The sequence below is a fragment of the Lutra lutra genome, chromosome 9 (genome assembly GCF_902655055.1).
Source record: "Lutra lutra chromosome 9, mLutLut1.2, whole genome shotgun sequence".
Lineage (NCBI taxonomy): Eukaryota > Metazoa > Chordata > Mammalia > Carnivora > Mustelidae > Lutra > Lutra lutra.
Genome location: NC_062286.1, coordinates 82,952,038 through 83,024,126, shown reverse-complemented (window position 1 = coordinate 83,024,126; position 72,089 = coordinate 82,952,038). Strand labels below are relative to the sequence as shown.

The following is a 72,089-nucleotide window of genomic DNA, read 5'->3' as shown; positions in this document are numbered from 1 at the left end:
CATACCTTATGTTTGCATTTGGAACTAATGCTTTTGTTACTAAAGCTTAATTTTGGCTATTGCATATTATCTGATATTGTATTGGTGCTATCAAAAGAGGAGCCTAGAAAAAGTGAGGGAGGGTCTTAGTTTATGTGCTGATAAAGACCACGGACTCTGGGTTTGAATCCTGAGACTCACTGGCTGTGTGACTTGGGCAGGTCATTTACCCTCTGTGTACCTTGGTTCCTTCTCTAAAGAATGGGGGAGAGTAATGGATAGGGTCCTTTTGAGGCCTAAGTGAGTCAGCACTTATAAAGGCTGTGCAGTAGAACACTTAGAAACCCTGGATATCCAGTTCAACACACATCCATGTGACAGGCGCTGGCTGATGGCCCTGGAGGTGACCCTCCAAGGAGTCCAACTTGGGAGCCAAGGAAGGCTACCTCAACATACTCTTCCATCTGCAGCCACTGTGATCTGGTTTTCCTTTTTCACCCGCTCTGGTTCCTTTTCAAGTTCACCCCAAGGCCCCCTCCAGTCACCCTCTTCTATTCTTTTTTTTTTTTTAAGATTTTGTTTATTTATTTGACAGACAGAGATTACAGTAGGCAGAGAGGCAGGCAGAGAGAGAGAGGAGGAAGCAGGTTCCCCGTTGAGCAGAGAGCCCTATGTGGGGCTCGATCCCAGGACTCTGGGATCATGACCTGAGCTGAAGGCAGAGGCTTTAACCCACTGAGCCACCCAGGCGCCCCGTCCCTCTTCTATTCTTATCAGGCCATCTCATCCGCAGGCTCTGTGTCCCTTGCCAGTCATTCAAAGGCCGCTCACAAGCATCTTTCTCTAGCTCAGAGCTCTCTGCTGAGCTCCAGATCTAGATACCAAGCTGCACACTTGGTAGGACATCCTGGATGCCTAAAAGGCACCGCAAACTCAGTAAGTGAGAAGCCCAGCTCATGCACAGCTGGCCCTCTTCTGGGGCAGCTCATTTCAGTGATAGGCACAATCATCCATGCAGATTTAAAAAGGGGTCCTCACTTTCCCTATCCAGGTTACTCACAAACCCTGTCAGTTCTGTCTTTTAAATATCTCTTAAATAAATTTGCTCACTTCTTTCCATCTCCACCAGGATGACCCTCGGCCAGTTCTCTTGTTCAGCTATTGACTCCTAACACTGAACATAAAATGTGGTTGGGGATAATGGTTAACATGCATGCTGACAAAGTCAGTAGGTTTTTTTTTTTTTTTAAGATTTTTTTAATTTATTTGACACAGAGAGAGAGAGAGAGAGATCACAAGTAGGCAGAGAGACAGGCAGAAAGAGAGAGGGAAACAGGCTCCCCGCTGAGCAGAGAGCCCAATGTGGGGCTCAATCCCAGGACCCTGAGATCATGACCTGAGCCGAAGGCAGAGGCTTAACCCACTGAGCCATCCAGGTGCCCCAAATTCAGTAGTTTCTTACAATGTTAAGTGCTGAGAAGAAAAGCCTACCAAGGAAATTGGCTAGAGAGTGACCCAAGAGGTCAGTTGAGGAGGGCCTTTCTGAGGAAGTGATATTTGAAGATCTTGAGGATGAGGATTCCAGGCCTGCCTCAGATACACAGGTCCTGAGATAAGGACTAGCTTGAAAGAATCAAGAGCTGGAGGTGAACACAAGCTGGAGGTAAAAGGGAGAATGGGGAGATAAGAAGGGGAGGTCCGCAGAGGCCTGCTCCTATGTGGTTTTGGAGACCGTGAGCAGAAATTCAAATGCTAGTGGGAAGTCATGGATGACTTTTAAGCAGAAGCATCAGCACTTGGGGGCAATTTGTTACTCCTACCAATTGCTCCAGCCTCGCCTGATTCTGCATCTGAAAGAGTGCAGGCACATAGAGCACTCTATATTCACGAAATAGTTGATGACTCCTGAAATCCAGTTTGTCATTCTCTGTAAGCAAGGGTGACCTCCAGGGCTGATTGACAGTGATTGAGCCACCACACGTGCAGATCCACAGACCAGGAACCTGGGAGCATCTTCACTTTCCCCTTCCCCAGCAGCTTGTCACCAGCTCCTGTTGGCTCTACCACCTTAAGCATCTCTCAAAAATCTGCTCACCTCACCTTCTTAGATAGGAAGGAAGAAGCCAAGCCCCCCTTCCCATCCTGGCTTCAGCAACACCACTATCTGTGACCCCTCAATCCAGGGGTCAGAACCTGAAAGCTGGCCACATCTGCCTGTATCAGCGATGGATGTTTGTCCTGGAAGGTATGGTTTGGTGAGCATGTGCAGGAAACCTGGACCTATGGCTTATGGCTTTTCACACACTGGCCAATCATCTATTATTTCTGGGTTTGCTTGAGCTTATTTGTAAAACGGGTATAATGATATTCACTTTGTCTCTTTCCTGTTGGTAAAAAAATAAGTAGCTCTGAGGACCAGAAAACATCACATTGATGATTCGGTGTGAAGTGTTGTCATGATTGAGGCTGGGATTCCAACAGGAGCTTCATTCAGGCCCATGCTCCGGTGGGACACCAGCTGAGCTGCAGTGGTTTTCCTGCTTGACTCCAGAGCACTTGTTCTTTCTCTCCTGCAGCCTCTTACAGGGCTGAGGCTGTTGCCCTGCTCGTACAGGTCAGTGAGGTGTTTCCAGGCATGGGGGAAACCTGCCTGCGCACAGCTGGACTACGGTCTTGATGCCTCAGGCACTGGGACCTCAAAGCATCATTGTGTTGCCTGACATTTATTTCCAAAGATTACCTTGTATTTTACCCTGAAATCCAAATTTGTCATCACTGCTTGTAGTAGAAATGAAACTGTCTTGGAGCCACCAGCCTGGGGCCTGCACAGAGTTCTAGGCAGGGGTGGCCTGAAGCTACCCTAAATGTTGAGACCTCAGGCCTTAATCTGACAACCTAGCCAAGTTGTCAAGTGCCTGAGATGATGGGTTTGTCTGGACAGGCGAGAATATTTTAAGACACAAACAACTATAGAAGCTTTTCTCTTAGTAACCAAGGTTGGATATGTATAGAGTGAGGCCAAGCAGAATAAAAGGGTAAACTGCTCCAGGCACAGCCCTCTCCTGCCCTCGATCCTGCCTCTCAGCTCTCATTCCCCCCTTGAAAGCACCCTGACCTCCTCCGCTCACTCTTCTGCTCTGCACTGACAACGATACAGTCTTCTAACACTTGTTTTCTTCTGCATTTTAAAAAAAAAGAACAAGCAGTCATCTTCTGACTTTCCTTCAGTTCACATTCTAGCCCATTTAAACAAATGAGCTCTCAGCAATGCATTCTAGATCTTCTGTCTAAACCATGGCACTTGAGGGCCAAGAGGGAACACAGCATCAGATCAGCATCTGCTCAGTGTTGCCAGGACTTTCACCCACTGAGTCTCCTTCAGCCTCGCAGCCTGGCAAGGGTGCAGCAATCACCCCCTCCTTACAGAGGAGAAGCAGAACTGTGTGGAGAACTTGGGCAGCATCCCAACTCAGAGTCAGGGCAACTCAGAGTCAAGATGCAAACCCTGCTTTCTCAGGAAAGAGTTAAACTAGTGATTTTGTTTATGAAGGATCTTGGCTTTTTGCCCTTGTTTTAAACTCATACCCCATTGAGATGAGATGGTTCAATTATGCTTTCTTGGCAGCGTTTCCCCTTTCAGCTTCTACCATCTCCTGCTTCCCTGGGCATGCCCTATTCCTTGCTCAAGAATTGTTAGCCTGTATCCTGTTTCAATAAGATAAGTTACCTTATTATCTCCGATCCCAATTCCCTGTGACCAGCTGCTCAACTCTCTGTGATAATGCAAACAATACTTACTTCTGTTACTGGTCTTTTTTAAAAACTTTTTTTCCCCCCATGAAAACAAGAGCCCATTTTCACAGGTGGGGAGCTGTGGCCTTTCTCTTTTGAGGTCTACATCTGCCAGCCGAAGGACGAGACAGACAATGCTGTGAGGAGTTCAGGGGCCGGTGCTATTCCAAAAACCTCCATGAAGCATTCACTCAAATGAGCAGGCATCCTGGGCACTGTGTAAAAACTCATGCAGCTGGCTCTTTATAATAGCCCCAGACTGGAAGCTGCCCAAACGTCCATCAACTGTAGAACGGATAAATAAATTGTGGTGTATTCACACAATGGAATACCCGCCAGCAAAGAGAATGAACCATCTATAACTACAAGCCGCAATATGGATGAACCTCACAGACATGACACGGCGTGAAAGAAGCCAACACAAAAGAGAACATACTGTATGATTCCCTTTATAGAAAGTACAAAAACAGGCAAAACTCATCAATGGTGTTGGAATTAGGAACCTGGTTACCCCTGGGGTGAGAGAATGGGGCTTCTGGGGACAGCTCATATTCTGTTTTTGTTTTAATCTGAGCACTGGTAAAACAGGTGTGTGCAGTTTGTGAAAATTCATTCAGCTGGACACCTGTGATATGGGCACTTTTCTGTACGGATATTATCTCCAATGAAAAAAAAAATTAAAGCCAAACTGAGGGAGCTAGCTTTGTCCAGATGTATTCTGATGCCTCTGTTTCTTAGCTATATTTAACCTATGACAATGCATAGACATTTCTTCTGAGACAGAGTGATCCCTGGAAAAATAACAGCCATGTAGGACTTTTTTCATTAACTTGTAAAATGTTAGACTCACAAAAGAAATCACACCTTAGTTATCCTGTGGATGTTACCCGACAGTTTTATTCTTTTTTTTTTTTTTTTTTAGATTTTATTTATTTGTCAGAGAGAGAGGGAGAGAGAGCGAGCACAGGCAGACAGAATGGCAGGCAGAGGCAGAGGGAGAAGCAGGCTCCCCACCGAGCAAGGAGCCCGATGTGGGACTCGATCCCAGGACGCTAGGATCATGACCTGAGCTGAAGGCAGCTGCTCAACCAACTGAGCCACCCAGGCGTCCTCGACAGTTTTATTCTTTAATTGAAGTAATCTTAGGAGCTCAAAAGAGCATCATACCTTTTTGCCTAGTTGCTGGCACAATAAGGTCTATCTTAGGTTCTTTTTTCTTGTGACTAGAATTTTAATTATAGAAATGCATGTTTTGCTGGGAAAAATGAGATGGAGATCCACAGTAAATCTTCTTCAAATATTCATAATAATTCTTGATAAAATGCATTAGTTCTTTTAAAAACAGAAAAGGATCTTTTGGGTCCTCAAGGAGTAGCTTATTGGCAGCAGCTTTGAGAGAAAACAAATCAGAAGAGATCATTAAAACCCTTTCACTCCCCTAACCAACTAACAATATCAAGTTCGGTCTCTGAAATGCAAGTTCATTATTCCTGGATAATGTAATACTTTTAAGGTGACTGGATGAAAAGTCAAACCCCTGATTTTGTGGGGTTTTTTTTTTTAAAGATTTTATTTATTTGACAGACAGAGATCACAAGCAGGCAGAGAGAGAGAGAGAGGAGGAAGCAGGCTCCCTGCGGAGCAGACAGCCCGATGTGGGGCTCAATCCCAGGACCCCGGGATCATGACCTGAGCCGAAGGCAGAGGCCTTAACCTACTGAGCCACCCAGGTGCCCCTGATTTTGTGGTTTTGAAATAAAATTTGGGGCTTCTGGGTGGTTTAGTCGGTTGAGTGTCTGACTCTTGGTTTTGGCTCAGGTCATGACCTCAGGGTTGTGAGATCGAGCCCTACATGGGGCTCCACACTCAGCAGGGAGTCTGCTTGAAGATTCTCTCGCTCTGCTCCTCCCCTCACTTGTGTGATCTCTCTCTCTCAAATAAATAATAAATAAACCTTTATTTTATTTTTTTTAAGATTTATTTATTTATTTTACAGGGAGAGAGATCACAAGTAGGCCGAAGGACAGGCAGAGAGATAAGGGGAAGCAGGCTCCCGGCTGAGCAGAGAGCCTGATGCGGGGCTTGATCCCAGGACCCTGAGATCATGATCTGAGCCAAAGGCAAAGGCTTAATCCGCTGAGCCACCCAGGCGCCCCATAAATAAACCTTTAAAAAAATAAAGTTTTATGAAATATAACTTTTATTCAAGACATACAGGATAAGTCACTGCAATTGTTACTAGCAAGGAATTTGAACGTCATTTTATATCTAGTATTGATCTTATTATATTTAATTGATATATTCTAATGTGTCTGCATAATTTTTCCTAACACAGCTCAAAGTCCCAGTAAGGAGACATTTTCTCTTCAGAACACATCCTCTAAGGCTGCTGGCACACAGCTCACATTCACAGGAGGGCAGTTTCAAATGGTTCTTGCAAGAGCCAAATTCAGTTTGCCTTTTTTGAATCCACTTCTCCAAGCTCATGGGCCTGAGTTAAGACCTGCCTTTAAAACAAGCTGCATCTCTTCCTTCAATGTGATGTTAACCTCCTGAAACGTACTACTGTCAAAGCTATAACACATTTACCTCAAAGACTCCACATCCTTGGCCTTTGTCAAGCAAACTCTCCTGTCAATTACAGCCTGTCTTCCAGAAGCACGGACTTGATATGGTGGCTGCTAAAGTGTTCATCATTAACTGCAGAGCTTTTTGATGAAGAAAGAAACAAAGATTACAAGCTTAGATCACCACATACCTCAGTAAATCTTCTGAAGTCATGACCAACTTGGAAATCTGTTTATCAGCATCAGGTCTAGGAGGCAAGAGAAACGGGGAAGTGAGGGCAAAACAAACAACTGAGCTGCACAGAGCAGCTGCCTAGGCATGACTGGTTACATCCAGCGACATAGCTCAGCTCCTTTCAATCCTTTCTAACAAACAATGCACACTTGGGCCCAAACTCCAGGAGGCCTCCATATCATCTACATCTTTTTTCAAGATTTGCCTTCTTTAGGAAAAGCAACATAAATTCATAGTAAGTCTCAGTGCCTTACCAGAGATCTCCCAACAGTTTGAGAGGAAGCAGCAAGTATTTGGGAAAAGGAATGCAGAAAGGAAGGGTAATACCCTTCAGAATGAGTTTGAGTGCGTCTCAGCATCACTGAACTCAGACTTGGAAGATATGGTTTCTGTTTTCCTATATTACTCTATTAGGAATAGATACACTGTTGATTATTGTGAAGCAAGGGCCCATGGGAAATACTGACTGTGTGGACACTGGGATGGCATATGTGACATATGGGACCTATGCCACACTCAGAGGTCATTCTGGTGGTGATTGCCACAAGTGGTCCATGAGCTATAGGTGAGGCCTGCCCATCCGTACAGCAGGACCTGGACCTGGGTGAGAGTAGGGCCTCTGTGACTGTTCCATGAGGAAGCAAATGGCTAGAGAGAGATGCCCTGTTTGGAGTCCTAAAATATAGGCAGGAGGTCATGCACTAATTTGGGGAAGGCAGGTATAATTATGGAGGCAAATGGCCACAAATGGGGGCTGGTTCTTCACCCTGGCTGCACATTAGAGTCAACTGGTATTCAGGTTAATAATGCTGCATAATAAATCTACCCAAACTTAGTCATATAAAACAACCACCATTTTGTTACACTCATGAAGTCTGTGGATCAGAATCTGTGTAGAGCTTAGCTGGTAGTTCTTTGGCTCCTGTGGTAGTTCCTCAGTGATATTCAGGTGGTGGCTGTGCTGGTTTGGAAGGCCCAAGATGGTTTTATGTGCTGCTTAGTACTGGGGATGACTGGACTTATTGATCTGAGTACCTGCACATGGCTTCCCTAGCACAGTAGTCTTGCTGGACTGCATCAGAATCCTGGCCAAGGCTGGCAGAAATGCATGGCCTTTATGATCTAGCCTTAGAAGTCACATAGCCTTAGCTTTGCCACACTTTATAAATTGAAGCATACACACAACCCAGACAAAAGGGGAGGGAAATTAGACTCTATGTTTTTTATTTTTTTTAATTTTATTATTTTTTTAGTTAATTCCAATATAGTTAACATGCAGTGTTATATTAGTTTTAGGTGTATAATATAGTGATTCAGCAATTCTGTACATCGCCCATTGCTCATCATGACCAGTGAATTCCTTAATCCCCATCCCCTATTTCACCCATCTCCTCCTACCTCTGCTCTGGTGACCATCAGTTTGGCCTCTGTAGTTGAGTCTATTTCTCGGTTTATCTCTCTGTCTTTCTCTCTTTTTTCCCTTTGCTTATTTGTTTTGTTTCTTAAATTCCACATAGGAATGAAATCATATGGTATTTGTCTTTCTCTGACTATTTCACTTATCAATATACTCTCTAGCTCCATTCATGTTTTTGCAAATGGCAGGATTTCATTCTTTTTTATGGCTGAATAATATTTCATTATACACACAGACAAACATACATGCACACAAATACACACACACACACACCATCTTCTTTATACATTCTTCTATCAATAGACACTTGGGCTGCTTCCATAGTTTGGCTATTATAAATAATGCTGCTATAAACAAAGGGGTATAAATATTCTTTCCAGTTAATGTTTTTGTATTCTTTGGGTGCATACCCAGTAATATGATTACTAGATCATAGGGTAGTTCTATTTTTAACTTTTTGAGGAACCTTCAAACCATTTTCCATGGTGGCTGCACCAGTTCGTATTCCTACCAATAGTGCACAATAGTTCCTTTTTCTCTATCTACATCCTCACCAACACTTGTTGTTTCTTGTGTTTTTAATTTTAGCCATTCTGACAAGTGTAAGGCAATATCTCATTGTAGTTTTGATTTACATTTCCCTGATGATGAGTGATGTTTAGTGCCTTTTCATGTGTCTGTTGGCCATCTGGATACCTTCTGCCCATTTTGCAACTGGATTATTTGGGGGGAGGTTGTTGAGTTATATAAGTTCTTTATATATTTTGGATATTAATCCTGTATCAGATATGTCATTTGCAAAAATCTTCTTCCATTCAGTAGGTTGTCTTTTAGTTTTGTTGATTATTTCCTTCACTGCACAGAAGCTTTCTATTCTGATGCCCTCCCAATAGTTTATTTTTGCTTTTATTTCCCTTGCCACAGGAGACATATCTAGAAAAATGTTGCCATGGCTGATGTCAGAGAAATTACTGCCGTGCTCTCTTCTAGGACTTTGATGGTTTCAGGTCTCACATTTAGGTCTTTAATCCATTTTGAATTTATTGTTGTGTATGGCATAAGACAAATGGTCCAGTTTCATTCTTCTATATGTAGTTGTCCAGTTTTCCTAACACTATTTGTTGTAGACACTTTTTCCCGTTGCATATTCCTGCATACTTTGTCAAAGATTAATTGACCATATAATCTTGGGCTTGTTTCTATGTGTTGATCTATGTGTCTATTTTTGTGCCCAGTGCCATACTGTTGTGGTTACTACAGCTTTGTAGTATAACTTGAAATCTGGAATTGTGATACCTCCATTTTTTTTTTCAAGATTGTTTTGTTGTTTTGGCTGTTGGGGATCTTTTATGGTTCCATACAAGTTTTAGGATTATTTGTTCTAATTCTGTGAAGAGTGCCGTTGTTTTTTTTTTTTTTTTAATAAAGATTGCGTTAAATTTATGAATTGCTTTGGGCAGTATGGACATTTTAACAATATTTTTTCTTCTAATCCATGAGCATGGAATATCTTTCTATTTGTGTCATCTTTAATTTCTTTCATCAATGTTTTATAGTTTTCAGAGTATAGGTCTTTCACCTCCTTGGTTAAGTTTGTTCCTAGGTACTTTATTATTTTTGGTGCAATTGTAAATAGTATTGCTTTCTTAATTTCTCTTTCTGTTGCTTCATTATTAGTGTACAAAAATGTGGCATATTTCTATAGCTTGATTTTGTATCCTGTGACTTTACTGAATTAATTTATCAGTTCTAGTAGTTTTGGGTAGAGTTTGTAGGGTTTTCTTCTCTTTTCTTTTCTAAAGATTTTATTTATTTATTTGACACAGAGAGCGTGTCCACAAGCAGGGAGAACATCAGGCAGAGGGAGAGGGAGAAACAGACTCCCCACCAAGCAAGTACGCCAATGCGGGGCTTGATCATAGGACCTGTGATCATGACCTGAGTTAAAGGCAGATGCTTAACTGACTGAGCCACCCAGGTGCCCTGTAGGGTTTCTATATAGAGTATCATGTTGTCTGCAAAAATGACTGTTTTGCTTCTTCTTTACCAATGTGGATTCCTTCTATTCCTTTTTCTTGTCTGATTGCTAGGACTTCTAGTTCTATGTTGAATAAAAGTGGTAAGAGTGGGCATCCTTGTCTTGTTCCTAATAATAGGGGTCAAACTCTTAGTTTTTCACCATTGAGTATGATGTTATAGACTCCATCTTTAAAGGAGTACATTGTCAAGGACACATTGTGGAAGAGCACAAGGGTTAGGAGGTACTGTTGTACCATCTTTAGAAATATAGTCAGCTATAGCTGGGAAGCTTATTAAATAGTGTACAGGTTCATTCTGTTTCATGTGATCTAGGACAATGGTTCCCTTCCTGGAAGGACACTAGATGACCTAGAAGCTTTTAAAAATACCTATGTCTAGGTCACAGCTCTGAACAAACAAATCAGAGTCTTTGAGAATGTGGTTTGGCGATCTGTAGGATAGCTAGCCAAGTTCCAAAACCACTGGATAGTGAGGCCCAGGAAACATACCAAACACACACACACACACACCTCTCTAGGTGCTTCCAGTACACATTCAGGATTTAGAACAATTGGGATAGAGCTTATGAGCCTGGTCCATGAGTAGCTATGCAGTAAGACTGAACATGGTTCACTCAAAACTTGGATGTTTTTATGCTTCTTTTATTTGCTCTATCTTCTTGTATTTACTTCTTAGTCTCTCTTACTAGTTAGTGTTTGAAGTGGTATTTTTAGAGTTTGCTATGTCAGTTATCCCAGGGCCACAAAGAGAAAGGACTGTATTGACAGTGGGGCTAGAGGCATGACTGAGCTGGAGCACAGTAGGCAGTGAGAACAGAATGAGGGGCCCAGGGCAAATCTGAGCAGTCCTGGTCAGCTGCTTCTCTCTGTCTGAGAGGCTCCTCCTTGCATTCTTTAGAAAAAGGCTGGACAGGGACTGGTTTAGTTTTGAAGACAGGAGGCTATCTGGCTTACTCTGTGTTGCTCTAGGGTAAGCTAGCAACATATATGAATATGTGTGGTAAAGAACCATAGGAACCTAAATATCATGAGTCCTGAAGGCAGGTGCAAGACTCATATTATCTGTCTGCAGTTTGAGGAACCAGCTGTAAAGTTCCCAGGCTGAATATTCCTAGAGAAGTCCCTTTCAAAACCTGGCAGAGCATCTATTGCAGCTTTAACATAAATTCTGGTGGTTCAGCTACTTATGTCCACCAGGGATCCTTAAGGTAAAGGGTATGGCTTTTTACTATGGATTCCTTTATTAGCTATTCCAGGAAATATGCGTTTTCAACTCCTAAGTAAAATAAATATTCATCTTTGGGGCAAGACCCAAGATCTTGCATGTAGTAGGTACTAAATAAATATTTGCTCGATATTCAAATAGGTAAATGAAAATAGTAATTCTTCTTTCTTCCTGATAGCTTTTTAGGCATACAATTAAATCAGTTTTTAAAGCAATAAAAAAATTTGAAAACTTAAAAAAATTAAATTATTTTAATTTAATTAAGAGGGAAGGTAGGAGCCATTACAGGAACTGACTGGCTTACCTAACTCATGCATTGACCAAAGCAGTTGGATAGACTAGAGTTGGAAAGGGTTCAAGGATAATGCTGGCTTTGTTGTTGTGTCTGTTTCTAATGCATGGCCATAACATTTGCTCTTGACATTTCAAGCACGGGGATGTGAATCTGGGATTCTCTCCCAGCAACTCTTGGCTTCTTCTGAGTAATACTCTCACATCTCATTAGATGCACCTGCTACCATCTGGACCTGATTGACCTTGATCCTGAGCAGGCAGGAGGGTGTAGGTGAGCAGAGGAAGGTGTAGAAAGAAGCAGGCCTGCCTATCCCCCAAGAGCAAAGGGGTTAAGAGCTTTGCCTTAAATTACAAGTGGCCTGGATTCAGGTCCCAGCTCTGCTATTTACTGTGACAAGTTATTCAACCTCTCTGCACCCCAATTTCCTCATTCATTAAATGGGGTCACTAAAACTTATTTCAAGGGTTACTCTGGAGACTAAAGGGGGCAAGGGATGCAAACACCTAGACTGTACTCAGTATACAGTAAGGTCTCAGTAACTGTTAACTTAAAAAAAAAAACACCTCAGTGCTGCCCGCTATGCTCCCTACTGGTCTGCACTTTCTTTGTATCCTCATGGTTTCCTGATGTGGAAATAAGAAGTTTGGGAATCATTGGAGCTTGAGGTTGGAGGAGGTCTTTGGGGTCAACCCAACCCATCTGACATAGAACCTCCTTTTTCTGCATCCCTGATGGATGCCCATTCATCCCCACCAGAGCTCATCTAGAAAATGGAAGATCACCACTTTGTGAAGCATCCTCTTTTGTTGTCCTCACTTCTAGTAGGGTTTTTCCTTGCATTGTGCTGAAATATGCCTCTTTTATAACTTCTGTGTATAATTTTGAGCTTCATCCTCTTTCAATGCCATTCTCTTCTCCATAGTCCTCTAAATTTTTGACACAGCACTTTCCCCTTTTTTATTTATTTGTCACTTAATCACATAATATAAGCCAGCCTGTTTTGAGCATCTTTTATATGCCAGCCTAATGTAATACAAGATTGATGTTTTATGTGCTTACTTTTTTTCTTCCTGGTACCTCTTTGAGGAACCAACTCTAAATTTTTAGTGGCTCGGATAGGGCCACCCACCCCCACTCATTTCTCAGTCCCAGAGGTGGGCACATGGCCCAGAGTACCCTGCCATCCTGGCTACAGTGATTGGTTGAGAAATTAGAAGGTGACCCAACCTGACCATTCAGGGAGTTTGCCTAGAATTTTGCTGTAACTCTGGGAAAAGAGTGATGTTCTTTTCTTTGGCATCACTGCCTCTATGACTGATAAATGTGTAGCCATCTTTGCCAACACACTAGGATTTCATGCCTAAGAATAGATCCAAACACAGGAAAGCAGAGTATCCAGTTAAGGAGAGATAGACCTTCCTGATGACAGAATTTGAGCCCAGGATCAAGCTGTACCTGAAACCATCAGGTTTTGAATATCACAGTTACACAGACCCAAATCTACACCCTCCCATTTTCTGTTATAAGCTAGTTTGAGTTGGTTTTTGGTCACCTGAACCCAAAAGTATCTTTTTTTTTTTTAATTTCAAGTAGGAAAGATTTTTATTTATTGTTTATTTTTTGTTTTCTTTCTTTTTAAAAAATTTTTAAATTTATTTTCGGTGTAACAGTATTCATTGTTTTTGCACCACACCCAGTGCTCCATGCAATCCGTGCCCTCTCCAATACCCACCACCTGGTCCCCCAACCTCCCACCCCCCGCCCCTTCAAAATCCTCAGATTGTTTTTCAGAGTCCATAGTCACTCATGGTTCACCTCCCCTTCCAATTTCCCTCAACTCCCTTCTCCTCTCTAACTCTCCTTGTCCTCCATGCTATTTGTTATGCTCCACAAATAAGTGAAACCATAGGATAATTGACTCTCTCTCCTTGACTTATTTCATTCAGCATAATCTCTTCCAGTCCCATCCATGTTGATACAAAAGTTGGGTATTCATCCTTTCTGATGGAGGCAGAATACTCCATAGTGTATATGGACCACATCTTCCTTATCCATTCGTCCATTGAAGGGCATCTTGGTTCTTTCCACAGTTTGGCGACCATGGCCATTGCTGCTATAAACATTGGGGTACAGATGGCCCTTCTTTTCACTACATCTGTATCTTTGGGGTAAATACCCAGTAGTGCAATTGCAGGGTCATAGGGAAGCTCTATTTTTAATTTCTTAAGGAATCACACTGTTCTCCAAAGTGGCTGCACCAACGTGCATTCCCACCAACAGTGTAAGAGGGTTCCCCTTTCTCCACATCCCCTCCAACATATGTTGTTTACTGTCTTTCTAATTTTGGCCATTCTAACTGGTGTAAGGTGGTATCTCAATGTGGTTTTAATTTGAATCTCCCTGATGGCTAGTGATGATGAACATTTTTTCATGTGTCTGATAGCCATTTGTATGTCTTCATTGGAAAAGTGTCTGTTCATATCTTCTGCCCATTTTTTTTATATGATTGTCTGTTTTGTGTGTGTTGAGTTTGAGGAGTTCTTTATAGATCCTGGATATCAACCTTTTGTCTGTACTGTCATTTGCAAATATCTTCTCCCATTCCATGGGTTGCCTCTTTGTTTTGTTGACTGTTTCCTTTGCTGTGTAGAAGCTTTTGATTTTGATGAAGTCCCAAAAGTTCATTTTCGCTTTTGTTTCCTTTGCCTTTGGAGACATATCTTGAAAGAAGTTGCTGTGGCTGATATCGAAGAGGTTACTGCCTATATTCTCCTCTAGGATTCTGATGGATTCCTGTCTCACGTTGAGGTCTTTTATCCATTTTGAGTTTATCTTTGTGTACGGTGTAAGAGAATGGTCGAGTTTCATTCTTCTTCATATAGCTGTCCAGTTTTCCCAGCACCATTTATTGAAGAGACTGTCTTTTTTCCACTGTATATTTTTTCCTGTTTTGTCGAAGATTATTTGACCATAGAGTTGATGGTCCATATCTGGGCTCTCTACTCTGTTTCACTGGTCTATGTGTCTGTTTTTATGCCAGTACCCTGCTGTCTTGGTGATCACAGCTTTGTAATAAAGCTTGAAATCAGGTAACGTGATGCCCCCAGTTTTATTTTTGTTTTTCAATATTTCCTTAGCAATTTGGGGTCTCTTCTGATTCCATACAAATTTTTGTATTATTTGCTCCAGAATACAAAGTCAATGTACAGAAATCAGTGGCTTTCTTATACACTAAAAATGAAAATACAGAAAGGAAAATTAGAGAATTGATTCCATTTACTATAGCACCAAGAACCATAAGATACCTGAGAATAAACCTAACCAAAGAGGTAAAGGATCTGTACTCGAGGAACTACAGAACACTCATGAAAGAAATTGAAGAAGACTGAACCCAAAAGTATCTTATCCAGATAGGAAGTTCTTACAGCAGGACTCCTAGAACTAACTTTAGTATTCCCTATATACCCTAGCTCCCCTTTTGTGGATACTCTATACTTTGTCATTATTGGCATAGTAGAAGGGCTATTCATGCTCCACACTCTTTGAAATTCAGAGGCAAAGGCACTCCTCAGAACTTTCTAAACCTTTCTTCCAAACTATCTAAGTGGGCTAATCTGGATCAGGGTATATTTCAGCCAAATGTGCAGCAGAAGCAACAACCCAGAAATGCTCTGTCTGCTGACCAGACCAGAGTCAGTAAAACAAATGTAAAAGGATAGTGCTGTCTTAGAGAGACAAGCACCAAAAGTTGTAACAGAACACAGGAGACTCCCACTGTCTCAGGGAGGGGAGGACTAGGATAACTATTTCTTCCCTCTAACCTTTGGCCCACAGGTTTCCTGCTGAACTGAAACCTTCAAGATGGGCTCAGAGGAGGGACCTAATTGTTTTCTTCTTCTTCCTCCTCCTCCTCCTCTACGACTACTACTACTACTACTACTACTACTACTTCTACTACTACTACTACTATTCTACTACTACTACTACTACTACTACTACTTCTTCTTCTTCTTCTTTCTTTTTTCTTCTTTCTTCTTCTTCTTCAGTAGGCTCCACACCTAATATGGGACTTGAATTCCTGAGATCAGGAGTCACATGTTCTACCGATTGAGCCATCCAGGCACCCCAAGGGACCTGGTTTTCTTTTTTTTTTTTTTTAAATTTTATTTTTTATAAACATATATTTTTAACCCCAGGGGTACAGGTCTGTGAATCGCCAGATTTACACACTTCACAGCACTCACCATAGCACATACCCTCCCCAATATCCATAACCCCACCTCCCCTCTCCCAATCCCCCTCCCCTCATCAACCCTCAGTTTGTTTTGTGAGATTAAGAGTCACTTATGGTTTGTCTCCCTCCCAATCCCATCTTGTTACATTTATTCTTCTCCTACCCCCTCAACCCCCCATGATGCATCTCTGCTCCCTCATATCAGGGAGATCATATGATAGTTGTCTTTCTCCGATTGACTTATTTCGCTAAGCATGATACCCTCTAGTTCCATCCACGTCGTCACAAATGGCAAGATTTCATTTCTTTTGATGGCTGCATAGTATTCCATTGTGTATATATACCACATCTTCTTTATCCATTCGTCTGTTGATGGACATCTAGGTTCTTTTCATAGTTTGGCTATTGTAGACATTGCTGCTATAAACATTTGGGTGCACGTGCCCCTTCGGATCACTACGTTTGTATCTTTAGGGTAAATACCCAGTAGTGCAATTGCTGGGTCATAGGGTAGCTCTATTTTCAACATTTTGAGGAACCTCCATGCTGTTTTCCAGAGTGATTGCACCAGCTTGCATTCCTACCAACAGTGTAGGAGGGTTCCCCTTTCTCCGCATCCTCACCAGCATCTGTCATTTCCTGACTTGTTCATTTTAGCCATTCTGACTGGTGTGAGGTGATATCTCATTGTTGTTTTGATTTGTATTTCCCTAATGCCGAGTGATATGGAGCACTTTTTCATGTGTCTGTTGGCCATCTGGATGTCTTCTTTGCAGAAATGTCTGTTCATGTCCTCTGCCCATTTCTTGATTGGATTATTTGTTCTTTGGGTGTTGAGTTTGCTAAGTTCTTTATAGATTTTGGACACTAGCCCTTTATCTGATATGTCATTTGCAAATATCTTCTCCCATTCTGTCAGTTGTCTTTTGGTTTTGTTGACTGTTTCCTTTGCTGTGCAAAAGCTTTTGATCTTGATAAAATCCCAAAAGTTCATTTTTGCCCTTGCTTCCCTTGCCTTTGGTGATGTTCCTAGGAAGAAGTTGCTGCGGCTGAGGTCGAAGAGGTTGCTGCCTGTGTTCTCCTCAAGGATTTTGATGGATTCCTTTCTCACATTGAGATCCTTCATCCATTTTGAGTCTATTTTTGTGTGTGGTGTAAGGAAATGGTCCAATTTCATTTTTCTGCATGTGGCTGTCCAATTTTCCCAGCACCATTTGTTGAAGAGGCTGTCTTTTTTCCATTGGACATTCTTTCCTGCTTTGTCGAAGTTGAGTTGACCATAGAGTTGAGGGTCTATTTCTGGGCTCTCTATTCTGTTCCATTGATCTATGTGTCTGTTTTTGTGCCAGTACCATGCTGTCTTGATGATGACAGCTTTGTAATAGAGCTTGAAGTCCGGAATTGTGATGCCACCAACTTTGGCTTTCTTTTTCAATATTCCTTTGGCTATTCGAGGTCTTTTCTGGTTCCATATAAATTTTAGGATTATTTGTTCCATTTCTTTGAAAAAAATGGATGGTACTTTGATAGGAATTGCATTAAATGTGTAGATTGCTTTAGGTAGCATAGCCATTTTCACAATATTTATTCTTCCAATCCAGGAGCATGGAACATTTTTCCATTTCTTTGTGTCTTCCTCAATTTCTTTCATGAGTACTTTATAGTTTTCTGTGTATAGATTCTTAGCCTCTTTGGTTAGGTTTATTCCTAGGTATCTTATAGTTTTGGGTGCAATTGTAAATGGGATGGACTCCTTAATTTCTCTTTCTTCTGTCTTGTCGTTGGTGTAGAGAAATGCAACTGATTTCTGTGCATTGATTTTATATCCTGACACTTTACTGAATTCCTGTACAAGTTCTAGCAGTTTTGGAGTGGAGTCTTTTGGGTTTTCCACATAGAGTATCATATCATCTGCGAAGAGTGATAGTTTGACTTCTTCTTTGCCGATTTGGATGCCTTTAATTTCCTTTTGTTGTCTGATTGCTGAGGCTAGGACTTCTAGTACTATGTTGAATAGCAGTGGTGATAACGGACATCCCTGCCGTGTTCCTGACCTTAGCGGAAAAGCTTTCAGTTTTTCTCCACTGAGAATGATATTTGCGGTGGGTTTTTCATAGATGGCTTTGATAATATTGAGGTATGTGCCGTCTATCCCTACACTTTGAAGAGTTTTGATCAGGAAGGGATGCTGTACTTTGTCAAATGCTTTTTCAGCATCTATGGAGAGTATCATATGATTCTTGTTCTTTCTTTTATTCATGTGTTGTATCACATTGATTGATTTGCGGATGTTGAACCAACCTTGCAGCCCTGGAATAAATCCCACTTGGTCGTGGTGAATAATCCTTTTAATGTACTGTTGAATCCTATTGGCTAGTGAGAATTTTGGTGAGAATTTTTGCATCTGAATTAATCAAGGATATTGGTCTGTAGTTCTCTTTTTTGATGGGATCCTTGTCTGGTTTTGGGATCAAGGTGATGCTGGCCTCATAAAATGAGTTTGGAAGTTTTCCTTCTATTTCTATTTTTTGGAACAGTTTCAGGAGAATAGGAATTAGTTCTTCTTTAAATGTTTGGTAGAATTCCCCTGGGAAGCCATCTGGCCCTGGGCTTTTGTTTGTTTGGAGATTTTTGATGACTCTTTCAATCTCCTTACTGGTTATGGGTCTGTTCAGGCTTTCCATTTCTTCCTGGTTCAGTTGTGGTAGTTTATATGTCTCTAGGAATGCATCCATTTCTTCCAGATTGTCAAATTTGTTGGCGTAGAGTTGATCATAGTATGTTCTTATAATTGTCTGTATTTCTTTGGTGTTTGTTGTGATCTCTCCTCTTTCATTCATGATTTTATTTATTTGGGTCCTTTCTCTTTTCTTTTTGATAAGTCTGGCCAGGGGTTTATCAATCTTATTAATTCTTTCAAAGAACCAGCTCCTAGTTTCATTGATTTGTTCTATTGTTTTTTTGGTTTCTATTTCATTGATTTCTGCTCTGATCTTTATGATTTCTCTTCTCCTGCTGGGTTTAGGATTTCTTTCTTGTTCTTTCTCCAGCTCCTTTAGGTGTAGGGTTAGGTTGTGTACCTGAGACCTTTCTTGTTTCTTAAGAAAGGCTTGTACCGCTATATATTTTCCTCTCAGGACTGCCTTTGTTGTGTCCCACAGATTCTGAACTGTTGTGTTTTCATTATCATTTGTTTCCATAAATTTTTTCAATTCTTCTTTAATTTCCTGATTGACCCATTCATTCTTTAGAAGGATGCTGTTTAGTCTCCATGGATTTGGGTTCTTTCCAAATTTCCTCTTGTGATTGAGTTCTAGCTTTAGAGCATTGTGGTCTGAAAATATGCAGGGAATGATCCCAATCTTTTGATACCGGTTGAGACCTGATTTAGGACCAAGAATGTGATCTATTCTGGAGAATGTTCCATGTGCACTAGAGAAGAATGTGTATTCTGTTGCTTTGGGATGAAATGTTCTGAATATATCTGTGATGTCCATCTGGTCCAGTGTGTCATTTAAGGCCTTGATTTCCTTGTTGATCTTTTGCTTGGATGATCTGTCCATTTCATTGAGGGGAGTGTTAAAATCCCCTACCATTATTGTATTATTGTCGATGTGTTTCTTTGATTTTGTTATTAATTGGTTTATATAGTTGGCTGCTCCCACGTTAAGGGCATAGATATTTAAAATTGTTAGATCTTCTTGTTGGACAGTTCCTTTGAGTATGATATAGTGTCCTTCCTCATCTCTTATTATAGTCTTTGACTTAAAATCTAATTGATCTGCTATAAGGATTGCAACTCCTGCTTTCTTCTGATGTCCATTAGCATGGTAAATTCTTTTCCACCCCCTCACTTTATTATTTTTTTTAAAGATTTTATTTATTTATTTGTTAGAAAGAGAGAGAGAGGGAGCGAGCATGAGCACAGGCAGACAGAGTGGCAGGGAGAGGCAGAGGGAGAAGCAGGCTCCCAGCTGAGCAAGGAGCCCGATGTGGGACTCGATCCCAGGACGCTGGGATCATGACCTGAGCCGAAGGCAGCCGCCCAACCAACTGAGCCACCCAGGCGTCCCATCCACCCCCTCACTTTAAACCTGGAGGTGTCTTCGGGTTTAAGATGAGTTTCTTGTAGGCAACATATAGATGGGTTTTGTTTTTTTATCCATTCTGATACCCTGTGCCTTTTGATTGGGGCATTTAGCCCATTAACATTCATGGTAAGTATTGAGAAATATGAATTTAGTGCCATTGTATTGCCTGTAAGGTGACTGTTATTGTATATTGTCTCTGTTTCTTTCTGATCTACTACTTTTAGGGTCTCTCTGCTTAGAGGACCCTTTTCAATATTTCCTGTAGAGCTGGTTTGGTGTTTGCAAATTCTTTCAGTATTTGTTTGTCCTGGAAGCTTTTAATCTCTCCGTCTATTTTCAATGATAGCCTAGCTGGATATAGTATTCTTGGCTGCATGTTTTTCTCATTTAGTACTCTGAATATATCATGCCAGCTCTTTCTGGCCTGCCAGGTCTCTGTGGATAAGTCTGCTGCCAATCTAATATTTTTACCATTGTACGTTACAGACTTCTTTTCCCGGGCTGCTTTCAGGATCTTTTCTTTGTCACTAAGACTTGTAAATTTTACTATTAGGTGACGGGGTGTGGACCTATTCTTATTGATTTTGAGGGGGGTTCTCTGAACCTCTTGAATTTTGATGCTTGTTCCCTTTGCCATATTGGGGAAATTCTCTCCAATAATTCTCTCCAATATACCTTCTGCTCCCCTCTCTGTTTCCTCTTCTTCTGGAATCCCAATTATTCTAATGTTGTTTCATCTTATGGTGTCACTTATCTCTCGAATTCTCCCCTTGTGGTCCAGTAGCTGTTTGTCCCTCTTTTGCTAAGCTTCTTTATTCTCTGTCATTTGGTCTTCTATATCGCTAATTCTTTCTTCTGCCTCATTTATCCTAGCAGTGAGAGCCTCCATTTTTTTTTTTTTCTCATTAAACTTTTGTTTTAATGGGTCTCAAAATTCTGTGACAGATTTTTGGTCAAGTTGTTTCCATTAAAAAGTACTGATTTTAAAAACTAATAACTTAAAACTGCCACACACACACAAAAAAAACAAATGGTCCACAAAACATTCTCCTTTCCTTCTGAAGGTTTTACGATGCATTGTTATCATTAACCAGTCTTTTACTATTAAACTTAAATGGCCAATTGACACAAACAGTTCTGAGACCGTTCTTCCACCACTGATTAAGACTGGGGTGGCAGGTATTGGGGATAATATTCATTTAGCCTTCTGAGCTTTCTGGGCAGACTTGGTGACCTTGCCAGTTCCAGCTGCCTTCTTGTCTACTGCTTTGATGACACCCACAGCAACCGTCTGTCTCATGTCACGAACAGCAAAACGGCCCAGAGGAGGATAGTCAGAGAAGCTCTCAACACACATAGGCTTGCCAGGAACCATATCAACAATGGCAGCGTCACCAGATTTCAAGAACTTGGGACCATCTTCCAGCTTTTTTCCAGAATGACGATCTATCTTCTCCTTCAGCTCAGCAAACTTGCAAGCAATGTGAGCTGTGTGACAATCCAGCACAGGTGCATATCCAGCACTAATTTGGCCTGGATGGTTCAGGATAATCACCTGAGCTGTGAAGCCAGCTGCTTCCATTGGTGGGTCATTTTTGCTGTCACCAGCCACATTGCCACGACGAACATCTTTGACAGATACGTTCTTGACATTGAAGCCCACATTGTCCCCAGGAAGAGCCTCACTCAAAGCTTCATGGTGCATTTCAACAGACTTGACTTCAGTTGTAACATTGACTGGAGCAAAGGTGACCACCATGCCAGGTTTAAGAACACCAGTCTCCACTCGGCCCACAGGGACAGTGCCAATACCACCAATTTTGTAGACGTCCTGGAGAGGCAGACGCAAGGGCTTGTCAGTTGGACGAGTTGGTGGCAGAATGCAATCCAGAGCTTCAAGCAGTGTGGTTCCACTGGCATTCCCATCTTTACGGGTGACTTTCCATCCCTTGAACCAAGGCATGTTAGCACTTGGCTCCAGCATGTTGTCACCATTCCAACCAGAAATTGGCACAAATGCTACTGTGTCGGGGTTGTAGCCAATTTTCTTAATGTAGGTGCTGACTTCCTTAACGATTTCCTCGTATCTCTTCTGGCTGTAGGGTGGCTCAGTGGAATCCATTTTGTTAACACCAACAATTAGTTGTTTTACACCCAGTGTGTAAGCCAGAAGGGCATGCTCACGGGTCTGCCCATTCTTGGAGATACCGGCTTCAAATTCACCAACACCAGCAGCAACAATCAGAACAGCACAATCAGCCTGAGATGTGCCTGTAATCATGTTTTTGATAAAATCTCTGTGTCCTGGAGCATCGATGATGGTCACGTAATACTTGCTGGTCTCGAATTTCCACAGGGAGATATCAATGGTGATACCACGTTCACGTTCAGCTTTCAGTTTATCCAAGACCCAGGCATACTTGAAGGAGCCTTTTCCCATCTCAGCAGCCTCCTTCTCGAATTTTTCGATAGTTCTTTTGTCGATCCCACCACATTTGTAGATCAGATGACCAGTAGTGGTAGACTTGCCCGAATCTACGTGTCCGATGACAACAATGTTGATATGAGTCTTTTCCTTCCCCATTCTGGCTTAGGTTGAGTGGTGGTTTTCACGACACCTGTGTTCTGGCGGCAAACCCGTTGCAAAAAAGCGAGAGCCTCCATTTTTGATTGCACCTCATTAATAGCTTTTTTTATTTCAACTTGGTTAGATTTTAGTTCTTTTATTTCTCCAGAAAGGGTTTTTATATCTCCCGAGAGGGTTGCTTTAATATCTTCCATGCCTTTTTCAAGCCCGGCTAGAACCTTGAGAATCATCATTCTGAACTCTATATCTGACTTATTACCAATGTCTGTATTGATTAGGTCCCTAGCCTTTGGTACTGCTTCTTGTTCTTTTTTTTGTTGTGAATTTTTCCGCCTTGTCATTTTGTCCAGATAAGAGTATATGAAGGAGCAATTAAAATACTAAAAGGGTGGCAACAACCCCAGGAAAATATGCTTTAGCCAAATCAGAAGAGATCCCAAATCGTGAGGGGGGAGAAAGGGGATAAAAAGGGTTTCAGAAGAAAAAAAAAAAAGAAAAAAAAAAAAGAAACTATTAAAAAAAGAAAGCTGAGGTCCGGCCGAGGCTCGCATCACCTCGCGCTGTCCTGAAAGGCTTGGGGAGCTTCCGCCACATCCTCTGTCGCCGTGAGCTCCGCCGGCCGCGGCAATCGCATGGTGGTCGACCCGGTACCCCAGAAAGCGGGCAGTGATCACAAGTAGGCAGAGAGGAGAGCAGAGAGAGAGACAGGAGGAGGCGGGCTCCCTGCTGGGCGGGGGGCCCGGTGCGGGGCTCGATCCCGGGGCCGTGGGATCGTGGCTTGGGCCGAGGGCAGAGGCTTTGACCTGCTGGGCCACCCAGGCGCCCCGTCCATTAACCTTTTAAAGTAATTATTGGCCTCCGGGACGCTCGTGGTTGGTGCTGGGACTAGAACAAGTTTCCGGTTCTTCACTGTGTTTTACTCATTAAAACCTCATGCAGACTCGAGCCGGCACGTCATGGAGTGCTGAGTTAAATGGATTCAGTGACCTTTGAGGATGTGGCTGTGAACTTCAGCCTGGAAGAGTGGGTTTTACTGGATTCTTCGCAGAAGAAACTTTACAGAGATGTGATGCGGGAAACCTTCAGAAACCTGGCCTCAGGAAAAAATGGGAAGATCATGACACTGAAGATGGGTACTATACGCAGGGGAGAAAACTAAGAAGTCATATGGTAGAAAAACCTTATGAAAACAAAGAGGATCACTGTGGAGAAACCATCACCCAGACTCCAGATCTTAACCTGAGCAAGGAAAGTCCTTCTGGAATAAAACCACCTGAAGGTCCTCAGTATAGAGAAACCATCACCCAGACTCCAGAGCGTATTCTGAACAAGAAAACGCCTTCTGGAGTAAAATCACCTGAAGGTCATCAGTGTGGAGAAACTATCACCCAGACTCCAGACCTTAACCTGAATAAGAAAAGTCCTTCTGGAATAAAACCACCTGAAGGTCGTCAGTGTAGAGAAACCATCATCCAGACTCCAGATCTTACTCTGAACAAGGAAACGCCTTCTGGAGTAAAACCATGTGAATGTAGCGTGTGTGGAAAAGTCTTTGTGCGTCATTCGTCCCTTAGTAGGCACATCAGATCTCACAGTGGACATAAGCCATATGAGTACCACGAATGTGAAGAGAAGCCATACAAGTGTAAGGAATGTGGGAAAGCCTTCAGTTACCGCAAATCTGTTCACAGACATGAGAGGACTCACACTGGGGAAAAGCCCTACGAATGTCAGGAATGTGGGAAAGCTTTCACGTGGCTCACGACTTACCGAAGACACATGATAACTCACACAGGAGAGGGACCTTACAAATGTAAGGAATGTGGGAAGGCTTTCAGTTGTTCCACTTCGTTGCGAACACACGAGAGAACTCACACTGGAGAGAAACCCTATCAGTGTAAACAATGCGGTAAATCCCTCAGGTCCCCTCTGGGTCTGCGAATACATGAAAGAAATCACACTGGAGAGAAACCCTACGAGTGTAAGCAGTTTGGGAAAGCCCTCAGTTGTCCCAGTTCCTTTCGAAGACATGAAAGGACTCACACTGCAGAGAAACAGTATGAATGTAAACAGTGTGAGAAAACCTTCAGCTCCCCTCTAGGTTTGCGGATACATGAAAGAATTCACACAGGAGAGAAACCTTATGAATGTAAGGAATGCGGAAAAGCCTTCATTTCTCTGTCAAGCATTCGAACCCACATGATCACACACACGGGGGATGGACCTTACAAGTGTAAGGAATGTGGGAAAGCCTTCATTTGTCCCAGTTCCTTTCGATCTCATGAAAGGACTCACACTGGAGAGAAACCCTATGAATGTAAGCAGTGTGGGAAAACCTTCAGTTGGCCCAGTTCCTTTCGAATACACGAAAGAACGCACACTGGCGAGAAACCTTATGAATGTAAGGAATGTGGCAAAACCTTCATTTATCGCACAACCTTTCAGGGACACATGAGAAAGCACACTGGAGAGAAACCCTATAAATGTGAGGAATGTGGGAAAGCCTTCATTTCTCCCTCAAGTGTTCGAACGCACATGATCATGCACACTGGAGATAGGCCTTATAAATGCAAGGAATGTGGGAAAGCCTTCAATTTTCCCAGTTCCTTTCAGATACACGAAAGGACTCACACAGGAGAGAAGCCCTATGAATGTAAACAGTGTGGTAGAGCTTTCAGTTGTTACACGTCCTTTCGGACACACGAGAAAACGCACACTGGAGAAAAACCCTATGAGTGTAAGGAATGTGGAAAGGCCTTCATTTATCGCACTACCTTTCGAGGACACGTGAGAATGCACACTGGCGAGAAACCGTACAAATGTAAAGAATGTGGAAAAGCCTTCAGTCGTCCCAATTCATTTCGAAGGCATGAGAGATCTCACACTGAATAGAAACTTCCCGAATGTAAGCAGTGTGGGAAAAACGTCAGTGAACCTTCATCCTCACATGTGAAAGCCCCACGGGAGAGCAGTCCAGCAAATATAAGAAAGCCTGATACAAATGAATCCCTATGTAATGTTCCAGAAAACTGTAACCCCAATCATTATAAAAGTTATAAATATATTGTCTTTATATATTGTCTTTATCAGTGCCTCATTCTTAAAGTGGATCTCTGAACTGTGGATATTTACTCTTAACTTTGAAAAATGAACATTGAAGTGAGATAATTCTGTAAGTACTCATTACTGTTGTTTAAAGATTAATAGATATTTGTTTTCTCCTTAAATCAATTAGTAACGGGGCGCCTGGGTGGCTCAGTGGTTTAGGCCTCTGCCTTCGGCTCGGGTCATGGTCTCGGGGTCCTGGGGTCGGGCCCCGCATTGGGCTCTCTGCTCGGCGGGGAGCCTGCTTCCTCCTCTCTCTCTCTGCCTGCATCTCTGCCTGCTTGTGATCTCTGTCAAATAAATAAAATAAAATAAAAAAAAATCAGTAACATTTTTCTCTTTCCATTTTGGAGTTTCATCCATGGATGAATCGAGGTGGTTTCTAAATGTGCAAGTAGGTTTAATTTTAAAATAATGGTTTAGAATTGCTGATAAATGACATTTTGGTATTTGTTGGGATTTTCCCACTGGCCGCCTCTGTCAGCTACTGGATATCCATTACCTGTCAAATATTCCATCTTTCTTAGGAGAAAACCAGTTTTTGTCACCTGGGTAATGTGACATTTTCTAGAATCTGTTCCCTTTGTGATTCTACCTGTAGCCTCACTTGCATGAGGTTTGGAAGGCCGGAGTACTGGAGGCATTAGGTTTCAGAGCTGACAGACAGACAGACAGAAGCTGTATAGGAGCTTGGAGGATAACCTGCTTGCAACCCATTTTCCTGATCGCTTGCCCCGCCAGTCAAGAGTGCCCTCAGAACCACAGTTAACTGCCCGACTTCCATTTCTCAGAGGTGCAGGTTCCACATACACCTTCACAAGTTCTGCATCAAAGATCCACCGCAGTTTGGATTTTCCTGCCAGCCCTCATGCATCCAGGCAACTAATTGGAACTTTCATGGTTGGGAGTATTCTCTGCTGCTCAGACTCTCCTCTCCTCTATACTGTATTCATTTAAGGTCTAATTTGTGTAGTAAACACCTTGTTTTGGTAATACTACTAGTGACCATGTGTTCCTGATTCCACTGCGATAGCTACAGTGATGCCATCCAAAAGAACCACCTTGGACTTCGGTCCTCTGCTGTGCTGCGACTGTGAAAACTGGCCCCTCCCTCGTATCAGGCTGATTATGGATGTGTCCCTTAGTTCACAGCTGTGTGTAATTCCTCAGTATGTCTTCAAGTATGTTTGTATGTGATTAAAAGCAATGCATTTGTCAAAAAAAAAAAAAAAAAGAAAGCCGATAAAAAATATAAAAAGGAAAAATATATATATATATATTAGATAAACTATTTAAAAAACGTTAAAAAACGAAAACGGTAAAAGTTAAAAAAATTTAGCAGAAGAAGAGAAAAAAAAATTAAGTTAACTGCAAGGCTAAAGAATCATGGGGAGAAAGCCATGAGTTCCATGCTTTGCTTTCTTCTCCTCTGGAATTCCGCCGCTCTCCTTGGTATTGAAACTGCACTCCTTGGTAGGTGAACTTGGTCCTGGCTGGGTTTCCCGTTGATCTTCTGTGGGAGGGGCCTGTTGTAGTGATTCTCAAGCGTCTTTGCCCCAGGCGGAGTTGCACCGCCCTTACCCGGGCCGGGCTGAGTAATCCGCTCGGGTTTGCTGGGTTTGCTTTCGGGAGCTTTTGTTCCCTGAGTGCTTTCTGTAGAGTTCCGGAAGACGGGAATGAAGATGGCGGCCTCCCGGTCTCCGGACCGGAGGAGCCGAGAGCCCGGGGCCCCACTCCTCAGTGCGCCCTCAGAGAACAGCGCCCAATGACTCCCGTCACCCTGGCCTCCGGCCGCGCTCCGAGCTGACCGAGCCTGCGACCGGTTTAAGGTAACCCCGAGTTTAGAGCTCACTCCTCGGCTCTGTCTCTGTAGCCGGCTTCCCTGTCCTAATACCGGTAAGCTCTGCAACACTCAGACACCCCCGATCCTTCTGTGACCCTGTGGGACCTGAGGCCGCACTGACCCCACCTGGGCTTCACCCCAGTTAAGCTTCTGGAGCGATGTCCCTCAGCGGAACAGACTTTTAAAAGTCCTGATTTTGTGCTCCGTTGCTCCGCTGCTCTCCGGGAGCCGGCCCTTCCCCCCCGCGGTCTATCTTCCCGTCGCTTTGGATTCACTTCTCCGCCAGTCCTACCTTGCAGAAAGTGGTTGATTTTCTGTTTCTGGAATTGCTGTTCTTCTTCTCTTCAATGTCCCATTGGATTTATAGGTGTTTGCAATCTTTAGATAAGCTATTTAGCTGATCTCCCGCTACCTGAAGAAGTCTCAGCCTGCTACTTCTCCGCCATCTTGACTCCTCGGGACCTGGTTTTCTTAATTTTTATAGAGGGGAAACTTTTTTAAAGCATGGAATGAAAAGCATAACAAAGTTTCTATAAGAATCTCTATAAACACATAGTAGTGGTTCTTAAAAGGGCCAATTCTCCAAATTCTTAGTGACTTAGATGGGGGCAGCTGCCATCCAAACACTCAACTATATTAGCGTGCTAGGGCTGTCATAACAAAGAATCACAGACTGGGTGGCTTAAACAACAATTTATTTCCTCATAGTTCTTAAGGTCAGAACTCTAATAGCAAGGTATCAGCAGGGTTGGTTTCTTCTGTGGCCAGTCTCCTTGGCTTACAGATGGTTGTCCCTCTGTGATGCCTGCTTCCTAATCTCCTCTTCTTATGAGGACCCCAGTTATATTGGAATAAGGCCCACTCCACTGACCTTATTTAGCTTTAATTTTCTCTTTAAGACCCTGTCTCTAAATACAGTCATATTCTGAGATACTAGGGGTTAGGACTTCAACATATGAATTTTGAAGAACACAGTTCAGCCCATAACAGTCACCAACAGTAATTTCTGAATGCTCCAGGCATCAACTGTGCAATATTTAGGAAATTCAGAATGCTTGATTGCACCTTTGTGTTTTAAGAAATGAGATGAATAGTCTGTCTTTATCAATTATGCAGAACTTCACTGCTTCATCAGAACAGATCCAAAGCAAAGGAAAATAGTAAAGATCTTGCTACAAACTATTTCTTCTCAGAGAAAGAGGCTGAGAATCCAACAGAAGCCTAGATCTTATCCTGTCTCTGTGTGGCACTCTTGCACCATAGGGACCAAGCTGGACAAAGGACTCTGGCAAGAACAAGAGGTTCCCCTAGATCATTCTTAATACAGTCCTTTCCCAGGGAGCCTGTTATGAGTTCAGTTCTAGGCATATTTGTATTTGAAAAGCACTAAAGAATGAGGGAAGAAAAGGCATGGATCCTGTCTCTGATTTTTGGAACAACTTGCAGATTTGACAGATTGCCCAGATAAAAATATATATAATTAAATAAGTATAACACCAGTGCACATTGCATATAACAAAATGGATTATTTTTGCTTGAAAAATTATAATTGAAAATGGCATTGGAGTGAAGAGGAACTGAAGTCATATTTTAAATGTGTCACAGGAGGTGCCATTTAAAGTAATCTTAGATCTTTATTTTTTAAGTCAACTGATTGTCACTATTTTGTTGGTTAAAATTAACATTGTAATTTTCATGTTAAAACAACATCATCTAGTGGAGCAAGAGGAAAATAAATAACTGTGTTGAGTCTAAGCTGGCCCTTGCCCTTCTCTCTTCTTTCCCTCATTCAACACCCAGCAGATCTTTGTTTTGTCCTTCCAATATCCAGAGTTCATTTCTACCTTGAGGCCTTTGCCCTTTTGGTACCTTGGCTTCTTTGTACCTTCTGGTGTCTTGCTCATTTTGTCATTCAGGTCTCAAGTCAAATGCCACATATCCCGAGAGAGGCTTTCCCACTCCCCAGTCCAATCCCAGTTACTCCCTATCCCTGTGGTTCTCCCAATGTAGTCCCAGATCAGCAAAAGCAACCTCACTGGGGAGCCTGTTAGGAATGCAGATTCCCCAGGCTCCACTCCAGACCTTCTGGATGAAGAACTCTGAGATTTTGGCCCAGCAGTTTGTGATTCAACAAGCCCTGCTAAGTGAGCTCATGCACACTCAAGTTTGAAGACCACTGCTCCATTCCTTGAAGTATTTTCTCCCTATCTCAGAAATTACCTGTTTTATTTGTTCATTTATTTCCTGTCTACCCTTACTAAAATCAAAGAATTTGATGAGAACATGATGAGAGTAGAAACCTCCTTTGCCTTCATCATTGCTATCTACCCTGAACAGTGCATGGCATAGTGAGGGCTCAATAAATATTGGTTGGGTTAATGACTGAATAATTAAATGGAGAGACAATATGAGTGGATACTCTGGAGTTGAACACTCTGGGTTGAACCCCTATTCTCTTACTTACCAACTGTGTGACCAAGTCACTTATGTATCCTAAAACTATTTCCTCCTCTATAAAATGGGGGTAGAAATAGGACCTATCTCAAGGTTGCCAGAAGATAAAATGAGATGATCTATGTTAAGTGCCTCACCCTGCCTGCATAATTTCTTTATCCCTTATGCAATTGTCAGATACCTGGGTTGTCCAGTTTGGAGTTACTCTGAGCAGTGCTGCTGTGGACATTCCTGTTCACATATTTTGGTGCCCATGTGCAAGTGTTTTTGTTAGGAATTCCACGTAGAAGTGAATTATGAATCATGGAATATGAGAGACAAGACTGACTAGCTCTCAATTTTGTTTCTGGAATTTACACACATCCCCGGACCCCAGCAGTGAAGGAGATTTCCAGTGTTCCATATCCACACTTATCTTTGGTGTTGTCAGTGTGATGGTATCTCATTGTAGTTTTAATTTTCATTTCTCTAATTATTAATGAAGTAGAGTCCCATTTCCTATGTTTTGGGACCATGGATATTCTCTTTTGCTAAGTGCTTATCCTTGTTTTTTTTTCATTTGTCCATTGAGTTGTCTATCTTTTGTTTTTGGGTTTGGAGGAGTCCTTTTGGGTGACCAGCATCTTTTGATATACAGAAGTTCTTATTTAATGTAGCCCTATTTATTAATCTTTTCCTTTGGTTAGTGCTTTTTATAGTTGTGTAAGAAATGTTCCCCTACCTTGAAGTCATGAAGATATTTTCCTGTTTTGTTTTGTTTTAAGATTTTATTTATTTATTTGACAGGGAGAGAGAGATCACAAGTAGGCAGAGAGGCAGGCAGAGAGAGTAGGGGAAGCAGGCTCCCTGCTGAGCAGAGAGCCCAATGCAGGGCTCGATCCCAGGACCCTGAGACCATGACCTGAGCTGAAGGCAGAGGCTTAACCCACTGAGCCACTCAGGTGCCCTATTTTTCTGTTTTTATATGTTTTTTATTATTATTCAGTGTGACTTTTTGTTATTGTTTGGCTTTCACATCTAAGTCTGTAATTTATTTGCAGTTGGTTTTTTTGTGCAGTGACATGGGGACCAAGTTTCTTTCTTTCTTTCTTTCTTTTTTAATCACATGGATACCCAGTTTTCCCCAACACATTTTATTTAAAATACTATGGTTCATCCACTCTCTGCTGTGACAAATTTGTCATGTTTGTGTACGCATCAGTCTGTTGTGGGACTCTATTCTGTTCCATTCATCTCTATGTTTATGCCAATGTCATACTACTTTAATTATTTTACCTTTATAATGACTCTTGATATTTGATAGAGCAAACCTTCCTTCCTTGCTTTTCTCTTTAAAAGTTTCTTGGCTTTTTATCAATTATTCATTTCCATATATATGTTTAAAATAAGGTAGTCAGTTTCCTATATATACAACAATAACAAAAAACTTATAAGAATTTCAGTTATAATTGTCTTGAATCTATATATCAGTTTTGCGGAAGAATTGTCATCTTCACAATATTGAGTCTGTGATTTCATGAACTTGTATATCCATTTTTTAAGATGTCTTCAATTTTTCACAATAATGTCTTACAGTTTTTGCACATTTTTTGTTACATTTATTGCTAAGTATTTAATATTTTTATATTTTTGTTAATAGTATTTTTAAAGTTTCTTTTCTTATATAATTATATTATTATGTTTATAATTACATTAGAAATACAATTATATTAATAATTATACATACAATTATATCATTATGTAAATGATATAAATATAATAGATTTTTTTTGTATGTTGACTTTCCAGCCAGTAATCTTGCTAATTACATATATTTAAATAATTGAATATCATTTTGGACTTTAAAATGTATATTATCATTATAATCTGTGAATAATGAAAATTTCTTTTCTTCTTTTCCAATCCATATGCCTTTTTTTTCTTGTCATATTACAATGGCTAGTACAGTGTGGCATAGAAATGGTGATAGCATGCTTTCTTGTCTTATTCTTAATTTCAAAGGGAAAACTTTCAGCATTAACTGTTAAGTATGATGTTTACCGTAGATATTTTGTAAGTACTTGTATCAGTCTTCAACCAGTCAGTCCCAATGAGAAAACAACACAGTAATTTAAATGGAAAGTTCAAGACAATGAATTATGAAACCATGATAGGAGGGTAACTATGAAGATGTAGAGATAATGTTAAAGGACACGAAGAGCTGAAGGAGAGTATCCAAGTAAGAACAAACTTGGAAAGGGAGCTCCCTTCCCAAGGTTGCAGTGCATCCCTCATTGTAAATCATGTGATTCCAACACTGTGATTGGTGGAGAAGTTTTCTGGGTTGCTCAGGCTAGCACAGGGCAGTAGCTGAGAGACAAACAGTATCAATCCTTTAGGACTCAGGCCATTCAAGGCTGGTGTAAAAGAGTTAGGTTTCCACTATGTTTATGAGGCCAGAATCTTGGAAGACCATGGGAAGGCCATAACTGGACCTGGGCTGAGGCTGCAAGATTGCTGAGGACTACATGCTCTGAGCACACAACTGGAGCAGAGCACCCCCAAATGTGCCCACACACTTACACCTCTGACCTGTATGCAGCAGAAGCAAGAAAAATCAAAACACTGTACTTTGGAGTCAGGCAGAGAAACCATCTTTCCCTTGCAGTGTCACTCCAACACCCTCTTTTGGCAAAGTTCCATGTACTTACAATGAAGGAAAAGTGCTTCAAGAATTCAGTCCATCACAGAGCAGGTACTGAAGGGTGATTTTGGAACTGAGAGGCAATAAATTGATGACTGGCACAATACCCTTTTTCAGATTAAGGAAGTTCTTTTCTATTTCTATGTTTCTTAAAGTATTTTTTATGAATGGGTCTTGAATTTTATCAAATGATTTTTCGACACCTATTGAAGCAATCATATGGTTTTTCTTTACTGTGAATATAATCAACTATGTTAAACCAATTTTTATTGGAATGAAATATATATAACAAAATTTGCCATGTTTTTTGTACTTTTTTTATTTTTTAAGGGTACTAATTCAGTAGCATTAATTTCATATACGCCATCACCACTATCTGGTTCCATTTTTTTTTTTCATCATCCCAAATAGAAACTCTGTACCCATTAAGCAATAACTCCCCATTCTACCTCTGCCCAACATATACAACCTCTGATCTATTTTCTATGAATTTGTCTAATCTAAGTATTTCATATAAGTAGAATCATACAGTATTTGTCCCTTTGTTTCTGACTTATTTCACTTAGCTTAATATTTTCAAGTTTCATTTACATTACACAACCTTTTTTTTTTTTTGAGGAAAAAAACCAAGTTTTTTATTTATTCATTTCTTGTACTGAAGGTATTCCTTGATGACATCCTTGGCTTGAGACTCTTTGTCATAGACCTTAACCATCACACTGCAACCAATCACTTTGTGGGGTTTTCTGTCTTTGTAGAGGCCTACACATTCCCCTAGTTTCTTGTTGTCATCAACCTTAATTAGGTTGATTTGGTGTTCAGCACAAAGGGCCTCCACCAACTGACATACATAGGTTCATCACAGCTGGAAGCAAGCACACAAAGATGGGCTTGGTGCTTGTCTAAGACTTTGGCAGCTTTTCAAATTCCATATGCTAGGCCATCGTGGATGAGAGTGTTTTTCATATCTCTTGTAAAGCAGTATTAAATATCCATTACACCTCCAGTAATAATGCTTTCCTTGGCCATAGCAGTGGGTTATAGGTGGAGCTGAATCTTGGTGCACATAGTCTCTCACCTCCACATGACTCCACAGCAGCAGGAAAAGAATAGAACTTCATTTCTTTTTTTTTTTAATTTTTATTTTTTATAAACATATATTTTTATCCCCAGGGGTACAGGTCTGTGAATCGCCAGGTTAATACACTTCATAGCACTCACCATAGCACATACCCTCCCCAATGTCCATAACCCCACCTCCCTCTCCCAACCCCCCTCCCCCCAGCAACCCTCGGTTTGTTTTGTGAGATTAAGAGTCACTTATGGTTTGTCTCCCTCCCAATCCCATCTTGTTTCATTTATTCTTCTCCTACCCTCTTACCCCCCATGTTGCATCTCCATTTCCTCATATCAGGGAGATCATATGATAGTTGTCTTTCTTCGTCTTCTGACTTATTTCGCTAAGCATGATACCCTCTAGTTCCACCCACGTCGTCACAAATGGCAAGATTTCATTTCTTTTGATGGCTGCATAGTATTCCATTGTGTATATACACTACATCTTCTTTATCCATTCATCTGTTGATGGACATCTGGGTTCTTTCCATAGTTTGGCTATTGTAGACATTGCTGCTATAAACATTTGGGTGCACGTGCCCCTTCGGATCACTACGTTTGTATCTTTAGGGTAAATACCCAGTAGTGCAATTGCTGGGTCATAGGGTAGCTCTATTTTCAACATTTTGAGGAACCTCCATGCTGTTTTCCAGAGTGGTTGCACCAGCTTGCATTCCCACCAACAGTGTAGGAGGGTTCCCCTTTCTCCGCATCCTCACCAGCATCTGTCATTTCCTGACTTGTTCATTTTAGCCATTCTGACTGGTGTGAGGTGATATCTCATTGTGGTTTTGATTTGTATTTCCCTGATGCCGAGTGATGTGGAGCACTTTTTCATGTGTCTGTTGGCCATCTGGATGTCTTCTTTGCAGAAATGTCTGTTCATGTCTTCTGCCCATTTTGTGATTGGATTATTTGTTCTTTGGGTGTTGAGTTTGATTAGTTCTTTATAGGTTTTGGACACTAGCCCTTTATCTGATATGTCATTTGCAAATATCTTCTCCCATTCTGTCAGTTGTCTTTTGGTTTTGTTAACTATTTCCTTTGCTGTGCAAAAGCTTTTGATCTTGAAGAAATCCCAATAGTTCATTTTTGCCCTTACTTCTGTTGCCTTTGTCGATGTTCCCAGGAAGAAGTTGCCACGGCTGAGGTCGAAGAGGTTGCTGCCTGTGTTCTCCTCAAGGATTTTGATGGATTCCTTTCTCACATTGAGATCCTTCATCCATTTTGAGTCTATTTTTGTGTGTGGTGTAAGGAAATGGTCCAATTTCATTTTTCTGCATGTGGCTGTCCAATTTTCCCAGCACCATTTGTTGAAGAGGCTGTCTTTTTTCCATTGGACATTCTTTCCTGCTTTGTCGAAGTTGAGTTGACCATAGAGTTGAGGGTCTATTTCTGGGCTCTCTATTCTGTTCCATTGATCTATGTGTCTGTTTTTGTGCCAGTACCATGCTGTCTTGATGATGACAGCTTTGTAATAGAGCTTGAAGTCTGGAATTGTGATGCCACCAATTTTGGCTTTCTTTTTCAATATTCCTTTGGCTATTCGAGGTCTTTTCTGGTTCCATATAAATTTTAGGATTATTTGTTCCATTTCTTTGAAAAAAAATGGATGGTACTTTGATAGGAATTGCATTAAATGTGTAGATTGCTTTAGGTAGCATAGCCATTTTCACAATATTTATTCTTCCAATCCAGGAGCATGGAACATTTTTCCATTTCTTTGTGTCTTCCTCAATTTCTTTCATGAGTACTTTATAGTTTTCTGTGTATAGATTCTTAGCCTCTTTGGTTAGGTTTATTCCTAGGTATCTTATAGTTTTGGGTGCAATTGTAAATGGGATGGACTCCTTAATTTCTCTTTCTTCTGTCTTGTCGTTGGTGTAGAGAAATGCAACTGATTTCTGTGCATTGATTTTATATCCTGACACTTTACTGAATTCCTGTACAAGTTCTAGCAGTTTTGGAGTGGAGTCTTTTGGGTTTTCCACATAGAGTATCATATCATCTGCGAAGAGTGATAGTTTGACTTCTTCTTTGCCGATTTGGATGCCTTTAATTTCCTTTTGTTGTCTGATTGCTGAGGCTAGGACTTCTAGTACTATGTTGAATAGCAGTGGTGATAACGGACATCCCTGCCGTGTTCCTGACCTTAGCGGAAAAGCTTTCAGTTTTTCTCCACTGAGAATGATATTTGCGGTGGGTTTTTCATAGATGGCTTTGATAATATTGAGGTATGTGCCGTCTATCCCTACACTTTGAAGAGTTTTGATCAGGAAGGGATGCTGTACTTTGTCAAATGCTTTTTCAGCATCTATGGAGAGTATCATATGATTCTTGTTCTTTCTTTTATTCATGTGTTGTATCACATTGATTGATTTGCGGATGTTGAACCAACCTTGCAGCCCTGGAATAAATCCCACTTGGTCGTGGTGAATAATCCTTTTAATGTACTGTTGAATCCTATTGGCTAGTGAGAATTTTGGTGAGAATTTTTGCATCTGAATTAATCAAGGATATTGGTCTGTAGTTCTCTTTTTTGATGGGATCCTTGTCTGGTTTTGGGATCAAGGTGATGCTGGCCTCATAAAATGAGTTTGGAAGTTTTCCTTCCATTTCTATTTTTTGGAACAGTTTCAGGAGAATAGGAATTAGTTCTTCTTTAAATGTTTGGTAGAATTCCCCTGGGAAGCCATCTGGCCCTGGGCTTTTGTTTGTTTGGAGATTTTTGATGACTCTTTCAATCTCCTTACTGGTTATGGGTCTGTTCAGGTTTTCCATTTCTTCCTGGTTCAGTTGTGGTAGTTTATATGTCTCTAGGAATGCATCCATTTCTTCCAGATTGTCAAATTTGTTGGTGTAGAGTTGATCATAGTATGGTCTTATAATTGTCTATATTTCTTTGGTGGTAGTTGTGATCTCTCCTCTTTCATTCATGATTTTATTTATTTGGGTCCTTTCTCTTTTCTTTTTGATAAGTCTGGCCAGGGGCTTATCAATCTTATTAATTCTTTCAAAGAACCATCTCCTAGTTTCATTGATTTGCTCTATTGTTTTTTGGTTTCTATTTCATTGATTTCTGCTCTGATCTTTATGATTTATCTTCTCCTTCTGGATTTAGGGTTTCTTTCTTGTTCTTTCTCCAGCTCCTTAGGTGTAGGGTTAGGTTGTGTACTTGAGACCTTTCTTATTTCTTGAGAAAGGCTTGTACCACTATATATTTTCCTCTCAGGACTGTCTTTGCTGTGTCCCACAGATTTTGAACTGTTGTGTTTTCATTATCATTTGTTTCCATGAATTTTTTCAATTCTTTTTTAACTTCCTGGTTGACCCATTCATTCTTTAAAAGGATGCTGTTTAGTCTCCATGTATTTGGGTTCTTTCCAAATTTCCTCTTGTTATTGAGTTCTAGCTTTAGAGCATTGTGGTCTGAAAATATGCAGGGAATGATCCTAATCTTTTGATACCGGTTGAGCCTTGATTTAGGACCAAGAATGTGATCTATTCTGGAGAATGTTCCATGTGCACTAGAGAAGAATGTGTATTCTGTTGCTTTGGGATGAAATGCTCTGAATATATCTGTGATGTCCATCTGGTCCAGTGTGTCATTTAAGGCCTTGATTTCCTTGTTGATCTTTTGCTTGGATGATCTGTCCATTTCAGTGAGGGGAGTGTTAAAGTCCCCTACCATTATTGTATTATTGTTGATGTGTTTCCTTGATTTTGTTATTAATTGGTTTATATAGTTGGCTGCTCCCACATTAGGGGCATAGATATTTAAAATTGTTAGATCATCATGTCAGACAGACCCTTTGAGTATGATATAGTGTCCTTCCTCATCTCTTATTATAGTCTTTGGCTTAAAATCTAATTGATCTCATATAAGGATTGTCACCCCTGCTTTCTTCTGATATCCATTAGCATGGTAAATTGTTTTCCACCCCCTCACTTTAAATCTGCAGGTGTCTTCGGGTCTAAAATGAGTTTCTTGTAGGCAACATATAGATGGGTTTTGTTTTTTTTATCCATTCAGATACCCTGTGTCTTTTGATTGGGGCATTTAGCCCATTAACATTGAGAGATATGAATTTAGTGCCATTGTATTGCCTGTAAGGTGACTATTACTGTATATTGTCTCTGTTTCTTTCTGATCTACTAGTTTTAGGCTCTCTATTTGCTTAGAAGACCCCTTTCAATATTTCCTGTAGAGCTGGTTTGGTGTTTGCAAATTCTTTCAGTTTTTGTTTGTCCTGGAAGCTTTTAATCTCTCCGTCTATTTTCAATGATAGCCTAGCTGGATATAGTATTCTTGGCTGCATGTTTTTCTAGTTTAGTGCTCTGAATATATCATGCCAGTTCTTTCTGGCCTGCCAGGTCTCTGTGGATAAGTCTGCTGCCAATCTAATATTTTTACCATTGTATGTTACAGACTTCTTTTCCTGGGCTGATTTCAGGATTTTCTCTTTGTCACTAAGACTTATAAATTTTATCATTAGGTGATGGGTTGTGGACCTATTCTTGTTGATTTTGAGGGGGGTTCTCTGCACCTCCTGGATTTTGATGCTTGTTCCCTTTGCCATATTGGGGAAATTCTCTCCAATAATTCTCTCCAATATACCTTCTGCTCCCCTGTCTCTTTCTTCTTCTTCTGGAATCCCAATTATTCTAATGTTGTTTTGTCTTATGGTGTCCTTATCTCTCGAATTCTCCCCTCGTGGTCCAGTAGCTGTTTGTCCCTTCTTTGCTCAGCTTCTTTATTCTCTGTCATTTGGTCTTCCATATCGCTAATTCTTTCTTCTGCCTCATTTATCCTAGCAGTGAGAGCCTCCATTTTTTATTGCACCTCATTAATAGCTCTTTTGATTTCAACTTGGTTAGATTTTAGTTCTTTTATTTCTCCAGAAAGGGCTTTTATATCTCCCGAGAGGGTTTCTCTAATATCTTCCATGCTTTTTTCGAGCCCAGCTAGAACTTTGAGAATCGTCATTCTGAACTCTAGATCTGACATATTACCAATGTCTGTATTGATTAGGTCCCTAGCCTTCGGTACTGCCTCTTGTTCTTTTTTTTGTTGTGAATTTTTCTGCCTTGTCATTTTGCCCAGATAAAAGTATATGAAGGAGTGCACCACCCTTACCAGGGGCCTGGCTGAGTAATCAGCTCGGGTTTGCTTTCAGGAGCTTTTGTTCCCTGAATGCTTTCCGTATAGTTCTGGAGGACGGGAATGAAAATGGCGGCCTCCCAGTCTCCGGCCCAGAGAAGCCGAGAGCTTGGGGCCCCACTCCTCAGTGCGCCCTCAGAGAATAGCGCCCAATTACTCCCATCTCCCTGGCCTCTGACCGCGCTCCGAGCTCACCGAGCCTGCAAGCGTTTCAAGCTGAGCTGTGCGCTGAGCGCAGCTGAATGCTGCGAGCTGAGAGCTTACTCCTCAGCTCTGTCTCTGTAGCTGGCTTCCCTGTTCTAATACCTGTAAGCTCTGCGACACTCAGACACCCCCGATCCTTCTGTGACCCTGCGGGACCTGAGGCCACGCTGACCCTGTGTGGGGTTCACCCCAGTTTAGCCTCCGGAGCGATGTCCCTCAGCGGAACAGACTTTTAAAAGTCCTGATTTAGTGCTCCGTTGCTCTGCTGCTTGCCGGGAGCCGGCCCCTCCCCCCGCGGTCTATCTTCCCGTCACTTTGGATTCACTTCTCCACCAGTCCTACCTTGCAGAAAGTGGTTGATTTTCTGTTTCTAGAATTGCTGTTCTTCTTCTCTTCGATCTCCCATTGGATTTGTAGGTGTTTGCAATCTTTAGATAAGCTATCTAGCTGACCTCCTGCCACCTGATGTAGTCTCAGCCTGCTACTTCTCCACCATCTTGACTCCCTCCCCAGAATTTCATTTCTTTTTGTGGCTGAATAACATCCATTCCACGTATATATCATATTTATTTATTTATTGTAATGGTTAGTTATATGTGTCAATTTGACTGCATCATGGATTGTATTTGGGTGTGTCTGTGAGGGTGTTTCTTGAGGAGATTAACATTTGAACTAATGGACTGAGTAAAGCTGATGGCCCTCTCCAGTGTAGGTGGGCATCATCCAATTTGTTGAGAGCCGAAGCATAACAAAAGGCCAATGGAAAGGTGAATTTTCTCTCTGCTTGACTGATTAGTCTGGGATATTGATTTCCTTCCCTTTGTACTCCTGGTTCTCAGACTTCCAGACTTTGACTGGAGTCTATACCATTGGCTCTCCAGCTCTTAGGTCTTGGGACTATACCACCAGATTTCCTGCGTCTTTAGCTTTGCAGATAGTAGACCATGGGACTTCTCAGCCTCATTAATCATGTGAACCAATACCTTATAACAAATCCCTTTATATCTGTGTATCTCTATATCCATCTATTTGTTTGCATCTATCATCTGTTGTTTCTCTAGAGAACCCTAATATAAAACATCTATTCATTTGTTAAAGACAGTTGAGTTTTTCCCACTTTTTGGCTAACATCAATAATGCTGCTGTGAACATTAATGAACAAGTACCTGAGTTCCTTTTTTTCAATTCTTTGAGGATATATATAGGAGTGGAATTATATGATAGGTCATATGGTAATTCTACATTTAACTTTTTAAGGAATCAGCAAACTGTCCTCCAGAGCTGCTGTACCATTTTATATTCTCACCAATAATGTACAAGGGTTACAATCCTTCCCCATCTTTGCCAACACTTGTTATTTTCTACTTTTGTTTGTTTTTTATTATAGCCATTCTGGTAGGTGTGAAATGGTATCTCATTGTGGGTTTGACTTGCGTTTCCCTAATGACTAATGATGTTGAATGTCTTTTCATGTGTTCATTGGTCATTTGTGTATCTTTTTTGCCCATTTTATTATTATTTTAAAGATCTTATTTATTTATTTGAGAGAGAGAGAGAGAGAGAGAGAGAGAGAATAGAAGCAGGAGGAGAAGGGGGGGAGCAGAGGGAGAGCAAAAACAGACTCCATGCTGGGCACAGAGCCTGATTCAGGGCTCCATCTGACAACCCTGAAATCATGACCTGAGCCAAAAATCAAGAGTTGGATGCTTAACTGACTGAGCCACCCAGATGCCCCTTTTTTGCCTATATTAAAAATGGGTTGATTGTTCTTTTGTTTTTGAGTTGTAGGAATTATTTATATATTCTGGACATTAAGCCCCTATCACATACATACTTTGCAAATATTTATTACCATTTCATTGCTTGTCTTTCATTATTAATAGTGTTTTTGAAGCACAAAAGTTTTGAATTTTTATGATGTCCAATTTATCTATTTTTTTCTTTTGTAGCTATGCTTTTTTTTGTTTTGTTTTGTTTTTATGTAGGTGCCACACCCAAGGTGGGGCTTGAACTCATGATGCTGAGATCAAGAGTCACATGCTCTACTGACTGAGCCAGCCAAACTCCCCTGCCTGTGCCTTTGGTGTCATTCTTAAGAGACCATTGCCAAATCCAAGGAAGAGTTATTCCTAGTTTACTGTTAAAAGTTTAATGGTTTTAGCTCTTAAATTTCAGTCTTTGACCCATTTTGAATTGATTTTTATATATAGTCTAAAGGATGGTTCCAACTGATTCTTTTGCGTGTGGATATTCAGTCTTCCTGGCACCATTTGTTGGAAAAACTACATTTTTCTACCACTGAATAATCCTTGTTGAATGTCCTTGACCAAAATAAGAGGTTTTATTTCTTTATTTTCAATTCTATTCTATTTGTCTATGTCTGTCCTTATGCCAGCCACACTGTTGTAATTATCATAGCTTTGTAGTACATTTGACATTAGAAAGTGTGAATTTCCCAACTTTGTTCTCTTTCAGGGTTGTTTTGGTTACTGAGAACTTTTGAAACTCCATATGAATTTAGAATTAGCTTTTCCATTTCTGCAAAAAAAAAAAAATACCATTGGGGTTATGATAGAGATTTCATTGCACTTTGGGTAGTGGCATCCTTATAGTATTGTCTTCTCATTCATGGACAAGAAATGTCTTTCTGTTTATTTAGGTCTCTTTTAATTTCTTTCAGCCCTGCTTCATAGTTTTCAATGTACAAATCTTTCATCTCCTTGGTTAAACTAATTGCTAAGTGTCTTATTCCTTTTAGTGCTATTGTAAATGGAACTGTTTTTTTTAAATTTCTGTTATAATTATTTATTACCAGCATAAAGAAATAAAACTGATTTTTTTAATGTTGATGGTATATCCTGCAATTTTGCTGAATTTTTTTCGTAGCTCTAAACGTTTTCTGAATCTTTAGCATTCTCTACATATAAGATCATGTCATCTTAGAACAAAGATAAATTTACTTCTTCTTCTCTAATTTGAATATCTTTTATTTCTTTGTCTCACCTAATTATTCTGGCTAAGGCTTGCAGTATGGTATTGAATAATAGTGATGAAAGTGAGCATCCTTGTTTTGTTTCTGATCTTAGGAGAAATGCTTTCACTTTTTCACCATTGGGTATGATGGGTTGTGGGGGTTTTCCTATATGGCCTTTATCATATTGAGGAAGTTCCCTTCTGTTAGTGTATTGTGTGGTTTTTATCACACTAACAATACACTAACTAATGAGTGTTTTGAAAGGGTTTTGAATTTTGCCAAATGCTTTTTCTACATTGATTGAGATGATCATGCAGTTTTTTTCTCCTTCATTCTGTTAATGTGGTATTACATTGATTGATTTTCATATATTGAATCATCCTTGCACTCTGGAATAAATTCTATTTGTTTATGGTGTGTAATGCTTTTACTGCAATGCTGAATTCAGTTGGCTAATATTTTGTTGCACATTTTTACATCTATATTCATTAAGAATATTGATCTATAGTTTCCTCTTTTTGTAGTATCTTTGTCATGCTTCAGTAACACTGGCTTCATAGAATGAGTTAGTAAAATGTTCCCTCCTCTTGAATTTTTTGGAAGAGTCTGAGAAGGACTGATGCTAATTTTCCTTTAAATATTTGATCCTGGGCTTTTCTTTGTGGGAAGGTTTTTGGTTTCTGATTCAATCTTCTTATTTTTTACAGGTCTAATAAGATTTTCTATTGGGATGCTTGGGTGGCTCAGTCGGTTGAGCTGCTGCCTTCAGCTGGGGTCATGATCACGGGTTTCTGGGATTAAGTCTCTCATTGGGCTCCTTGCTCAGTGGGGAGCCTGCTTCTCTCTCTGCCTCTGCCTGCCACTCTGCCTGCTTGTGCGTTCTCAATCTCTCTCTCTCTCTCTCTCTCTCTGACAAATAAATAAATAAATAAAATCTTTTAAAAAAAAAGATTTTTTGTTTCCTTCTCTTCTTAGTTTCATTCCATTTCTTCTTAGTTTTGGTAGTTGTGTGTTTCTAAGAATTTGTCCTTCTCATCTAGGTTATACAGTTGTTCATAGTATTTTCTTATAATCCTGTTTATTTCTATAAAGTTGTTTACAACCTATGTCCCCTCTTTCACTTGTGATTTTAGTTATTTGAGTCTAGTCTTTTTATTCTTAGTCAATTTTACTAAAGTATGTCAATTTTGTTGATCTTTCCAAAGAACCAACTTTTGGTTTCCTTGATTCTTTTACTTTTTAAAATTCTGTATTTTGTTCATCTCTGCTCTAATTCTCATTTCCTTCTCTCTATTAACTTGGGGTTATTTTCCTCTTCTTTTTCTAGTTCCTGAAAGTGCAGAGTTAAGCCACCGATTTGAAATCTTTCTCTCTCTCTCTAAGTGTAGGCACTTACTTCTATAAATTTCCTTCTGAGCACTCTTTTTGCTGCATCTCAGAAGTTTTGGTATATTTTATTTTCATTTTCATTGGTCTTTAAATATTTTCTAATTTTCCTTGTGAATGCTTCTTTCACTCACTGGTTGTTTAAGAATGTTGTTTAGTTCTCACATATGAATTTTCATTTTACTTTTGTTACTGATTTCTATCTTCATCTCTTCATGGCTGGAGAAGATACTTTGTATGATATCTATCTTTTTAAATCTACTGAGACTTGTTTTGTAGCCTAACATATGGTTTATCCTAGAGAATGTCTCATGTGTTCTTGAGAAGAATATGTATTCTGCTGTTGCATGGAACATTTTTTTTTTTGTCTATTAGGTCTAGATGGCTTATTTTGTTGTCCAAGTTCTCTGTATCCTTACTTATCTTCTGTCTGGTTGTTCAATCCATGATTTGAAGTAGGGCATTGAGGTCTCCAACTATTATTGTAAAACTGTCTATTTCTCTCTTGAATTCTGCCAACTTTGGCTTCCTATATTTTGAAAGTCTCTTGGATATATAAATGTTTATAATTATTATATTCACTTGCTGTTTTAAAATTTTTATTAATATATGGGGCACCTGGGTGGCTCAGTGGGTTAAAGTCTCTGCCTTTGGCTCAGGTCATGATCTCAGGGTCCTGGGATCCAGCCCTGCATCAGGCTTTCTACTCAGCAGGGAGCCTGCTTCCCTTCCTCTCTCCTGCCTGCCTCTCTGCCTATTTGTGATCTCTGTCTGTCAAATAAATAAATAAAATCTTTAAAGAAGTTTATTAGCATATAATATCTTTCTTTGTCTCTTGTAAACTTTTGGATTTAAAAATCTATTTTATCTGTTATTAGTGTAGTGACCCTAGTTCTCTTTTGGTTACTATTTGCATGGAATATCTTTTTCAGTGCTTTTACTTTCAACCTATTTGTGTCTTTGGATCTAAAGTGAGTCTTTTATAGATAGAATATAATTGAATCATTTTTTAAAAAATCTACTCTGCCATTTTTTATCTTTTGATTGGAGAATTTACTCCATTTACATTACTGTAATTATTGATAAGGAGGGACTCAGTTTTGTCATTTTGCTATTTGTTTTCTATATGCCCTATACCTTTTTCTGTTCCTCACTTCTTCCATTACTGCCTTCTTTTGTGTTTAGTTGATTTTTTAGTGAGTTCCCTTCTCATTTCCTTATTTGTATATTCTATAGCTGCTTTCTTTGTGGTTACCATAGGGATTACATTTAACATCCTAAGGTTATAACACTCTGATTTGAGTTGAATATAACAGTTTATATTCAATAGCATACAAAACTTGAAAGTAGCTCCCTTCCTTCTTTCTGTTATTAGAAGCCACAGATTACATCTTTATATGCTACATGGTCCTTTTATGAACTTGTCCTTTAAACCAGGTTTTAAAAAATGGAGTTACATACCATAATTACAATAATACTAGACTTTATAATTTCCATGTATTTACCTTATTTCATCTTGCAGCTTAAGGTAACTGTCTAGTTTCTTTTCAGTTCAACCAGAAGGACACCTTTTAGCATTTCTTACAGGACAGGTCTAGGTGGAAACAAACTCATAGCTTTTGATTATCTGAAAATGTCTTAATTTCCCCCTCATTTTTTTGATTTATACATTTCTTCCCTTATCTAAATTTTTATTGTAGTAAAAAATACTAACAAAAAATTTACTAGCTTAACCACTTTTAAGTGTACAGTGAGTATTAGTATTAGTATTAGTAATATTGTGCAACTACTACCACCATGCATCTCTAGAACTCTTTACATCTTACAAAACTGTAACTCTATACCCATTAAGCAACAACTTTCTATTCCCCTGTCCTGTCAGCTCCTGGCAACTGCCATTCTCCTTTCTGTCTCTATGAATTTGACCACTCCAGGAACTTCATGTAAGTAGAATCATATAGTATTTGCCTTTTTGTGATCGGTTTATTTTACCTACTGCAATGTTCTCAAGTTTCATCCATGTTATAGCATGTGTCAGAATTTTCTTCCCTTTTAAGGCAAAATAATACTCCAATAAGGCTAAATAATATTCCAAAATAGTATCAACATTGATACTTAGTATGTTTGGTTATTTTAATTGTGCACTAGACACAATATTTGAATACTTATTTGTGGAAAATATTGAGGCCTACGATAATATTAATTTTTTTCCCCATAGAAGATCTATACTTGCTTCTAGCAGGTTCTCAGGAAGATCTAGCAATCCAGGATGAAGCTGGCCTGCAATTTTTGCTGGTCTTAGTTTGCTTCTAGTTTTCCCAAGTTAGGGTCCTGTGGAGACTCCACTTACAGCACAAAAAATTCATTAGGGATCCTTCTCTCCTAATTTTCATGGACTCTGGGATTCTACTTTTATCTTTCTAACCCCATAAGGCTGCCAAAAACACTGCTCAGATGCCTCTGATGAAATAAGCAAACACTCTTGAGGGGAAAAGAATTCAAATATCAGGCTTGCCTCTCTGGATTATCTCCTGAGTCTAGCAGGTAATTTTTTACTGCTTTTTAATCACCATCAAGTAGTTGATTTTTATGTATTTTTTTAGCTTTCTAATGTACTCATTGTGAAGTTTGGTCTAAATTATTGAAAGGAAGTCTGATGACTTTTTATTCTACTCTTTTTGTTGCTTCCTCTCGACTTCCACATAGGAGCCATTAGTTCTCTACCACAACCTTCCAGCTTCTGAGCTAACTTCAGTTCTTCGGTCCCAACAGGTGGTTTGGCTTTTTGTTCAATTGAGGAAACAAATCTTTCTCAGAGTCCTCTTCTCTACTTCTATACTACTGTATTTTTAATACTACTGCATTTTTAAATTATTTGATTGTTTATTTGTTTCTGTATCTTTCCATATTTTTGTCTACTTCTTTCTTTCTCAAAAAAAAGTCAGTCAACTATTGTCAACATAGCTTCAGGTTTCTACCTCCTCTCTCTCCCAATTTCCAATTCAACTTGTTTCATCGACTAGAGACAAGGCTATCTTCAGTCTCTCCTGTCTGCTTATAACCATTTCTAGGTATTCCTCACCTAAATAAAACCTTACCCCCAATCTCCTACTATCTTAAGCTGTCATGTTCTCTTTTCCATTCTTTAAATGGATATCCTTTCCTGAAGAGTAAACTCCTGTGATTTCTACTTCAGTCCCACACCATTCTCTCAAAACTCCTTTATAGATGGTCATCAATGGCATCTAGGTTGGTAATGACTTTTTGTCATTTTCTTCTATGTTGATTTCTTTGGAGCACATGAAACTATGACCTACTTCTCCCTAAATCTTTTTATCTTGGCCTAAATTGTAATTCTATTTTCTTTGTTCTTTTACATTTCTGACCATTATGCCTCTGCCACTGTAGCTGGGTTCTTTTCTCACATTCTTTATAAGACAAATATAATTTCAGCGTTTCTTCAAGGTCTTTGGGGGCAGATAAATGGTTCTATTGTTAGAAAGCCAAGTTTTTTACAGGTAGGTCTTAGGCATATCCTAGAGTAGGAGAGTAAAAATGGGAAAAAGTTTTTTGCTTAGCAATGTAAGAAGCTATTTAAGTGATAAACTGGGGAAATTTTTGCAGGTTATATTGCCTTTAGGAAAATGTTTCTCTAATTTAATGTGTATTTAGATCATATTGTCTCTGAGAGTTATTGTTTGTCCTTGAAAAAGGCATATGAAGTTGTGCTTTCCTGTTATCTGTAGGACAGTTTGGAGAGCTATTCTCACCCCCCACCATGAAGATGCTTGAACAGGGACTGAACTTGGAGTGGAAAAGTCCTCTATGGACTGTTCTCCTGAAGCCATCTGTGTTGTCATCCTAAACTGAGTAGCTCACACTCTGGAAAATGTCCTAGTAGCTTCCTGTTGTCCCTGGATTGTGTAACACTAAGGAACAAGGATATAGTACAGTGGTAGTTCACACCTCTATTCTGGGCCTGGTGGATTCTCAAAAGAAAAAGAAAAGTAAAATAGGCTTTTATTTAAGGAGAGAAATAAAAGGTAGGTTTCAAGTCATAAGAACAAGACTAGTAAGTCAAGTGTATCCTATGAAAGGGGTAACATTTTTCCTTTTCTCTAAGATTCCTGGATATAATAATCTATTTAGCATAAAGATTTAAGTTTTCTTTTTTTTCTTCATTATCATTTCCTGTAGTTAGTCCCAAAACTTTAATAAGTTTTTAGCATGACCCAGAACCTTGTTTGAGTGGTTTCATGGAGAAATAAATGATACCCCAGGAAGGAGACAATGCTGGCATCCCTGCACCATCACCCCCACATCCAGGTGTTTTTATTGAGGAAGAACAGGAGACACAGAGGTCCAAGTGATGAAGAGCAGTGTGAGCACCCCAAGGGGTGAGAGAGCCTCTGAGAGGGTCTCAGGGGAAAATACAATAATGGAGAGGAACCACACTAGACAGACTCTCTTTCCCAAACATATGAGAGGAAGGTATGCCTGCAAGGGGAGACACTTCACAAAGTTCTATCTCAAACTCTCCTTTCTGTACTTGTCTTTCTCCCCTACACACTCGTCTCCTCTCTTGACTGTATTATCTACTTTCATAGGCTTCTGTGAACCTGTGAAATGACCCTCCTTCTTACTCCTAAAAGTTATAATCACAGGCCCATCACTTGTACCCTGAATTATAGTCCCATATTTCCTACCAAGTGGTTATGGACATACTATTCACACTAAACTCCATCTGATTAAGGTTAAACTGCGTGTTTTTACTTTCCCTCTACGTTCCTTCTCTCCACACCAGTATTTCTAGGTCTTTATTATTTTTATTTTTGTTGGTTGCACAGTCATTTTCCATCACCCAGGCTTAGAATGGGGTCATCTTCAAGTTCATCTCTCTTGTAATCTTCACCCATTTGCTTGAGCACATCCTGTCAATTCTTCTTTAGAGGCTCTTCCTTGGAACCCTGCTTTTCCATTCCTACTGCCATGATCATAACTTGGCCCCCTTGCTTCATGCTCTGATTCTTGTGATACCCTCCTGGTTTCTAGTTTCTTGTTTTTGCCTCGTCTATGAATCTGCACATCAGCACCAGATTAACACCTTCCTAAGAATTTTTATATCACTTCTCCATTAGAGCTTTTAGTGGTTCCTTGTTACCCTCCCATCTGGTATTTAGTGCCTTCTCTGGCTGGTATTAAAAATGTTCCAGTTTGATATCTCTCTACCTTTCCAGTTTGATATCTCTCTACTCCCCTAAATGATCCTTGCTCTCAACAAAACTGGTCATGCTTTCTATTTTCTTTCCTCTCTGTCTCATAGTTTTCTCATTTTGGGGCATATTCTTTCTCTTCTTTCATCTCACATGCATCTTTTCACAACCTCTACTGAAATACCACATAAAAATCGAGGCAAAAATGTCGCTTTCTTAACCTTACAACCTCCATTTCACTGATTGTAATTGTTGTGTGTTGCAGGGATATATGTACATGTCTTATTTCTCCAACTAATTTGAACATCTTGTGAGAATAAAGATGTGTTCCTCTATTTTATTTCTTCTACAGACCCTATCGGAATGATAGGCACATTGTAATCAGCAGATGTTGGAAGGAATAGCTGAATGAAGGAATATTCAAGAAGAAAATGCTAAAGGAGAACAATTATACAACTAGGAGGAGGTTTTTCCTGTTCTCATTGAGACTCCTGAAAATTACCTGAAAAGGTAATTTTTAAAGCCGATTAAGGTATGTATACAAATTTACCTTTGGCTTCTTGTAGTCCTTTGAGTTGGACTGCATTAGACTTGAGCATGCAGGTCTAAGGAAAATAGCCAAATGTCTTTTTTTTTGAACAAAATTTCTTTTTCTTGCCATGGCTATGTGGGAATATAAGATATGAACATAAAAGGGGTCTAGTTTCCAAAGATAGATCTTTTGCAAATATTATTAAACTTATTATTTCTAAGCCATTCGCAAGTCTAGCTTAATCTACTAAGAACTACTAGAAAAATTTCACTTTAATATGATTAGATTCTTTATTCCAAAGTAATGTAAATAGAGTTTTCTAAAAATAAAAGCAGAAGAAAATGATATCATGGAAGCAGGGGTAAGTTCTTAGCCCTTTAATTCTATAGAAATGATATTGTTATTCTGGTCTACTTAAACGGTTCTCTTGTGTGTAACCAGCACACCAAGAGAAGAACAAAATGTCAAGTTTAATCTATTAAAATAATTAAATTTTGTTTGCTTTGGTTGATAGCAAGTAATTTTTAGTCCAAGAAAGGAATATTTTTTTTTTTACTTAGCACTAATCTTGAGGGTGTTTTGATGTCAGTGAGTGTTTGGCTAGTTGTATTACAATTTTGCCAAATTGCTTGGAGTCTGAAGGAAAAAATAAATCCATGAAATAGATTTCATATTAATGACTTGATATTAAGTGAATTTGGCTGAATTATCTCTGCTTTTTCATCTTAATCAAAAGAGGGTAAGTACTAAAATAGTCACATTCAAAGGTTAGCTAAAGCAAATTCTCAATAGGCCAGTTGTCTGTCTCTCTCATACACCAATGTATACTTCTATTATACACTAAAGTTTTTGGAGAACAAATCTTGAGCTATCTCATAGAAATGAGTGTCTGTCAGGTGACCTGAACTTTCTGAGATTGAAAAAAACATGTTTCTGGAGACCTCCTAGTGGACTTCTTAATGGGTATTTCCAAACTGTACAATTGAATGGCTAGGCTGGCTTTCCTTCTAAGTAAGATCTGTAGCCTCTTCTATCATGATGAAAATGGACATGGTAAGAAAAGAAGAGGGATGTGGCTTTTTCAGGTAAAATCATCAATTCAATGAAGCAAAAATATGAGCATCTGTGGTGGTCATGCATGGCAGATTGCCAATGACGGCAGATGTAGGGTGGGAGGTAATCAGTCAGGGACCTCAGCTGCTCCACATTGAAATTCATTGTCATTTGCCCCAAGACCATGCCTCCCATGGGCTGCTGTCAGTAACTGAGCTAGGCACAATATAAAGGCAGGTCTGTTCCTGGGATTTATGGGACTCCTCTGGCATTGTCCCACCTTCTTCATACTGCATGGCTATCCAGCAGAATTTTCCTCCTGCCTTTCCTCCTGCTCTCCTTCACTCCGTCAGATGGGCATCATGATCTCAAGGCTCTCCCAACCCTTTTCAGCTTCTTTCCTGTTTTCTCTCATACAGATATTTCCTCTAATAAATGCTTGCACATTTAATAACATCTGTTTCTCCAGTGACCTGGATTAACACAGTGTCTCCTGGGTGTAAAGTATTCTTCTGGGACACATTTGATAAACCTCTGTCAGTAACAGTGGAAGAACAGCTGGCCTCCATTTCCTTGTTCCTTGCTTGCAGAGCTGAGCTGTGGGTGCTTGGGGTGGGGTGAGTGGATGTACTTTTTCTGATACTAAGCATGAGCTCAATGAATATTTGTTGGCATCATTCATTTAGTCAATCAATTGTCCCTTCAGCCAGGAAAAGGCATATACTTACCTAACCTCGATGAGGTAAGAGCATCTTTAAGCAATGGTTTATTTGGCCAGTGCATGCAACTTAACTACATGTTTTCCAAGAATAACTACCACATAACAAAAATGGGGCTAGACACAACAGGGATTCACAACATGAAATATACATTGTGACCTCTAGTCTGGAAGAATAATTTAATTAGGAAAGCAAGATTTATAATCACAAAATCATACTTAACAATGTAAGTATATAATTCAGTATGCAATATATAATTTATGGGACTTCATAATTTAAAGTATGTAGAGGATATAGAGATGGGAATTTTTATGTTTATGGGATCATACCCCAAATTCTCATCTTGGAAGGAATATTCTATCCAGATTCTATTTGCAAAGACTTCTGTCTGTTCAGACATTTTTACTTCTCTTAGTGAACGTAGCCTTTATCTGGTGTATAGCCTATGTCTAGTATAACTAGCTGGCATTCTCTTGAGGATGCTTTTAAAAGTTAGCTTTTACCTTTGTGTAACTTCCAAAGAGGTGACTTACACAGTAAAATATTGCTGTAGTCTCTCCCCACCTCTCTCCCAAAGGAAGCAAAATCCTATCCTTATCCTGGAGGAAGGCTCCAAGAAGGGGCCATTAACGTAAAAAAGAGCTAGGAAGGTGTCTGGTCAAATTTCCTTATTTTGTGAGTGAAGAAATGGAAACATAATGAAGGTAAGTGACTTGTAAAGAATTTTTGGTTAGAAGCAGCAACCAATCTCAATTACTTCAAACAAAGAGACAAATAAATAGAATTTATTATAAGGACTTGGGGGTATTCCATGGAATCCCTGGTCTAGAAATAAGGCTGTAGAAAACCATGGAGAACTCAGGAATCCTCTCTTTGCCGCACTTCTTTGTATCTGCTTGGTGTTCTTGGCCCTGGCTCTCTGCGGCTCAAAGAAAGCTCACATTCACATTCTAATTCCAGTCATATAAAAAAACCCCACCGGTTCTCTTCAATCGCTAATCCAGGTTTCTGGAAGAAAGAATCTGATTGGTCCACTGTGGTCAGTTGTCCAATTTAGCTGAATTAGCTATTGTGTTGGGCAGGGACCTCACTTAGTAGAAACTTGGCTGCATGGTGGGAGCAAATAGTACAGTGTTTGTGCTATGCAGGCACCCCCAAGACGTCTGCTGTAAAGGCTGTATGCTGAGGGCGTGGCAGAGATAGGGCAAGGCTAACTTTGTGCATTCTTGACTTCTGAGACTAACCAGGATTTTGGGCCTAGGGAGGTGTAAAATATATGTCCATAATGCACACATGCATGAAGACACATAAAGATCCACACACGTGGGGCGCCTGGGTGGCTCAGTGGGTTAAAGCCTCTGCCTTTGGCTCGGGTCCTGGTCCCGGGGTCCTGGTATCGAGCCCCGCATCGGGCTCTCTGCTCAGCGGGGAGCCTGCTTCCTCCTCTCTCTCTGCCTGCTTCTCTGTGATCTCTGTCTGTCAAATAAATAAATAAAATCTTAAAAAAAAAAAAAAGATCCACACACGTATATACATTGTGCATATGCATATACATACATATGGGGTGTTTGTCAGGAGGTTATATAACATAATCCTCCTTGTCGCAGTTTACAGTTTTTTCTTTGTTTTAAAAACATCTTACTTTAATTCCAGTGCAGTTAATCTTTTTTTTAATCTTGAAAAATAATTTGCAGTTTCATCACTTTCAAGATAAAAAAGTAGAATCATAAATTTATATTTCATGATTTATCTTGCTGATTCCATGATGTTCCAAGTTCCAACAGGTTTCCTATATTTCCAAAAGTCTTACAAAAATTTTCTCCAGGTTATTGAGGCACTTTGTCCCTCCTTCAATTCCCTAGGCTTAAAACTAGTAAATAAGATGAAATCATCAGATGAAATCATGTGAAAATTTAACATATCCACTTTCATCTGTCTTGTGGCACTCCTGTTATGTTGTAGGTGGGGTAAAGAAGGAGGTAGAGAAACAGCAGCAATAGCAGCATTGAACATTCTTTGAGGGACTAGTATGCTTGGCCCATTGAATCTGTTATTCCATTAAAGCCTTAGAAGAGCCCTGCTATACACCTACATTTCCTATTGAATACGCCAGGGTTCAGACAGTGGAAGTGTTTTGCTGAAGGTCATCACCAAACAGCAGACGTGACTTTTGAACTCCAGACTGCCTAGCTCTGCTGCCTTTGCAGTTTTCAGACACAGTGAATTCCACAGGCAATCCAGAAGCATGTCTTATATTCATATGTGCTCAATTGCCTTGAATACATGTGAAGAACTCATGTGGAGTACTTGAAGCTATCTCTCTTCCCAATCCCCTTCCCTGAAACTTATGGCTCAGGGGACCCTGGTGAGTGATAGGAGAAGGACTGGGGTTTCCATTTCAGTTATCCATGGCTGTGTAACAAAGCCATCTCTAAGCTTTGCGGCTAGAAATAACCATTTATCAGTTCTCACAACTCTGTGGTTTAATCAAGCTGCTTCACATGGCATCTGCTGAGGCTCTGGGATGGCTAGAAGGTCCATAATGACCTCATTGTTATGTGGGTACTAGTTGGCTGCTGGAAGCTCAGTGAGTTCATTAGTTCTTCATGTGGGCTTCTCCATAAGGCTACTTGGACTTCCTCACAGCATGGAGGCTAGATTTTGAGAAGGAGGTGCAGGCTGCAAATACCTTAAGGCCTTGCCTTAGAAGATACCCAGCATAATTTTCACCACATTTTCTTGGTCAAAATGGTCCTGGGGCCACTCATATTCAGGATAAGAAGAAATAGAGTCCAACTCTTGATGAAGGGACAATGAAGTCTCATTGCAAAAGGTATATCTTAAAGAACTGGGAAAGAAGAACAAATTAAACCCTATGCCAATAGAAGGAACAAAATTAAAAAGATTATTATGGAGATAAATGAAACAGAGACTAGAAAAACAATGGAGAAAATCAACAAAACTAAAAGTAAGTACTTTGAAAAGATCAACAAAATTGGCAAAACTTTAGCTAAACTAAGAAAAAAATGAAAAAGACATGACTAAAATCAGAAGTGAAAGTGAATACATTACTACTGACCTACAGAATTAGGGTCTAGAAAGATGAGAAGAGAATACTATGTACAATTTAATGCCAACAAATTAGAAAAATACCTAGAAACCCACAAATTATCAAAACTGACTCAAGAAGGAAGAGAAACTCTAAACAGACTTATAACAAGTAAGGAAATTGAATCAATAATCAAAAACCTCCCAACAAAGAAAACCACAGAACCACCACCTTAACCAGTGAATTCTACCATACTTTTTAATGATTTTTAAAATTTTTAATTTGAGTGTAGTTAACCTACAGTGTTATATTAGTTTCAGGTGTAGAATATAGTGATTCAACAATTCCATAGTCCTCACTGTTAATCAAGGTAAGTGTATTTTTAATCTGCTTCACCTATTTCACCCATCCCTCCACCCACCTCCCTTCAGATAACTATTAGCTTGTCTTCATATTTAAGAGTCTGTTTCTTCATTTGTCTCTTTTTTCAGTTTGTTTGTTTTTTTCTTCAGTTCCACATATGAGTGAAATCATATGATATTTGTCTTCCTCTAACTGATATATTTCGCTTAGCATTATACTCTCTGGTCTCATCCTGTCATTGCAAATGGCAAGATTTTCATTCTTTTTTATGACTGAGTATTTTATTATATATATTATTCTATTATATTTGTAGTATATCTTCATATCAGAGACTGTGCTGGTTCCAGTTTTGTTTTTCTTTTTCAAGATTGCTTTGGGGGGTACCTGGGTGACTCAGTAGGTTAAAGCCTCTGCATTCAGCTCAGGTCATGTTCCCAGGGTCCTGGGATAGAGACCTGTGTTGGGAATCTCTGCTCAGCAGGGAGCCTGCTTCCTCCTCTCTCTCTCTGCCTGCCTCTCTGTCTACTTGTGATCTCTGTCTGTCAACTAAATAAATAAAATCTTAAAAAAAAAAAAAAAGACTGCTTTGGCTATTTGGGGTCTTTTGTGGTTCCAAACAAATTTTAGGATTACTTGTTCCAGTTCTGTGAAAAATGCTGGTGGGATTGCATTAAATCTGTAGGTTGCTTTGGGGACTATGAACATTTTCTTTTTTTTTTTTTTTTTTTTAATTTTTTATTTTTTCAGCATAACAGTATTCATTATTTTTGCACCACACCCAGTGCTCCATGCAATCCGTGCCCTCTACAATACCCACCACCTGGTGCCCCCAACCTCCCACCCCCCACCCCTTCAAAATTCTCAGATCGTTTTTCAGAGTCCATAGTCTCTCATGGTTCACCTCCCCTTCCAATTTCCCTCAACTCCCTTCTTCTCTCCATCTCCCCTTGTCCTCCATGCTATTTGTTATGCTCCACAAATAAGTGAAACCATATGATAATTGACTCTCTCTGCTTGACTTATTTCACTCAGCATAATCTCTTCCAGTCCCGGGGGACTATGAACATTTTAACAGTATTTGTTCTTCTAGTCCATGAGCTCAGAATACCTTTCCATTTATTTGTGTTGTATTCAATTTCTTTCATCAACGGTTTATAGATCTCAGAGGTCTTTCCCCTCCTTGGTTAAGTTTATTCCTAGGTACTTTATTATTTCTGATGCAATTATAAATGGGAATTCATGTTTCTCCACCTTCATTATTAGTATATAGAAATGCAACAGATTTCTGTACGTTGCTTTCGTATCCTGCAACTTGACTAAATTCATATATCAGTTCTGGTGGTTTTTTGGTGGACTCTTTAGAATTCTCTCTATGTAGTATCATGTCAACTGTAAATAGCAAAAATTTTATTTCTTCCTTGCCTCTTTGGATGCCTTTTATTTCTTTTGTTGTCTGATTGCTATGGCTAGGCCTTCTAGTACTATGTTGAATGAAAGTGGTGAGAGTGGACATCCTTATCTTCTTCCTGGCCTTAGGGGAAAAGCTGTCAGTTTTTCCCATTGAGTATGATGTGCACTGTGGCTTTTTTGTATATAGCCTTTATTATGGTTAGGCATGTTCCCTCTAGACCCATTTTGTTGAGGGTTTTGTTTTTTCTTTTTTAATCATGAATGGATGTTGTACTTTGTCAAATGCCTTTTCTGTATCTATTGAAATGATCATATGGTTCTTATCCTTTCTCCTATTGATGTGGTGTATCACGTTGATTGATCTACAAATATTGAACCACCCTTGCATCCTGAGAACAAATCCCATTTGATCATGGTGAATGACTTTTTAAAATGTACTGTTGGTTGCAGTTTGCTAGTATTTTGTTGAGGATTTTTGCATCTCTGTTCTCAGAAATAATGACATGTAGTTCTCTCTCTCTTTCTCTCTCTCTTTTTTTCTTTGTGGTGTCTTCGTTGGGTTTTGGTACAAAAGTAATACTGGCCTCATAGAATGAATTTGGAAGTTTTCCTTCCCCTTCTATTTTTTGGAGTAGTTTGAGAAGAGTAGGCATTAACTCTTCTTTAAATGTTTGGTAGAATTCTCTTGTGAAGCCATCTTGTCCTGGACTCTGTTAAGAGTTTTTTTGGTTACTGATTCGATTTCATTGCTGGTAATTGGTCTGTTCAAATTTTCTATTTTTTTCCTGTTGCAGTTCTGGCAGGTTATATATTTCTAGAAATTTATCCATTTCTTCTAGGTTGTCCAATTTTTTGTCATATAGTTTTTCATAATATTCTCTTACAATTGTTTATATGTCTGTGGTGTTGGTTGTTATTTTTCCCCTTTCATCTGTGATTTTGTTTGAGTTCATTCCTTCCCTTCTCCCTTTTCTTTTCTTTTCCATTCTTTTCTTTTTCTTTCTTTCTTCTTAGGAGTCTGGGTAGAGATTGTCACTTTCATTGACTTTTTTTAAAGAACCAATTCCTGGTTTCATTGATCTATTATTTTTTCTCAAATTTATTCATTTCTGCTTTATTCTTTATTACTTCCTTCTTCTGGTTTTGGGTTTGTTTTTCTTTTTTGTAGCTCCTTTAGGTATAAGTTTAGATGGTTATGTGAAATTTTTCTTGCTTCTTAAGGTAGGTCTGTAATACTATAAAACTTAGAATTGCCTTTGCTGCATACCAAAGGTTTTTTATTGTTTTGCTTTTTCATCTGTTCCCATGTAATTTTTTATTTCTTCTTTGATTTCTTGGTTGACCCATTCATTGTTTGGTAGCATGTTAACTTCCATGTGTTTGTGCTTTTCCAGGTTTTTTTCTTGTGATTGATTTCCAGTTTCATAGTGTTGTGGTTAGAAAAGATGCATGGTATTACTTTGATCTTTTTGAACTTGTTGACATTTGCTTTGTGGCCTAATATGTGATGTATTCTGGAGAACGTCCTATCTGTGCTTGAAAAAAATGTGTATTCTGGTGTTTTAGGATGGAACATTTTGAACGTACCTGTTAAATCCACCTGGTCCAGTTTGTCATTCAAAACCACTACCTCCTTGTTGATATTCTGTTTAGATGATCTGTGCGTTGATGTAAGTGGGGTGTTTAAGTCCCCTACTATTATTGTGTTACTATCAATTCATTCCTTTATGTTTGTTATTAACTTTTATTATGTATTTAGATGCTCCTATGTTAGATGCATAAATATTTACAAATTTTATATCTTCTTGTTGGATTGTTCCCTTTATGATTATGTAGGGCCCTTCTTTGTCTCTTGTTGGTTATGTTTTAAAGTTTATTTTGTCCACTATAAGTACTGTTACCCCAGCTTTCTTTTGACATCCATTTGCACAATAATTGTTTCTCCATCCCCTTTCAATCTGCAGGAATCTTTAGGTCTAAAATGAGTCTCCTGTAGGCAGCATATAGATGGGTCTTGTTTTTTTATCCACACTACCACCTTATGTCTTTTGATTGGAGCATTTAGTACATTTATATTCAAAGTAATTATTAATTAAAAAAACAACAAAGTAATTATAGCATTGCTATAATACTCTATGCATTAATTTTTCTTACAGATAGAGTTTGATATATATATATAGAAAGAGAGAGAGATTTTGATATATATAGAGAGAGGGTTTGCTATACACACACACACACACACACACACAAAACGCCATTTTGTTACTTGTTTTGTGGTTGTTTCTATAGTTTTTGTCTGATCCTTTCTTCTTTTGTGGTTTGTTGGTTTGATACACTTGGATTCCTTTCTCTCTATTCTATGCCTATCTATTATTGGTTTTTGATCTGTGGTTACCATTAGGTTTGTATACAACATCTTATGCAATAGCAGTTTATATTAAGTTGATGGTTTTTTTAGTTTGAACCCATTCTTTATCCCTCTCCCCTTTTTTAAGTGTATTCACCATCTTAAATCTTACCAGGCATCATTGCTCTGGGTGAGAAATGTTCGAGGTTTAAAACAAAAGTGAAACATCCCCCACTAACCGATCAATTCCCCACAAACCTGGAAGCCCATGCCTATATCTATCTGTGTGAACTGTGAAGTAGCCCTATGTGAACTGAGGCATAGAGCAGAGCGAGATGGCAAGAGTAATAATAGACTCCATGTTGCAACTTTGCTTTTTCAGCCACCCTGCCCCAAGCCCAGCTGCTCAAGCACTGTTTTCTCTCTTGAGAATCCCTTTTGGAGCAAAGTAGAGAAAGTAGTCTAAAAAAATACTCATTATCAAGAAAAATTTAATTTCACATGTACATATACCTACTCTTCCCCCCTTTTATCTGTTTTCATCCCTAGGATGTGACATTATCTTCAAGGAAATGTGTGGTCAAATAGCCAGAGAAGTAGAGGCCAGTGCTGCTGATTATTTAAAATGTAACTAAAATATTTTCTGGGAGTACGAAGTTTTTGTGATTCATTCAATATTCCCATGTAATTTCTTTTAAATTTGGTAAAAGCTATTTTTATTATGAAATAATAATTTAAATTACATGGATCTTCAACTTTATTTTATAAAATTATACCTTTTTAACGTAACAGCAAAAAAGAAATAACATGTTAGCTCTTGGCACTGTTTGCCTCTCATTAAATGCATAAGAAATATTTGATCATAATGGATCTGAATTAGAGATTTACTTCCAATAAATTCTGCCTTTTATGTTTCATTATGTGTTGGAATTGGTAATATATTTATGTTGTTTTGATCAATCATGTTCTAAAATAATAATTCTAATGCAAACTCAATCTGTAGGAAAAATTAACGCATAGAGTATTATGATTACTTTGAAATGTAAAATTTTAGTTTCCATACATTTGTTTTGTATGGTGGGATAGTCAAAAAGTTACTTCCAATCATAACAATATAGTCTGAGGTTAAAAAGCTGTGGAGAAACTGAATTGGAAATACAGGTTCAAGAAGAAAAAACTAACTTCATTCATTTTTTTAATGTATGTTGGTGAGCATCAAATTGTTATAGTTTTGTAATTCCATTATATACTTTTAAAAGATGGATACATTTTATTTTTGATGTTCAATATTTGTGTCAATGCAACTATTTAAACTTATGTGAAACTTTAAAATGTTAACTAAAAATACATAACAAACAATTTTAAAATTCTTTGAGGGAGTGTGTGACAAAAATTTTTGTAAAATAACTATGCTTGAAAGGTAGTCCTATTATCAATGCTTCACAGAATAAGGTATTTGGATTAAATAAATTTGGAGAATATTTCAAATCCCCATTTTGAAAACTTATAACACATACTGAATATTCTGAGAAATCTTATGGCAAAAAAAGAAAAAAAACATGCTAAATTTGACTTAATCCAGTGTCTCTGAAACTTATTTGATCACAGATTTCTATTTTCTCAAATAATCCTTTTATGTCTATGGGATAGTTTTGGAGAAAAGCTGCTCTGACATATCCCCCTAGTTACTTAAATTAAATAAATGTCCTGATTAAAAATTTGTGAGTGAAATAGTAAGTGAGAAAAGTGGAATAAAATAATATTGACACACATGACAACCATGCAAAACTACTTATTGGTTGAAATAATTTGAAGACCAATGTAAGCAGCTTAGCATTTACTTGTTCTTTTCTTTCGTAAAAGTTGCTTAAGACAAAGACAAGTAAGAAGAAAAGGTAGAGAGTGAGGAAGGGTGTGTCTAAGCAGGCAGGCTAGAATTATGGCTGGTGACTAATTGATTCAGGAGAAGGAGGAGAAGGTCCTCAGTACAAAATAAGGCTCTGGACCCCAAGGGTCATCTAGGTCCTAAAAGATGAACTGAATCCACAACCAAACATCAATATCTGGGGAACTGTCTCAGTCAAAGAAGTTGTTCTACCTGTAGAGCTCAGCTCTTGAGAATAATTATTCGTTGCAATCTGGTAGACACAGCAAGCTTTATGGGTTCATGGGCAAAGGGGTCACTATCAAATTTGGATAGAACAGTTTATGCCATATAGTTAAGCCATCTCCGGATCATGCCATTTCTCTAATAAACCATCTTGGGAAAAACTGAAGAAGCTGGTTAAGTTTTATGATCTTCAGGGGAGCTAAGTTTCTTCTTCTCAGAGAATTCATCTCTTGCAAAAGTGCTCACATTTCTGTGGCAGATTCAGGCTGTCACATCTCAAAATATCTGTGAAACAAACCTGCCCAGCTTTAAAAGGAAGAAGGGATCTTAGGTGAGCAAAGCCATCTCAAACCAGTATAAGGCTCTTTGTCACATACAGTGAACACATCCTGTAGAGAGCCACCAGTCTCAATCCTCCAAACAGACTAGCTTCCTGGATGAGAATAGTTACTACTGGAATTCAGCTAGGCCTACATCATGACAGAAGGGAAAAGAACAAGCTCAGAATACCACCTTCGGTCTAAGGAAATATTTGGGCAGCTGAGCTCCCTAAATAAGGTTACTCTTTAAAAGTAATCTACCAAGCACCTGGGTGGCTCAGTTGGTTAAGCAACTGCCTTCATCTCGGATCATGATTGGGAGTCCTGGGATTGAGTCTTACATCAGGCTCTCTACTTGGCAGGGAGTCTGCTTCTCCCGCTGACCTCTCTCCTCTCATGCCTCTCTCTCTCATTCTCTCTCTTGCTCTCAAATAAATAAATAAAATCCTTTTTTAAAAAAGTAATCTACCCATGGTTATCTGAGATTTTATCTAATTGCATATTATCTATATTAATCACGTGTGTGTGCGTATTCTGAAAATAGCCACAACAAATTTCTACTGTCCTACATGTTGTTATATTTTTACAGAGATGAAATTCAGTAGCATACAATTAACTATTTTAAAGTATACAGTTCAGTGGTATTTATGATATTTGCAAGGTTGTATAACCATGAGCTCTAGCTATTTTCAGAAATTTTTTCATTATGCCTTAAAAATATGTCATATCCATTAAGTAATCACTCTTTACCTCCTCCCAACTACCAACCAATGCCTGGTAGCTTCTAACCTTCCAATCTCTATGGATTCGCCTATTCTGAATTTGGGGGGGTCTTTATTCCTAAGGACTATCGGTCTGTAGGTTTTCTTATAGTATCTTTGTCTGACTTTGGCATCAGAATAATTCTGGCCTCGTAGGATGTATTAAAATGTGTTCCCTTTCCTTCTATATTTTTGGGAAGAGTTTGTGTAGAATTGGTGTTAATTCCTTTTTAAATGTTTGGTAAAATTTAGGGGACTTTCAGGGAAAGCTCCCCTCAACTCACAGATGCAAGTAGATAACTCACACATCAGTGTAAGTAACTCAGAAGACAACCCAAAGACTGGCAGAACAGACTCTTTGCAGCTAAATGTAGAGAAGAGGCCACATCAAAGAGGGTAGGAAGGGCAGAGAGCTAAATAGGGACTATCCACAGTGGGGAGGGACACCTCAGGCATGCAGAAGGAGAGGACTAGACCCTCATAACAATTACCCTAGCCACGAGAAATCCACATGAAAACCAGAGGGCCTTGAATTTCACAAGTTCTTATAATCAGTGGGGCTTAATACTTGGAACTTTAAGAACCAGCAAGCTAAGCACTGGGAGAGCAAGGAAGTGATAGGAAACTGAGTTCCTGCCCTTAAAGAGATACAACAACAAACAGCCCTGTGGAAATACAGCATAGAAGTAGCAGTTTGAAAAATGCCTGGCATATGCAAGAAGTAAATTTGTTTATTAATCTCAGATCCTTGGGAGACTTTTTCAGGAACAGAGGAACTGGCAGGTGCCAATTCCTTCTCCAGCCCACCAACGTAGACACATAGACACCTGTGGGGACCAGCGCAGTGCCAGTACTCGCTAAATAACTTGGTAACACCATGAGTCCCTCCCCCGACATCCTTGTGCAGACCTGTCTCCTCCAAAATGCCCTTGGCTGGAGTCCTATAACTTCCCATACTGAAATAGGAAGAAATAGAAAATTTGAACAGACCAATTACCAGCAATGAAATCGAATCAGTAACCAAAAAAACTCTTAACAGAGTCCAGGACAAGATGGCTTCACAAGAGAATTCTACCAAACATTTAAAGAAGAGTTAATGCCTACTCTTCTCAAACTACTCCAAAAAATAGAAGGGGAAGGAAAACTTCCAAATTCATTCTATGAGGCCAGTATTACTTTTGTACCAAAACCCAACGAAGACACCACAAAGAAAAAAAGAGAGAGAGAAAGAGAGAGAGAACTACATGTCATTATTTCTGAGAACAGAGATGCAAAAATCCTCAACAAAATACTAGCAAACTGCAACCAACAGTACATTTTAAAAAGTCATTCACCATGATCAAATGGGATTTGTTCTCAGGATGCAAGGGTGGTTCAATATTTGTAGATCAATCAACGTGATACACCACATCAATAGGAGAAAGGATAAGAACCATATGATCATTTCAATAGATACAGAAAAGGCATTTGACAAAGTACAACATCCATTCATGATTAAAAAAGAAAAAACAAAACCCTCAACAAAATGGGTCTAGAGGGAACATGCCTAACCATAATAAAGGCTATATACAAAAAAGCCACAGTGCACATCATACTCAATGGGAAAAACTGACAGCTTTTCCCCTAAGGCCAGGAAGAAGATAAGGATGTCCACTCTCACCACTTTCATTCAACATAGTACTAGAAGGCCTAGCCATAGCAATCAGACAACAAAAGAAATAAAAGGCATCCAAAGAGGCAAGGAAGAAATAAAATTTTTGCTATTTACAGTTGACATGATACTACATAGAGAGAATTCTAAAGAGTCCACCAAAAAACCACCAGAACTGATATAGAATTTAGTCAAGTTGCAGGATACGAAAGCAACGTACAGAAATCTGTTGCATTTCTATATACTAATAATGAAGGTGGAGAAACATGAATTCCCATTTATAATTGCATCAGAAATAATAAAGTACCTAGGAATAAACTTAACCAAGGAGGGGAAAGACCTCTGAGATCTATAAACTGTTGATGAAAGAAATTGAATACAACACAAATAAATGGAAAGGTATTCTGAGCTCATGGACTAGAAGAACAAATACTGTTAAAATGTTCATAGTCCCCAAAGCAACCTACAGATTTAATGCAATCCCACCAGCATTTTTCACAGAACTGGAACAAGTAATCCTAAAATTTGTTTGGAACCACAAAAGACCCCAAATAGCCAAAGCAGTCTTGAAAAAGAAAAACAAAACTGGAACGAACACAGTCTCTGATATGAAGATATACTACAAAGTTGTAATAATCAAAACAGTATGGTGCTGGCACAAAACTAGATAAAAAGATCAATGGAATAAAACTGAGAGCCCAAGGGGCGCCTGGGTGGTTCAGTGGGTTAAGCCGCTGCCTTCGGCTCAGGTCATGATCCCAGGTCCTGGGTTGGAGCCCCACATTGGGCTTTCTGCTCAGCAGGGAGCCTGCTTCCTCCTCTCTCTCTGCCTGCCTCTCTGCCTACTTGTGATTTCTCTCTGTCAAATAAATAAATAAAATCTAAAAAAAAAAAAAAAAACTGAGAGCCCAAGAATAAGTACACAATTATGTGGGTAATTAATCTTTGACAAAGGATGCAAGAATATGCAATGGGCAAGACAGTTTCCTCAACAAATGGTGTTGGGTAAACCAGACAACTACATTCAAAAGATTGAAATTGGACCATTTTCTTATACCATATACACAAAAATAAACTCAAAATGGATTAAGGACATAAATGTGAGGCCTGGAACCTTTAGAATCCTAGAAGAGAGCGCATACAGCGATGGACATTGGCCATAGTGACATTTTTCTAGATAGGTCTCCTGAGGCAAGAGAAACAAAAGCAAAAATATACTATTGGGATTACATAAAAATAGAAAGCTTCTGTGCAATGGAGGAAACAGTCAACAAAACCAATAGGCAACCTACTGAATGGGAGAAGATACTTACAAATGACCTGATAAAAGGTTAGTATCCAAAATATATGAAGAACTTAATACTACTCAACACCCCCACCAAATAATCCAATTTCAAAATGGGCAAAAGACATGAACAGACATCCAGATGGCCAAAGATACATGAAAAGACACTCAACATCACTCATCATCAGGAAAATGCAAATCAAAACTACAGTAAGATAGCATCTCACACTTGTCAGAATGGGTGAAATAAAAAACACAAGAAACAAGTATGGTGAGAATTTGGAGAAAAAGGAACCCTTGTGCATTGCTGGTAGGAATGCAAACTGGTGCAGCCATGGTGGAAAACAGTATAGAGGTTCCTCAAAAAGTTAAAAATAGAACTATCATATTATCCAATAATTGTACTACTGAATGTTTATCCCCAAATACAAAAACAGTAATTCAAAAGGATATTTGTGCACATATGATTGTAACAGAATTATTTACAATAGCCAAATTATAGAAGCAGCCTAAGTGTCCATCGATGGAAGAATAAAGATGATGTGTTTATGTATGGGTAAGTGTATGTGTGTGTGTGTGTGTGTATGTGTGTATAATAGGATATTATATATAGAGAGAATAGAATATTATTCAGCCATAAACAAGAATGAAAATCTTGTCATTTGCAATGACATGGATGAGACTAGAGAGTATAATGTTAAGTGAAATATGTCAATTAGAGGAAGACAAATATCATATGATTTCACTCATGTGGAATTGAAGAAACAAAACAAACAAGCAAAAGAAAAATATATAGAGAGAGACACAAACCAAGAAACAGATTCAACTATAGAGAACAAACTGATGGTTACCAGAAAGGAGATGGATGAGGGCAATGAGTGAAATAGGCCATAACGATTAGGGAGGGCACTTGTGATGAACACCGGATAATATACGGAATTGTTGAATCACTACATTGTACACCTGATACGAATATAAGAATATATGTTAACTATACTATAATTAAAATTAAAACTTAACAAATAAATAGGAAAGATTTAAGATGGTGAAGGAGCATGCCCATTTTTTTCAAGTGGGAATAGGCATTTGAGAACTCAGACTGTATCTCAGCAAATCCACTGGATATATATGAATATTAAGGGTCAGGTAATTCATTCCTTTGAAACTTCCAGACTAGCTGCTAAGACATCTTTGCCCACCCCCAGAAATACTCAAACCCCAGATGAAGACTTATGTTACAGAACACAATGAAGGAGAACAGCTCCGATGCTCAACGTGCGCCCTTAGTCAACCTCATAACCCATGGCTCATGGTCATGTGCATAGAGCCTCCTTCCAGATCTCAGTTTCAGTCTCATGCACTTGGCAGATTGTACTAACTGGTCAGGCTTTCTTTCCAAGGAATCCAAATATTGCCTCAGGACTTTTTCAGTTTAGGACTCCAAGACATACTTCCATGTTAAGAGAATTGGTGTGAAAAAAAAAAAAAAAACAAGAGAGAGAGAATTGGTGTGTAAGATGACAACTCTTCACTGTCCTAGATTTAAACTCCTGAGAGTCATTCATCTATAAAACAACAGGATATGTCTACATGCTTTTAGGTTAAGGTGCCGTGATTTATTTAACCAACTGCCTATTCTCAAGCATCCGAAATGATTCCTATTTTTTACAATTGTAAATATATAATTTATATGTGGCATAATTCCTAAAGTAGAGTCCTGGATTATGAGAAGTCATAAAACAAATTTGTAGATTTTATTATACATATTGCCACACTGTTGTCCCTAAAGATCAAACAAATTTAGAGTCTGACCAAGCTGGATATTTACATTGTTATTTATTTGTGAGCTTTATTGGTACCTTATGCTCTCATAAAATTTTACATTTACATTTCTAAAATTGCTTCTATGCATTGATTCATTATATTAGCTTGTATATAAACTGCCGGCTTTGATCCCATATCAGATATTGATTGGTTGTATTTGCATTCACTCTGTCACTTGGAAGGCATTTTATCAGTGAGGTTTGCCCTTCCTTCTCCACACAGATTGTTGGCTTGCCCTTGGTGCACTGAGGCGAGGGGTCCTATCATCAAAGGGGAAGCTGCCAGGGCACAGCTGCTCTGTCCTTGAGCCTCTTTGAAGTCTAAACAGAAAGCATTTCAGTGCTTACTTAGTGCTAGGTGAGTGCTTTCCTTGCTATCTGTAAGCAGAGTCAACTCCTGCTCTTTGGGTTTTTATCGGACCTCCTTCCAGGGACCTGTTGATGCCGTGTTCCAAGTTTAAGAGCTTTCTTTTTCACTAGTGAAGAGGAGTCTTAGCACCTGTGAGTTCTAATCATCAGAATTTTGTAATGTCTTCCCATTCATCCTATTCGACACTCGTTGCCTGGACTCAGAAGTGAGAATATGTATACCCTAATACTCATTTAAGCCAAAAACCAGCCATCATCCTATTAACGCATATACCTTGTTCTTCACACCTGTGGCCCAAGCTTTTAGCTCAAACTTGGACTATTCCAATCATTTTCTCTTGGACTCCATCCTGGATAACAGAAACTGGGGAAATCAGAAAAGAAAGTTGTTTTTTTTGTGTCTGGAAATGGAGTTACCACTTATTTGTGGTCAGTGGATAAAACTAAATAGGGGCAGCCTCCCCAAAATGAGGAATGCCTCAAAAACCATGGAAAAGTCACATGTATTGCTAGAAGTAGTCTCTTTTGGGGTAAATGTATTCTGCTTTCTGGGTAGAAGTTAAGGTACCCATTTTGGGTAGTTGTTAAGATAAAGAGAGCTTCTCTGTTACCTCTGGTAATGACTACTAATCTACTTTTCCCACGACAAGCTTCTTACTCCACATTATTAGCTCATGAATTGTTCAAAGGGGGAGGGGTCAGTGAAATCCATTCCTGTAAGGCAAGATGCATCAGATGGCTTTGGTGCCCAATCTTCCTTTATAGCATTTCAAAATTGGTTGCAAGCTAATTTGACCCATGGAAGAAAGCTAAATGCTAATGATCAGTGGAAAACCCAAGTAAATGAAAAGTTGAATTGGAGAAGATACCTATTATCCCACAATAGAAGTGTTATGGTAGAAAAAAGGAAATCACTCAAAAGTTCTCTTAATTCGTCCAAATTAAGATATTGCAAATATGTGAATTAATTTATATTTAATTAAACAAGGTCTCTGATAAATATGTTGATATAATCTTCTGCTTCAGGTTTAGAAGAATTTTCTGGTATTATTATTATTATTAGTAGTAGTAGTATTTTACAGATCTTAGTGTAAAAATAGAAAAAATTAATCAAGGCATTTTATAATAGTAGAATTATGTTTTGCAGTGGCCATTAAAAGGCAAGGCAATTCCAGATTCCACCTTGGGGCCCTTTGCTTCACTGAGGAATCTAATTCTTTGTGTTAAGTACACTAGCTCATTCTATGAGGTGAAGCCCACAAAGGTCATAATTATCAAAACAGTAAGGATGTTGGTCCCCTGCAGGACCTTTGGAAAATAATTCCTATTGATAAAAGCATTTCAACTCTATTTCACAATGAAACTTCCTGTGGCCCTCAAGCACATCCTCCAGGGATGGAGGTAGAGGAAAACTCATCAGAAATATGCAGTTGAACCCCTGGGAGTTTTAGCAAGTGACTATCAGCCAAGTTTGGGTTAGGGGTTCCGGAGACTGGAACTCTGGAACTCTGACCATTAAGAAAAGAAGAGAGCCTTCTGTATATCTGCCTTCTGTATCTCAAATCCTTGGCTTTCCTCATTTAGTCTCATTTAGTCTCATTTATTGTTATATTAGTTAAGGCTCTCCAGAGAGACAGAACCAATAGGATGGAAAGGTAGGTAGGTAGGTAGACAGACAGATAAGGAATTAGCCCACCCAATTATGGAGGCTGGCAAGGCCCAAGATCTGCAAGGTGAGTTGGCAGACCCAAGAAAACTGATGGTGTATTTCTAGTCTGAGTCCTAAGGCCTGTGAACCAGGAAAGACCGTGGTATAAGTTCCAGCCCAAAGGCTGGCAGGCTCAGGACACAGGAAGTTCACTTCTAAAGACAGGAAAAAGCCAATGTCTCATTTCAAAGACAGGCAGGAGAAGTCTGTCTTACTTAGGGTAGCCTTTTGTTCTATTCAGGCCTTTTCTTGACTGGATGAGGCTCAGGCATTTTGGGAAGGGCAATCTGTTTTACTTAGTCTACTGATTTCAATGCTCATCCAGGAAGATCCTCACAGACACACCCAGAATAATGTTTAACTAAATATCTGGGCACCGTGTGGCCCAGTCAAGTTGGCATGTAAGATTGATCATTGCAGTCACCAATGTACAGACAACACTGGCTTAGGAGATGTAGGAAACTTGCTTTAGAGAGCAAGATGGAGTCACTCACGTCAAGCAGTGACTCATGTCATGCAGTGACCTAAGCAGCCAGGGGCGCTATAGCCAAGACCAGATATCACCAAAACCAGCCCAAGCTAATGACACCCAGAACTGATAACCAACAGAACCAGTGGAGGCCTACAAAGGCCCAAGGCTGATTAAATCCTTTACAGCCGGAAGACTTTAGCCACAAACTGTAAGACTCTCCAGATGCTGACCCTTGCACATCTGACCACATCAAAAAGGCAGCTGCCACCGAAGACACTGCCTGACTAATCTGTGAACATAACAGATCCTCCACTGCTTGAACAGGATCAGCAGTAAGCACTGACGGCTGGCTCAGACCAGACCCAGTCCTCATCTCAGCCGTGTGCACAGGGACTGACTTGGATTTGGGTTTGTTAATGTCTTCCCCCTGATTGTATCTTGCTTGTTGTGTGACTTTGTATTGTGCTTCACTTTGTGTGGCGTGTATGAAGCCAAGTTAAAGGTGTAGTGAAATGTCGTTGAGTTTGGAATCCTGAACCTGCTTTACAATTGTGTTAACCTGACTTTATGTTTGAATAAAGCCGACATGGTGGAAAAACATGACTCCTGAGGGAGAGGCACAGAAAGGATATTTCCAACACTGCTGCATGATGGGAAATACACCCATTTTTACCTCTGCTATGAGGTGTGTGGTTTAGGGGAAAATGTGAGTGTAGTGATGGCATCCCTTTCTCTAGATGACAAAGGTGATTCAAGTAGAAAGCAGAAGGGACTCTGAACTCCCACACCGTGGGGCACCTTCCACAGTGAGGGGATGAAGATGTGCTCAGGAGCTTCCCCTGGTGGCTCTGGCAGCTCTTCCCGCTGCAAGGTTTTGCTAAGGGAAGATGAGGGCAAAAGGGGCCATCGTGGGTCCCTGGGACTCAGAATCATTGAAAGGAGGAAACTAAGGTTCCTCTCAAACAAAGCAGATATTTGGTCTATTCCTATATTGCTTGAAAGCTTGGAGATTTAGCTTTGCATTGGATTATTTTTAATAATTATACCAAAAAGCTATCCAGCAGGTGCCTGGAAGCTGTGTGATGGGAGGATACAGACATTACAGTGCTTTGTGGGTGGAGCTGGCTCTGCCTCCTCCAAGCGCTTCCCAGTCCTGTATTGAAAGCAAGGAAGTTTGAATTTGACTTCCAGGTTCTCTTTGTGAGATCAGTGTAGAGGTGATATTTCTTTACAAACCAGGAAGATACCAAGAAGATCTCTTTATTTTAAATGTTTAATTGAAAACTCTAGGATGAAAAAAGAAATGCTCATCTTTAAGGAGAAATATGTCATGAGAGGGAGTTCTCTTTATTCCTGTTAGCTGTTTAAGAGTTTAAAAGGTTGGTAAAGAGGGCTTTTCTTTTTATGTTTGCCTACTCTTTAGCACCCTTTGTTAACTCACTAACCTTCTTCCTAGAACTTTTCACACAAGCCAGTCCCAGACCAATTTCCTAGTTGCGTGGCAAGAGAGGAAGTGGAGATGATTTATGCACGTGTAAGATACTTCCTATCAGGCACGACGTGATTGCATAAGACTGTCTAACAAGAGAGGGGTGGTTTGGGGTGAGAGGACATTAATGACAGGACTGGAAGTGCCAGGGTGTTATGCAAATGGGGAAATTCATTTCACCTTCCCTTAAAGAGGAAATGACCCACCCTTCCCCCTCCCCCCCCCCCCCCCCCCGCCCCAAGAATAGCACTTCAAGTAAAAATGTGGAACATATCAAAAGATTGACCTCCAGCCCTCCACAGCCGTAGCCAGGGGTTGGCAGAGGAATTTGAAAGGAAGCAAAATTTGTAGAAATAAAACAATAGGGATTTACTTCTCATAGATGAAAATGGTTGTACACAAGCAAGTGTCAAAGATGGTAATGAGGTCTTGAAGCCAAGATCAAATAGCCCAGAACCCATTCGGTAGCAGAAGACAAGAGTAGGAGGCGAGCAGATGCACAGCCTGAAGAAGTTCTGAACTGAAGCAGAACTAGTCTCTCAGTCTCTAGGGGAACTTGAGGTTAAGAGCCAAGTGCCTGAGAGGCACGGACAGAATGCTGGTAAGTTTTTCAGGTGTTTGATAGAAGTGATGAATAGAACCAGGGGAAAGGAGGACTATACCAAATAGAACAGCTGTGGGAATGAGTTCCCCATGGAATCATGGGCAGCAAACTTGGGGTAGCCCAACTGTAGGAGAACAAAGCAGAGCTCTGCAACTATAGGGTCAGGGCACAGGCAGGGAATACGCAGGTCTCATGGACAGGTATAAGCTACAGATTGAGTGAGGATGGAGCAGACATGCTAGCAGTTCAACCATATGAGGATATGGAGTTAGCAAGTTTATATTATTTAAGACATTATCAAGAAGGAAAAAATATGGAAGTGAATCTGATCTATGAGGGGGGACGTTCTCTTCTGTTATGTTTCTGCTTCTGGCTGGTGTGGTAGCCTTGGGGTGATGTCAAGTGGAGCAGAGACCCAAGATTTATGCTGATTGTGAGCATCTTTGAGCAAATATGTGTGTATGTTTAGGGGAGGTGGATAGACAGTGAGGTTAGTCACCGGTAAGCTGGGCTTGGGCTATGTGAGGGAGATCATAGCAGGAGGAAGGGAAGGCTAGTGTCGAAGGGCCCATAAATTCTTCTCATGTAACTGCTAAAATCTCTTGGATCTGAGACAGAAGATGAAATTGCTACCATTTGAATGATGACATTGGGAACCCAAGCCAACCCTACTTTTCAGTGGGGCTGTGGGGTGCAAAGACTTGGAGTCTGTGAAGCCATGAGATGCATTCATTCATTTATTTGCTCATTTAGTCATCCACTTATTTATTCACTTATTCCACAATCATTATCATAAACTAGGTTCCACCAGTTGGGTGTTTTCCCCACTTTTCTAATTGATGGAATTGCCATGAACTATACACTTATTTACACATTTACCTCTTCAGCACAGCAGCCAGCAGGAAGGGGTAGATGAAGATGGGGTAGAGGCAGGCAAGGAATTAGATGAGCCAGGTAAAACTGAAGGGGTACCAGTTAGGAGGTTTCCCTGACATCTTCCTCAGCTTTATAATTTGGCTTTACCCCTGTTTCCAGCCCCTGTGCCCAGACACTTCCCTGATACCTGATGCTCTAGTCAGTCCTGACCACTAACAGAATGTCTCCACCTCTTTGTGTGAACTGGAAATAATACCACCACACTTTCTGAGACCTTTTAATGTGCTGAGGGCTAGCCTAGTTGCTTTATGTTCAAGATCATACTGATCCTCACGTGCTTCCCATACAGATGAGGGAATTGGGGTATAGAGAACAATCTATACCAATCTATTCCAATCTATAACAATCCCAAAGTTACTCAGTAATGCTGTTTCCTGCAGCACCGGAAGTTCCTTCTGTCTGCAGAAGAAAATTTGCTTTCACAGGAGGTCAACCAAAATAAGTATGAGTTTGTATTAGTTTCCTAGGGCTGCCATAACAAAGAAGCA

At 39.6% G+C, this 72,089-nt stretch overlaps 1 protein-coding gene and 2 pseudogenes across 1 annotated transcript; 1 reads left to right on the top strand and 2 right to left on the bottom strand.

Moving 5' to 3' along the window:
- Positions 1 to 20,893: 20,893 nt before the first annotated feature.
- LOC125109243 (elongation factor 1-alpha 1-like) lies at positions 20,894 to 22,498 on the bottom strand. Its single transcript, XM_047746047.1, has one exon. The coding sequence runs from the start codon at positions 22,456 to 22,458 to the stop codon at positions 21,070 to 21,072; it is 1,389 nt and encodes a 462-aa protein (XP_047602003.1). The 5' UTR covers positions 22,459 to 22,498; the 3' UTR covers positions 20,894 to 21,069.
- An 838-nt stretch (positions 22,499 to 23,336) lies between these two features.
- On the top strand, positions 23,337 to 25,578 carry LOC125109839 (zinc finger protein 791-like; annotated as a pseudogene).
- A 7,611-nt stretch (positions 25,579 to 33,189) lies between these two features.
- LOC125109518 (40S ribosomal protein S12-like) lies at positions 33,190 to 33,575 on the bottom strand (annotated as a pseudogene).
- Positions 33,576 to 72,089: the final 38,514 nt, after the last annotated feature.

What these genes read in the sequence shown, in the direction of transcription:
- LOC125109243 (XM_047746047.1), bottom strand. Translation starts at nt 22,458, where the DNA reads ATGGGGAAGGAAAAGACTCATATCAACATTGTTGTCATCGGACACGTA.